We start from the raw sequence: 60,948 nt of genomic DNA, 5'->3' as shown, positions 1-60,948 counted from the left end.
CACACACACCCTATACCCCCATTTAACTAACACACACACACACACTCTCTCTCTCTCTCCCCCCCCTTCTCACCCCCCCTTCCCCCGCTCTCCTCCCTCTCTCCCCGGTGCTTCTAGCCGGGGCAGCGGGTTGACGTCGCCTTCCGCTGCAGCCGGAAGGAGGTGTGGCTAGCAGCGGGGGTTTGTATGCGTCCGTCGCGTATACTTTCCCCGGCTGTCAGAGATCAGAGTTCCGGTGCGGGGAACTCTGATCTCTGACAGTCGGGGAAGGTCTATGCGACGGACGCAGACAACCCCCGCTGCTAGCCACACCTCCTTCCGGCTGCAGCGGACGTTGTCTACGCGGATCGCGTAGACGTCAACCCGCTGCCCCGGCAACACAGCAGGAAGCACCGGTAAGTGTGTGTATGATGGGGGGGGGTCGGGTGAGACAGGAGGATCCAGGTCCCCTGCAGCGGTGCGGGGGATCTGGATCTTAGTCTCCTAATCAGACCTCTATTTGAGGTCTGATTAGAAGACGACCCCGATTAGAAGACGAGGGGTATTTTTCAGAGCATTTGCTCTGAAAAAAACCTCGTCTTATAATCGAGCAAATACGGTATATCCCTCATTCAGACAATTCATCCATTCTCTCACTCATTCTCACAATGCATTCACACATTCATTTATTCTCTCACTCATTCTCACTGTTTATTTATTCCAATATACTTTCTATCCCCCCCGTCTCACTATCTACCCCCTCCCCCTCCCTTTAACTGAATGCTTTCCTACCTTTCCTCTGTTTCTTTTCTCCTTTCAACATTCAGCTCCTTTTCCTCTTCTTCGCTCTTCTTCTGTTTTCTTCCGTCTTCTTCCGGTTCAGAGGGCACGGACGGTGGTGGGCGCGGCTTCAGTGTTGTGCGCCGGGATCTGACAACAAACCCCGGCGCACAGCAGCAGTTGCCGCGCACGTCGCAAGGGAGCGGTATCAGAGGTCTTTAACAGACCTCCGGCTCCCTTGAGTGATTTTAAGCTGGTTAAAGGGAGATCCTTGATCTCCCCAACCGAGCCTGCTCCTCCAGCGGCGGACATTACTGTCCATCTCTGGAGGGGTGCCCGGTGCCGGCAAGTTGGCACCCCCACGATGAGCGGCACCCGGTGCGGAACCCCCCCCCCCGCTAGGTACGCTACTGACAAAAGGCATAGGGCCAATATACTTTTGGTTTGGATGTGGAAAATATCCTTTACAACCCTCAAACCCCAAAACCTGCGGCAACTTACTACGTTTTCATGGGTAGAACATTTGAAGAGTCTATGAATCTGATACCCAGGTCAGACATGGTTACACACAACAACTGCCCTCCTTGAGCAACTAATTGAATTTCAATTTTCTCCTTAATCAACTGGTTCACCACAAAACAGGAGTCATATCTACCAGCATTATGGGCTATAAATGTGTAACTACGAAATTCAGCGTCTATAAATGTTGTGACAAAAGTTTCTAGACAACATGGACCCTGAAACTCCCAGTAGTTATCACCCTCTAACTCTAATGCATAAGCATAGTTAGGTATATGGACACCAGTTTCCTGCATACACTCAAAATCATAAAAAATATATTTTACAGTCGGGTCCTCTGATGTGTATTTGCTCATGTAACAGATATGTCCATCAAATGTATCTACCTCTGAAGCCAGGATTAGATGCTGTTTAAATCATGTGAGCGACAAAATGTCCGTCAGCGAGGGCATCTAGGTATCTCAGTTTTCACTTCTACACAATCCTGTCTGTGACAAGCCTTACACAAATACATGCATGAATGGGAGTTTTTTGTGCTGGAACAGTGTGTGACAGCAATTACCCTATTATAGGCCGCACTCTCCCCTCCACTTAAAGGGGTTGTGCAGCCTATAATTGGGTTTAGGATCGGCGCTGCAGGGTACTTGGATCCTCCTTTCCGGCAGCAGCGGACGTCTGTGCGATGCAGACAACCCCGCTGCTACCGGCGGCTCCACCCACCCTCCTCACTGAACGGGGCTGTCACCGCCCACGAAGGTCACTGAGTGGTGCTGGCCAGCTGACTCAATTCTATTTCGGATCAACGGGGACGGCTTCTTAAAATGCCACCCCTGTCGATTCGAAATAGAAGTGAGTCAGCCGGCGCTGCTCAATAACTTTCGTGACCTTTGTGGGTGGTGCCAGCCCCGTTCAGTGAGGAGGGTGGGTGGAGCCGCAGGCAGCAGCAGCGGGGTTGTCTGCATCGCACAGATGTTTGGCAGCGGGAATCCGCACATCGGTGTCTTCGGTCAGGTAAGTTGAAGTAACTGGGGGCATGCATGGCAGTGGGAGGCTGGGACAAAGATGGCTATGGGAGACTGTGGGCAAAGGCAAACTCTGTCCCCAATTTCCTATAGGCATCTTTGTCACGAAATAGCTTCCCATAGTCCCATGTTTAGTGACAAAGATGCCTATGGGAAACTGGGGGCAAAGGCAAATTCTGTCCCCAGTTTCCCATAGGCATCTTTGTCACTAAACATGGGACTATGGCAAGCTATTTGGTGACAAAGATGCCTATGGGAAACTAGGGACAGAGTTAATTAATGGGATTAATTAATGGTAATTAAAAGTATGCACTGGTGCTTTTTAGATGATTGCTTGAGATGTTTTTAATGTGACAAATGCAATTGATAAAACATCAAAGGAGGCATAATAGATTTGTAAAAAAAATACTTTTTGAAAAAAGGTGAAAACGGCATATACCAATTTGAGTCAAATTGAACATTTTGATTAACTGCTTTTCATATATATATGTATATTTGCTAAACAGCTTGAAATTGTTCAAAGTGCATTTTATACAGTAGCTTTTACTTATTTATGTGTTACTGCCTGAGTCTCTGTGTGCGAGAGAGACTGCCTGAGTCTCTCTGTGTGAGACAGAGAGACTGCCTGAGTCTCTGTGTGTGTGGGAGAGAGACTGCCTGAGTCTCTTTGTGTGTGAGAGAGAGACTGCCTGAGTCTCTTTGTGTGTGAGAGAGAGACTGTCTGAGTCTCTGTGTGTGTGAGAGAGAGACTGCCTGAGCCTCTGTGTGTGTGAGAGAGAGACTGCCTGAGTCTGTGTGTGTGTGTGTGTGAGAGAAACTGCCTGAGTCAGTGTGTGTGTGTGTGTGAGAGAGAGACTGCCTGAGTCTGTGTGTGTGTGAGAGAGAGAGAGAGAGACTGTCTGAGTCTGTGTGACACAGCCTGAGTCTCTGTGTGTATGAGAGAGACTGACTGAGTCAGCGTGTGTGTGTGTGTGTGTGTGTGAGAGAGAGAGAAACTGCCTGCGTCTGTGTGAGACTGCCTGAGTCTGTGTGTGTGTGTGAGAGAGAGACTGCCTGAGTCTCTGTGTGTGAGAGAGAGACTGCCTGAGTCTCTTTGTGAGAGAGACTGCCTGAGTCTCTGTGTTTGTGAGAGAGAGACTGCCTGAGTCTCTGTGTGTGTGAGACAGACTGCCTGAGTCTCTGTGTGCGTGAGAGAGAGACTGCCTGAGTCTCTGTGTGCGTGAGAGAGAGACTGCCTGAGTCTCTGTGTGCGTGAGAGAGAGACTGCCTGAGTCTCTTTGTGAGAGAGACTGTCTGAGTCTCTGTGTGTGTGAGAGAGACTGCCTGAGTCTCTGTGTGTGTGAGAGAGACTGTCTGAGTCTCTGTGTGTGTGAGAGAGAGACTGCCTGAGTCTCTCTGTGTGTGTGAGAGAGACTGCCTGAGTCTCTGTGTGTGTGTGAGAGAGACTGCCTGAGTCTCTTTGTGTGAGAGACTGCCTGAGTCTCTGTGTGTGTGAGAGAGACTGCCTGAGTCTCTCTGTGTGCGTGAGAGAGACTGCCTGAGTCTCTGTGTGTGTGTGCGTGAGAGACTGCCTGAGTCTCTTTGTGGGAGAGACTGCCTGAGTCTCTGTGTGTGTGAGAGAGACTGCCTGAGTCTCTGTGTGTGTGTGAGAGACTGCCTGAGTCTCTGTGTGTGTGAGAGAGACTGCCTGAGTCTCTGTGTGTGTGTGAGAGAGACTGCCTGAGTCTCTGTGTGTGTGTGAGAGAGGCTGCCTGAGTCTCTGTGTGTGTGTGAGAGAGACTGCCTGAGTCTGTGTGTGTGTGTGTGTGTGTGTGAGAGAAACTGCCTGAGTCTGTGTGTGTGTGTGAGAGAGACTGCCTGAGTCTGTGTGTGTGTGTGAGAGAGAGACTGCCTGAGTCTGTGTGTGTGTGTGAGAGAGAGACTGCCTGAGTCTGTGTGTGTGTGAGAGAGAGAGACTGTCTGAGTCTGTGTGAGACTGCCTGAGTCTCTGTGTGTATGAGAGAGACTGCCTGAGTCTGTGTGTGTGTGTGTGAGAGAGAGACTGCCTGAGTCTGTGTGAGACTGCCTGAGTGTGTGTGTGTGTGTGTGAGATAGATTGCCTGAGTCTGTGTGTGCGTGAGAGAGACTGCCTGAGTGTGTGTGAGGTTTTTATTTTTTAGTACGAAATCTCGGAAGTGGTTACTAAAAAAATTGTGCCTATGCCTTATTTGTTTGTGAGATAAACCCCCACCAGCCATGTCTAGGCATGCTGAATTCAACAAGTAAACCTCACGTTAATCGATACAAAATGTCAGGCTGTTGAATGTCGTCATCGTCAGTCGTAGACACTATTTTACGAGGTTCTGTTATCACCAAGACAATAACAACTCTTAAATCAAGCCAAAAGTTAAGCTCTTCTAATCCGGATGGTTAAATCCTGTATATTCTCAGTGGGTGGTAAACAGGAGGGTGTATTATCAGTCACGTTCTGTGGTGTGTCTTTCACTATGAGATTGTACCCGCTTCTAAATGGTTCCCTAACCTTGTGAAGTAAGAGGTTGAGACGTCTACCTTGATCCAACATATTATCACCAGTCAACACCTTATAAATCATGTTAAGTGCACGCTTAACATAGGTTGTGAGCTCACACCAGAAGGCAAGTGTATGCATACACCACAAAACACATTCTTCTAAACTTTACTGGGGGGGTTTATTTTTTTATGCTTTTGTTTCTTATTTTTATTTGGTAAGTGGTGTAAATGACCTAATTGTTGCGATATACGTACATTTGTGGTTTTTGTTATGTCTTGTAAAACATTCCTTTTTTAATCAATGGTGGTGTTACATCTGTAAGAGCCCTCTTTGCTTTGACATTTACTGTCGCATTATCATGCAAGATTCCTGAAACATTGGCAGGGATTATGTCTGGTGACTCACCCGATGGAAAATGTGTTCCTTTCAATATCGATTGTTCATGGGGCAAATCCTTAGATGGGTCTGTCCTTTTCGCAAAAACGTCTGACGAAGTAGACGGTAGTTCTTCAGATTTACGGAGACTATCCCTAAGTGCTCGGTTCAGCGATAAGGATAACTTTGACTCTGTGTGAAAAATACAAATAAATAAAAATGTTGTACATGAAAAAAGTAGTATCTTAACTGTGTTTTTTGCGTCACTGCTTAGTGTTTATACTTACTAGGTTTTTGATTAGAAATCAATACTTGATGATTCCGAGAGCTTGCAGACCTATCACAGTCACTGTTGATCAGCACTTTGGGACAGAGGTTGGAATTTGTATCGGTTGTTTCTAAAAGAACCAATAACTTATTTAGAGAGTGCAATCAGACACACACACACATACTGGAATACACAGTACATACAATTGTTACGCATACAACTAACAATTAACGCATAACCATCCAAAAAATAGGAACCAACAGGCTTTTCACCGCCTTGTAAGCTGTGCTGTATCGTGATGCCCTCTTTATGAGCGATATACATCAACTACTGTATAGACTCAGTTGAAAACGGTTTCTTATTTCTATGGTAGTTGTCAGCTGGTAAAATCGCTATAGTGTTTTCCGGCAAATATTTAAACCTGTACATGGCCATGCATACAGAGGCTAATGTTGTTAGCTGAAAATGGCCAATGTAATCTATGACTTCCTCAGAGCCTGTAAGGTCCCGGGTCCGTGGTCAGACGGCTACAATGACCCAGAGCGCCCAAGGATGGTGTTCAGGGGTGCTTTAATTTAAGTCCCCGGCAGGGGTGCCGAGCGGTTGCTTGTGAAGTTTTCAGCAACCACTCGGCGCCCCTCACTCTCCGTGACTCCGTCGCGGTGCCGGCATTTCGTGTTGACCGCCGGAATATGACATCATATTCCAGCGCTCAGCATGAAATGCCCTCACCGTGGCAGAACGAGAAGACAGATGCCTCCTGCTCCCACCGCAGGACTCCGGCAACAAGGTAAGTGAGGATAATGAGAAGTAGGGAGAGGGAGTAGATAGTAAGAAGGGGCAGAAAGGGGGGGGGATAGTGAGAAGGGGCAGGGGGGATAGTGTGAAGGAGGCGTCAGAGGAGTAGTCTGCACAGAACACCAGAACACTTAAGGCAGGCTCTGATAAACATAATGATCTACAGAAGGCATAGGGCCAATATACTTTTGGTTTTTAGCGGTGTTAAAGAAATGTGGAAAATATCTTTTACGACCATTAAATCCCAAAGCCTGCAGCAACTTACTAAGTTTCATGGGTAGAACATTTGAAGAGTCTATGAATCTGATACCCAGGTCAGACATGGTTACACACAACAACTGCCCTCCTTAATCAACTGGTTCACCACAAAACAGGAGTCATATCTACCAGCATTATGGGCTATAAATGTGTAGCCACGAAATGGCGCGTCTATAAATGTCGTGAGAAAAGTTTCTAGACAAGATGGACCCTGAAAGTCCCAGTAGTTATCACCCTCTAACGCTAATGCATACGCATAGTTAGGTATATGGACACCAGTTTCCTGCACACACTCAAAATCATAAAAAATATATTTTATAGTCGGGTCCTCTGTTGTGTATTTGCGCATGCAACAGTTATGTCCGTCAAACGTATCTACCTCTGCATAACATATTTCGCATATTAACCCTTTGCATTCATGATTAGACATGTCTGTGTAATGGCCACAAGTGTCGCAATACAATTTTTGCTTACAATCTATGGTGCCAGATGCTGTTTTAAGCAATTGTGTGAGCGACAAAATGTCCGGCAGCTAGGGCATCTAGGTATCTCAGTTTTCACTTCTACACAATCCTGTCCGTGACAAGCCTTACAAAAATACATGCATGAATGGGAATTTTTGGGCTGGAACGGTGTGTGACAGTAATCACAAAAGTAGTTTGATCCGATGAATGCTCAAATTTTTATACCATAATAATGTTTGTCTTCGTGGTATATAAATAAAACCTTGTGCTTACAAGGACCACCATCATGCAAGATTCCTGAAACACTGACAGGGATTATGTCTGGTGACTCACCCGATGGAAAACGTGTTCCTTTCAATATCGATTGTTCATGGGGCAAATCCTTAGATGGGTCTGTCCTTTTCACAAAAACGTCTGACGAAGTAGACGGTAGTTCTTCAGATTTACGGAGACTATCCCTAAGTGCTCGGTTCAGCGATAAGGATAACTTTGACTCTGTGTGAAAAATACAATTAAATAAAAGTGTTGTACATGAAAAAAGTAGTATTTTGCGTCACTGCTTAGTGTTTATACTCACTAGGTTTTTTGGTGCTTTGAGTGGATCCCCCGTTATTAGAAATCAATACTTGATGATTCCAAGAGCTTGCAGACCTATCACAGTCACTGTTGATCAGCACTTTGGGACAGAGGTTGGAATTTGTATCGGTTGTTTCTAAGAGAACCAATAACTTATTTAGAGAGTGCAATTACACACACACACACACATATACTGGAATACGCAGTACATAAAATTGTATTGAAACACACCCGATAATACTGAATCCCGTCGACTCTCACTCTGAGGCTTTGGAGATCCGGTCGTAAATGCATCAGCCAAAATTTCGATATAGGAATTATCCACAAACACTAAATAATTTAAACGCTTTAGGTTAGCCAATGAACCTAAGACACATTTAAAAGGTTTTTAAAATATGCTATTAGTTTAAAAACTTACAATCTTGTGTGGACACGGAGAGACTGTTCAACGGGCTGGCGTCAAATGAAGTCTGACTTGTTTGTTCCTGAAACACCATGGGTTATTGGGAGTTATGCGACGTAAAAATGATCACTTAAACGCGCCTACAAGATACTTACATCTGCTACATACATTTAAAGGGCAACATGCACAGAGTAAACATTTTTTTCCCATACAAGACTCCTGACCACATATTTACATAACATTTTACATAACATTTTTCATTCACACAGTGTAAGGATAAAATTTAAAGGCCTAGAGATTTACACAGTTATTTTAACTTTCAAGATCTCACCGCATCCATTAAATCTGTGGAAATAGTGGTCTTGTCCATGCTTTTCTTGTAGCTTCTAGTCTTGTAAAGTGTGGAACCTCTAATGAGCTTATATATCCTTCAAACTTTAGAGTCACCACTTATTGGTTGGTGGTGAGGGGGTTGGGTGGGGGTTTGATTGATTGTTTCTAAAGGGGGGGTGGGTTTGTCACTAAAGGATGTCTGTTTCATTAAAAGGTCAAAGTATTGGTAAAAAAAAAAAAAACTAAAAGAAAACTGCGCTCAAGCAGTATGTAGATAAAAATATATAATTTATTAAAAGAAAATATTAAATTAAAAGTAAATATTAAATATACACATAAAACAAAAAAAACATTGAAGACATATAATAATAGACAAAAAAATTGAGTATTGGGATTGATACAGACAATCAGTAGACAATATAAGTAAAAGAATATAATAAGATATAAAATATAAAACTCACTGTAGAGTAAGTTATTGGCATCAATAGCAGGACGCGTTTCGTTCAAAAACTTCTTCAGCTGCAAAAAAAAAACAAAAAAAAACCTGAATATTTTTCATTATAAAAGTTGAATGTTTTATTATTGATAACTCCAATAAATGCATAAGAAAAATAGCAAAATATTGAATCTATGACATTTATGATAACACACTATACACTACGTTAACTCCTATTTCTTATACCACGCATATATCTCCACACAAAACGTGACACCAAATCGATAATTTTGTTTTAATTCATTAGTAAAATGGTTTAAAACATCTTTAAATGATACACCTTTACACATATGATAAATAAAAAAAATATACAAAATTCTCCACAGACGGTTGACAGAGTACTTTGCAACTGCGCATTTTGAAAACATATCCGGTTAACATTTGTGTGCAAAGTAGTTGTGTGTAAACTGTAGTAGTTCTACAGTTTTTCCACGTTCTGTCATTTGCGCCCGTTATATAAAACCATTATTGTCTCTGTTTAGCACACGGTCTTGATGATGTCCTACTGTATCTTTGTGAAATAACCCGGCTGTAAACTGTGTAGACGAAGCATTGCCGCTATAATTCAGAAGCGTCTCGATGTATGCTCTGTAAGAGTACAAATTGTGATATTAATCTATCGCCAACGGTGATATCCAGTTGATTGAATAGAGTTGCTATAGGATAGTTGATTAGACTGACATGCGGCCAATTCAGATATGTGCAATTTTTTTTTTGACAATTTTACACGTAATATATAATAGGGCGTTATTCAAATCAAAATAGTGTTCTCCGCTCCCTGCGATGTAGGATTCAAGCGGTGACGTTTCAGAAATAGCTGCGAGCGGCTGCGCTTCTACATAAAGACTTTTTTCTATGCTGGTCTGTCGGCTTTTTATCAAACAGGTCCAGTTCGGACTCGGCACACTCTACGGATGCTGTATGAATAAAACGCCAAAATAGCTGGTTAAACGATGTTTTCCAAAAATGCCTTTGTATTTAGATATTCTGACCTGATCTCCAATTTTTTTATTGCCGGTGTAATCCTTTTACTCTTGAAATAATCACCATAAACAGTTTTCCACACTGCTAGACTGTTATCCCTCGATACCTCTGCTGGGGTGCAGCGTATTGTCCGATGTGTGGTTATTATTACTAAATAGTAGGTCGGGGAGAACATCTATATATATCGGTATGTATTGCGACTGTTAAAGAGTACTGTTAAAGAGTTCTACAATTGCAGCTTTCAGAGTATTATTTGTCACAAAGTGTAGGATTCTGTGCTTTTTTATTAATGCATTTACATCTCTATTTAGGAATTCTTTTCCTGTGTCGGTTTGTTACTTTTGAGGTATACGGCCTTCCTGAAAAATAGTCTTAAAACGCATCTGCTATGCTTTTTCCTGTTTTAGTCTCAAGCCTACGGCCCGAGCGTAATTTGATAATACATCTATAACGGTCAGAATATATTTCATTCCGCTGTTGTATTTTGCAAATTCGATCATTGAGACAAGATCCGCTTGTTATTAACCATTGATGCCGGAGACACAAATCATAATACGTTTACATTTTTTTTCTTGCAGGTTTGTCAACCAATCTTTAACCGCTGATCTTTTCAATCCGGGGGTTTGGTCTGTCTGATATAAATTCTCAATACCGCCAAAACTGGCAGTTTCTTTCGGTGTAAAATATATTTTTTGCATTTACTTATTTTTATTCCACTTTGTATTTTGTGTCATACTTTAAACAACTGGTTTTATATAAAATGTATACAGTCTTCAAACAACCTTCTGTCTAATATGAATATCCACAGATGTTCCTATAAACAGATATCCTTTTGTTTAGGTCTAATATGAAAATCCACAGATGTTCGGCTCATTAGTAGCAGGACGTCCTTTTTATTTGTTGGCTATTGATAGCTTATCAGTAACATTTTTTATTCACACAGTGTAAGGATACGATTTAAAGGTCTAGAGATTTACAGTTATTATAACTTTCAAGATCTCCCCGCATCCATTAAATCTGTGGAAATAGTGGTCTTGTCCATGCTTTTCTTGTAGCTTCTAGTCTTGTAAAGTGTGGAACCTCTAATAAGCTTAATATATATCATTTAAACTTTAGAGTCACAGCTTATTGGTTGGTGGTGAGGGGGTTGGGTGGGGGTTTGATTGATTGTTTCTAAAGGGGGGGTGGGGTTGTCACTAAAGGATGTCAGTTTCATTAAAAAGGTCAAAGTATTGGTAAAAAAAAAATATATAACTAAAAGAAGACAGTGCTCAAGCAGTATGTAGATAAAAATATATAATTTATTAAACAAATTAAAAGAAAATCTTAAATATACACTTAAAACAAAAAAAAAACATTGAAGACATATAATAATAGACCAAAAAAATTGAGTATTGGGATTGATACAGACAATCAGTAGACAATATAAGTAAAAGAATATAGTAAGATATAAAATATAAAACTCACTGTAGAGTAAGTTATTTGTTTAGGCTATTGATAGCACAGTCCGGTTTAGTTCATTCTCTAACTACGCATTGTGGAGGTTTGGGATTCACTTATACCGGTTATGGCTAAACTGTACATAGGCTAATCGGCTGTAGGATATACTTCAAACAGAGACTATTGACCGCTTGAAAACCCAGAACCATGAGACGTCTGCATCTCCCGCCATTGGACTATCCGCCCCCAAAACACCCTCCGAGTAATTTTTCTTCAACTCTGTAATTTGTAACTACTAGCCTCAGCTATTTGCTACCTAAAGTGTAATGATGCAATCTGTTATTATCTATATGTAAAATATCTGCTGGTTGTCACGACACAGCGTACAGAGGAGACTCCGTAGTCAGGTAGGACTGGCAGGAATGGTCCAGCGAGCCGAGGTCAGGATAACGGAGAGCAGGATACTCGAGGAACAAGCCGAGGTCAGGATACCGGAGGTCAGGATAGTCGAGGAGCAAGCCGAGGTCAGGATACCAGAGATCAGGATAGTCAAGGAACAAGCCGAGGTCAGGATACAAGAAGACAACGTGGTCAGGCAAGCCGAGGTCAAAACAGGAATCAAACAGGAGAACGCTATCTGGGTGCTAGCACGGGGCATAGGCGACCATCAGAAGGCAAAGTCTCTGAGTTCTGAAGTCTCTTAAATAGGCACAGGAAGTTAGGCACTAATTGGAGATTCCCGCCAAAATATTCAAAGTGCCGTTACGTCACTTCCTGCGCGGCCATCTTGTGGTTGGCGATTCCGTAGTCTTCCCATATAAGCAGATGTAGTTTCCGCAGGCGCCACTAGGTGGCGTGAAGAAGAACGCGTCCGGACACCAGAGCCGGACCTGTGCTCCGGCTGAAGCTGCTGGGAACGCGACGTGGATGAGGTAAGTCCTCCTTCAGGCTGCAGCGGCTGCCTCCGCTGTGCAGAAGCGGGGGGTCTCCCCCTTCTCCGCGGCGGCTGCGTCTGCTGTGCAGAAGTAGGGGGTCTCCCCCTTCTCCGCGGCGGCCGCGTCTGCTGTGCAGAAGCGGGGGGTCTCCCCCTTCTGCGCGGGGACTGGGGTTGCCGTGCGGGAGCAGGGGGTCTTCCCCTACCTCGTGGCGGCTGCTGCTGCCGTTCAGAAGCGGGGGGTCTCCCTCTTCTTCGCGGCAGCTGCGGCTGCCGGACCGAAGCGGGGGGTCTCCCCCTACCTTGCGGTGGTTGCCGTTGCCGGCCAGGAGACCCGGCGGATCTCCCTGCCGGTAGCGTGACAGTACCCCTCCTCAAAGGGGCGACCTCAGGGCGACCCCTGCCCGAACCACGCTGCCCCTTAGCATGGAATGCACGCACGAGATGAGGGGCGTGGAAACGAGCCTCAGGAACCCAGGTACGATCCTCTGGGCCAAGTCCTCTCCAATGAACAAGATACTGAAGACTCCCTTGTTGTCTGCGACAGTTCAGGATGGCTTGAGGAATACGCCGGGGAGTCCCCGCGACAGAGGGTCTAGTCGAAAACCGGTTGCAGACCAGTGGTTTCAATAGTGAGACGTGAAAGACTCGAGGGATACGGAGTGTCCTAGGCAGAGAAAGTTCATAGGCAACAGGATTCACCCGACGGACGATCGAAAAAGGACCGATGAAACGAGGCGCCAGCTTCATGGTGGGCACGCGGAGTCGTAGGTATCTCGTAGACAACCAAACGCGGTCCCCAGGAGAATACGCAGGAGTACCAGAACGTCTCTTGTTGGCCTGTAGTTCCTGTCGCCTACCAGCCAGTTCCAGAGCCCTCTGCACCGAAGCCCAGGTGGACTGGATATTAGTTAGTCGTTCCTCCAATGCAGGATCAGGAGAATTCGGAAAGGCTCCGGGGAAGGGTTGCGGATGAAGACCGTAAACACAGTAGAAGGCGGACTCTCCAGTAGACTCTTGTGCCGCATTGTTCCGAGCAAACTCCGCCAAAGGTAGCAGATCAACCCAATCATCCTGATGTTGGTTGATAAAAATGCGCAGATATTGTTCAAGGTGCTGGTAACTAATTTTGGAATTTATGTACATGACTGCTCCAGTTACCAGGCACCGGGCAGAGAAATTAAGGTTGGTGTGCAATTGTACACTTTGGACTCTGCACCGATTTGGAGCAGCAGCTCCCCACACAACCAGCACCCCCGCATTGAGTTACCAACCCAAATTCAGAACTGAACCGCACACACACCGTCCACCCGCACTGAGAAACATCTACTTTGTGTCACGACACAGCGTACAGAGGAGACTCCGTAGTCAGGTAGGACTGGCAGGAATGGTCCAGCGAGCCGAGGTCAGGATAACGGAGAGCAGGATACTCGAGGAACAAGCCGAGGTCAGGATACCGGAGGTCAGGATAGTCGAGGAGCAAGCCGAGGTCAGGATACCAGAGATCAGGATAGTCAAGGAACAAGCCGAGGTCAGGATACAAGAAGACAACGTGGTCAGGCAAGCCGAGGTCAAAACAGGAATCAAACAGGAGAACGCTATCTGGGTGCTAGCACGGGGCATAGGCGACCATCAGAAGGCAAAGTCTCTGAGTTCTGAAGTCTCTTAAATAGGCACAGGAAGTTAGGCACTAATTGGAGATTCCCGCCAAAATATTCAAAGTGCCGTTACGTCACTTCCTGTGCGGCCATCTTGTGGTTGGCGATTCCGTAGTCTTCCCATATAAGCAGATGTAGTTTCCGCAGGCACCACTAGGTGGCGTGAAGAAGAACGCGTCCGGACACCAGAGCCGGACCTGTGCTCCGGCTGAAGCTGCTGGGAACGCGACGTGGATGAGGTAAGTCCTCCTTCAGGCTGCAGCGGCTGCCTCCGCTGTGCAGAAGCGGGGGGTCTCCCCCTTCTCCGCGGCGGCTGCGTCTGCTGTGCAGAAGTAGGGGGTCTCCCCCTTCTCCGCGGCGGCCGCGTCTGCTGTGCAGAAGCGGGGGGTCTCCCCCTTCTGCGCGGGGACTGGGGTTGCCGTGCGGGAGCAGGGGGTCTTCCCCTACCTCGTGGCGGCTGCTGCTGCCGTTCAGAAGCGGGGGGTCTCCCTCTTCTTCGCGGCAGCTGCGGCTGCCGGACCGAAGCGGGGGGTCTCCCCCTACCTCGCGGTGGTTGCCGTTGCCGGCCAGGAGACCCGGCGGATCTCCCTGCCGGTAGCGTGACACTGGTGTAGTTAATCTCGTGTATAAAATGATTGCTTTTTTTTAAACTATTTTTATAAATGTTGTATAGAAGTGTGCTTTTTTTTGTTTTATTTCTATAATTACTTCTATGAATCATTTACTTTTAGTCACGGCATGACCCCTCTTTTATAGCCCTCAGTTCTAAACATGCCCAGGCACGTCACCAATCACACATAAGGAATTAACATATAAAATAACTGATATTAACGTATATTGGTACGGTGAATGAGACCAGATACGTATAACAGGGGTTTGTTTAATTCATATAGCCCTAATTAATAAATTCATTTATTAATTAGGGCTATATTCTTAAATGTAATAAAATCAAGCATATAAAAAAGGGCATGGTTCTTCAAGATCATAGGAGTGTGGTTAGCAGAATATCTACTGCGCGATCATTCTGCACATGGGCGTGTCCAAAAAAGGAGACTGGGTGACCCTGCCTAAAAAGGGGCGGGGCAACTGTCAACTTAAGTTTGACAAAATATATACCTTCCTAGCATATTTGCACCATTGCATTTCCATTATTGAGAGACGCTCCAGTCTAAGAAATAACGTTAAGACAATTACATATAACAACTGGAATTTGTCCGTAATCACACATATCTCTAAAAGTTACCTCCTAGGGGTAGTAAATCAGTTTCGGTGGTCTTGCAATGTATACCCCCCCCTTTCCAATTTACATTCCTAGAGATAAGTAGCTTCTACTCCTTCAGTTTTCCCCATAGAAGATACACTAATTAGGAAATATTTGCTGAAATGGCTATATTTGTAAAAGAGCCTTTGTTCTCAACATAGAGAGAAAAAGGACAGGAAAAAAATCCTTTATATGATTAAGGAAAACAAAATGGGTCTGACTCCATTTTGTGTTCATGTAATATACTGAAATACTTGTTTTCTCACCTAAAATATCTGACAACACTACAATAATTTTATTGTATATTTAACAAACTAACAAATATAACTTATCACAAAATCGTAGCCTGAACTGGCTAACCGAATTATTCAGCCTCTTGGCATTTTTTATTTTTTATTTTGTTGCATTACAACCAGGAATTAAAATGGATTTTTTGGAGGTTGGTATCATTTGGTTTACACAACATGCCTACCACTTTGAATAGGTTTGATTGTGAAACATACAAGAAATAAGACAAAAAAATAAATAAATAAATAACATCAGAAAAAAATATCAGAAAACTTGAGCGTGCAATCACAGCTGCTCATCTCTTGAGTATGCCTCTATTAGCTTGGCACAACTATCCACTGGGATTTTTGCCCATTCCTCAATGCAAAACCGGTTCAGTTTCTTAAAGCTTGATGGGTTCCGTTGGTGTATCGAAATATTTAAGTCATACCACTGCTGAAACAGGTTTCTCTCAAGACTTTCCCTGTATTTAGCGCCATCCATCATTCCTTCAATGCTTACCAGTTTTCCAGTCCCTGCCGAGGAGTGGGTTCTTGGAGTGTTGGGTTTGCACTAGACATAGCATTCTCCTTGATGGCCAAAAGGCCAAATTTTAGTCTCATCTGACCAGGAGGACCTTCTTCAATAGGTTTCCCAAATGTCTTTTAGTGAACAGCAAACGTGTTTGCTTTTTTCTTTAAGCAATGGAATTTTTCTGGCCACTCTTCCGTGAAGGCCAGCTCTGTGGGGTGTACCGCTTAAAGTGGTGCTATGGACAGACACTCATCTCCGCTGTGGAACTTTGCAGCTCATTCAGAGTCATTAATTAGAGGTCACATAGAATTTTATTAGGTTATAAGTGGTTATTAGGCCACTGACATTAATCAGCGAGACTGATCAATAATCAGTGACCTAAAATGTCACTGACAAGTGATCAGGTAATAATTATGTATTATATTTCTTATTAATAATATCTTAGATTACCCCTCCCTCTTTCTAGGGCTGGGTCATCCAGTGGCTGTCAATGATCAGATCACTCCTATTGGCCAGAAGGGATCTGATCATCAGCCCACTTTTAATTGATTCTGCAGCAGACCCGTAACTCACAGCAAAAAAAATAAAAAAATAAAACGAGGAAGTCAAGGGCGCTTCCAGGTCAGTGCCATTTGTTTTTTCAATTGACTTATATTTAGTCTCCAAGCTTTGGAGACGAATATTTACCCCACGTCATACACAGCATTGAAGAGGTTAACGCTGCAATCATAAATCAGCAATTGCAGCAAGAAGCTTCTGTAGGATTGATCAAAGGGCGGGGTTCTTTTTTGCTGTTGCTAGTCTGCCTGGGCTTCCAGGGGTGTATGTGCTGGTCTGTCCAGACACCTGGGCAGAAAGCAGCAGCAACAGTGCCCATCAGCAATCATCATGATTGTGGCAACGTGGGGTCATTTTATTGGCATTATGTACAGCTATGCCACAGAATCAATCAGCCCACTGGGGCATGACATACCTGGTAGGTCACCGGACGTGAAGATGTTAAAACAGCCATTGCCACGAAAGAATCTTAAGGGGTTAAAGTTATTTTTAAACTACAGGCGCCTCTAAAGCTTATCACAGGTAAAATCTTTTTTATTTTTCAAATAAAGTATGAATGAAAGATGAAGTATCATTCACCATAACAATGTTTGGATTGTTCAAAAAAAGTTAGCGATCTAGTAAATTTCCACAAATCTATATAAAATTAAATGGAGTTAAATTAGTGGTAGGAGCAACATTTTAAACCTTTATTCAGGAGACTGATTTCACTAAATGTTCATTTTGTTTTTACAGCTCAAACTGAAAATCCCTAATGGATCTGAGCCTTTTCTCTTTTTCCCCTCAGATAGTTTCCGTCCTCCCCTACATAGTCAAATAGTTTGACATAACAACCTTAATAAACAATAGAAACATAACAACCTTAAACACTGCAGCAAGATATTAGAATATAATTGATTTAAGCAATAGTTATTGCGGCTACTACTATATGGAAATCTTAAGGAATCCTGTAAAAAAAAAAGCAGAGGCAGAATGTTTAAACTTTAATATGACACATAAAACTATATCTATCAATATCCAAGGTCTCAACACTCCACAAAGAAGGGTTTCTTTACCATATGCTAATCGGATGTATTTTTCAGCACCACCTTTGTTGCTGGTCTTTGGCAATTACTGTGCCACTTTGTAAACTGACCATGAGATGTCAGTGATCAAAATCCCAAAACACATAGGACTATCTTGGCTTTCAAGCAATCTACCGCCCCCCCCCTTTAGCAGAGTTTGCTTTTCATCTTTCATTTACTTTTCCCATTGTTTATCTTTTATCTACACAATGTGTTTTTGTTGAAAGAGTTCATGGGTCACATTTTGAAACACACCAGTCAGCAAAAAATTGAACCTATAAACTTTATAGTCGTAGAAACGGAGAACGTGATAGCAGATAGGAACCTGCTATCTTAAATCCTATATGTATAGGGCAAAATGACGGTGCTTACGAATTCAAATGTACATAGTAAATGCAATTATATGGCCCCCATATGGAGTTGTTAGAATTAAGTATCACGATCTAGATTTCTGGGACCAGGTATCTATGGAAAGAAGGCATGCCATTGTGGTAGACCTCAAGTTCCAGAAGCACCTACTGAGAATTGGGGCTGGGTTATTTGCAAGTGCTCACTGCGAAACAATAGCATCAACAGTATACAGTCTTCATTATATATTGCATTCAAATTTGTTGGTTGTTAAATCAGTTTACTACATTATACATAATAGGGGATCTAACCACATTTCATGTTCTGTATTGCAGTTGAGGATATAACTTGTTACTTCAGCTGTATTAATAACAGTGGATGGAGACTAGTCCACATTCAAGGGTGAAAGGCAAGCACTACTTGCAAGGTCAGTTATAGTCATTGTGCTGCCTGGGTCCAAGGATGAAATGCTGCCCCTCCCCATTTCTTTTTATAAATAAATATGCTATCTAAAATATAAATTTAATTCTCTCTAAATTACTTCCCTTTTTCCATTAATTTCCTCTGTCTCAATATCTCCCCCTTTTCTCGTCATCTGTTCCCTTATTCATAATTTATTCCCCGTTTCTCCCCTACCGATCTCTCTTCTCATTTTCCCAGTTCCGTCTTGTCATTGGGCTCGTTCTTCCATCCCCTGACTCCGGTGGGAACTTCAAGACACATGTTCCAGTGCCGTGTAACAAACAGAGTTCACATTTCAGAAGTATCCTCAGCTCACCAGGAGACGCTCTTCACAGTCCTCTCCAGAAGCCTCCGCTGCTCTTGAGTGCTCCATCGATGCCTTTGATGCTACGGCCAAAGTGCGGCTCCGCGTTTGTACGGCAGCTCACCTTGTGCAATCCCTTGGAAGAAATCGTGGTTTTCAGTTGTGTCGATTCTGAGTATCCTTGTAAGGTGGAGACAAAAGAGTGTGTTGTCCCAGGCTAAGGTAGCACTAGTCAGCGGAGGTAGTCGGTCAGACTAGCCAGGTCCGTGACCTTTTCACTTTCTCTCCCCATATGCTACCTTTAAGTCCTGTGGTAGGAGTGTGAGGTCTGTTCTTACAGACCTCTGTTTCAGTGCCATGGTGAGCATGGCTTCTGTGCTGAGGTATGACACCCGTCGCTAAACATCACATTTTGGGAGGGAGCAGTGAAACACATCTGTATGAGCAGACCTTGACATCCATATCTAACTTATCATAGTTCCAGGCCATTTGTAACACAAAAAAGTACAAGTTGGAGAATACAGATCTTTAATGAGCAATAATTTGTGTTCAATACAATGAGCACTGTAAAAAGCATTTGTATATTACTATAGATTTTTCCACACGCCTCTGCTGAACTTCTTCTCAATATATAAAATTGCACTACCTTAAGTGAGAACATGAGACTAAAAAAATATACATTTTTCAATTCTGCATGGGAATTCCTTGTATTTTTTAGCTTACTGAAGAAAAATCACAGCAGGTTAATGCCATCTTTTACCTGAAACTAGTTATAGTAAACCACTGTGTACATCATCTGGACCTAATGAACCCCAAGGCTGCGCCGATTTAAGGATTTTGGGCCCACTACTCGATTTTCCGTGTTTTACTTGCAATTCCATGTATTGCCACCAGGCCAAGAGAACAACTGACTTAATGTCAGCATTTACATGACTGAACGCTTGCTGTGGTTCTTTCACTGGTTCTCTATGAATTCCCAGTATGTTAGTTTGTTTAGCAGGGCTAGATTACATTAGTGCCCATTAAATGTGTTTCTTGTATCAGCATTTTGGGCTGCTTTATTACTGTGCATCACGGAAGGACTTATCACCCAACCTGAATATTGCCAACCCTCCTCTGGATAATTGGCTGCCACACTCAATGAGGTCACATCCTAATAGAATTCAGATATGTATAATGACATCAAAAGTCAGTATTGCAAAAGAAAAAACATTTTAACAGCGAATTTACAGTCCATGAGCTTTTCGTAACTATACAAAAAAATTTGACTATTAAACGGTCTCCTTTGTAAATTGTGTCCTGCACATTATTGCACATACAATCACCAAACCTAGGTGACAGAAGTGCTTCATATCCATGCCCACTACCCACTCAATCCCCCTCCCATTCATACATCTAGATGCTATCTGAGGCTAGCCCCAACCAATGCACAATAATCCACACCCTTTGTACGTAGCCCCAACCCAAGGTCACTGTCCAGCAGAGGTCACAATTTCAGTTATACATAGATTAAATAGCAATGAAAAACAAGATAATAAAAATACTATATTTTTTTTTTTAGTTTTTGTTCAACTCTTAGAGACCCGCCACGGATTGAAAAAAATTACCTTCTTAAAGCCATGTTGTCATTCACCAACAGAAAGTATCATTTTTAAATATAAAAATTCTACTTTTATAGAAAGACAAAGACATAGAAGAAAGCCCTGCACTCAAACTCCCATCACTCTTGGGCGGCAGCAGCGGCTATAGTATTCATCAGCCCAAAATACATAAAATAAACACCAGACAAATCGTTACCTGCGCACTATCCCAAATCCATTTGTTTATTTAGACAAATGGAGGTTTTTAGTTTCACTCCAATGGCCATTTAAAGTGGAAGCTCGCCTGCCACGTCACGGCAAACCTCTTAGGCGAGTCCTACACTGAACAATTCACCTCGCTGCTGTGAGCTAAAGGTAAAAATCTCTAATGAGACAGAGATGGGTATTCTCTGAACCCCTACACATTTATTAGCCCTTAACAGGGACCACATGGGGTGGGCGGCAGCAATTGTAGCCTGGCCGTGAAATACAAAACTGAAATACAAGCACATAGAAGAAAGCCCTGCGCTCAGACTCCCATCACTCTTGGGCGGCAGCAACGGCTATAATATTCATCAGCCCAAAATACATAAATAGCATTGGAGTGAAACTAAAAACCTCCGTTTGTCTAAAAAAGCATAGGGATTTGGGATAGTGCACAGGTTACTATTTGTTTGGTGTTTATTTTATAGAAAGAACTGGAAAATGTTAACTTTAACTGATATTTTGAGCTCTTTCAGATAAACAATTTAAATAAAAACCTTTACATTATAAGTAGAACCAAATACGGTACGGTGCATATACCACGAAAACAAGAGATTATCCAGTTGGTATAGCTGTGCTCTGAACATATCAGAGCAAAGTGGCGGATGGTTATTACAATAGCTGGGAAGGGGTTACTGTTGGATGACCCCATTTAATAATGAAAGTATTCTGTCTGAATAAAATACACACGTCTGTAAAAGCAGACATACCGAAAGCATCGTGATCTCTTCATTTATATACCACCAATGAAAAATACGGAAAGAGATCTTTACCTATCTCTAGCTCATACATGACAGGACAATGAGCCCCCCCCTATACAAGATATAGTCATGCTATGTATATTATAACCATGGCCCATCTCTGTTATTTTCTAGAACGGATATTTACATCGGAGGAAGGAAAGCAGTCTATATCAAGCAGGAGAAATCAATGTCCATTGTGGAGAAGACGTCTTGGTCTGTCCCATTCAAGGAGCCCTCTGTGGAGATCTGCAGGCTTATAAGCTCTTGGTTAAGCGAGGATGCACCCTGTTTTTTTACCATCTCATGAGTGTATACACAGAATTGCGGCACAAGCTGAAAAAAGATCCAAATAAAAATGCAGTCAGATATTTTTATAAAATTTCAAGATGTCATGTATCCTGGTAGGACAATTGGGTATGTTTTATTGATGTACAGTATCGAATATTAATATTATGTTCATACAATATCTGTGCCTGTATGATAGATTTATAGCTAATCTTTACTCCATAACAGGGATGCAAATAAAATACACAAAATAAAACTTTTACTGCACCCTGGAGAAAGTCAGCCCTGACTGTAGTGTTAAACCACTAAATGGATTATCAGCAATTCCCCTGTCCCTGCAACATACACACAATGTACCTGGGCTCAAGTTTATTTCGGGATATACCTTCCAGCCACTGAATCCACTGCCCTAGCTGATTTTCTTGCACTTGCAGACTTATTAACTTTATAATGGAAGTAAGACAAAGAACCCAAATACCTCCCTTCTAGTACCTTACCTCTGCCTACTCCATTATAATCGTTTTTGATTAACTTATTCAGTATATATATATCTATCTATATATATACATACACACACACACACACACACACATATATAAAACATATTATAGCTTATATTATTAGCTTATAGTTATACAGCATCAAGAATTTATGCAGCGCTTTTTACAATATGAAGCGTATTACGAAACTAGAATGCATTCAACTTATTTACAAGTGGTTACAGTATACCTTTTAAACATATTGAATGTTTTAAAAACATATTGAATATTGTTATTCAATATTACTTATTTAATTTATATGAATGCTTGATTGAACACAAAATTCACATCAGTCAAAAAATAAATAAATAAAAAATTAACTACCCAAAATTACAACATACCTCTCCAACGGCAGTCACAGATACTGACAATAATAGTGAAGATCTTTTAAAGATTCAAAGGTTAAACAACATGACATGCTTGCCATGCATAAGGGGTGGACCAAATAAAATTCATTCTTTCTCAGGAATTGGAAAGTGAAACTTAGTGGTAGTTAGAGGTAAATATTAGAGCAAGAACACTAGATGTATACATTTGAACGCTAACTCCCTCAAGGATAGGACTACAAAATAATCAGCAATGGTCGTGGACAGCATATTGATCCTCAAGAAATTTGTAAGCTGTGTGATATTCAACAGTTGATCTATACTTATACAACAAACTCGGATTTATCAAGTAGTTCAACTTAATTTTACTTTTTAAAAACAGCTACTGACATGATCATGAAGACATGAAACCCAATGGATTCAAAAATCTGGAGCTTTCATTTGTTAATGAAAAGGGGCTAATGTACCACTTATCAAGGGTAAATAAATCGTGAAATATCCATGATCTAGAGGATACCTACAACCGTAAGTATCTTTTATATCACAGCTGTTCGAGATGGTTTGTTGAGACGAAAATTAAACAACTACAGCTACTGTTAGTAAACGTTAAAGTGGTGTCTAATCTTGATATGGTGGTCAGTCGTGTTTCTGCAGAAAGATGTTAATCCCCACTATTATCTATTATTAGCCGTGAGCTCCGACTGTCGGAGTTTGTCAGGGTCTTCTACCTCTGCTTGGGACGACAGTGGCCGTTCCTTCTCTGTTAATATAAAGTAAGGGGAATTTATAGGGCTAGGCAACCTCTGGAACACTGCCGGCTGTGGATTGACTCCTATGTTGATTTGGTTTGGTGGGGGTTCTCTGATAAAGATGTGGTTTTTGTAGATGTAAATAATGTTCTGCTTCTACAGAGACCCGGAAACAATGCTTATTTATCAAAATTATAATTCCAAAATTGCAGTTGTCTTAAAGAGGGTCTATCAATCACTTTGCTATATCCTATATTTTACTGATATATACACTACTTAAACATCTTAGCTTTTTTTTTTTTTTTTTTGATCTACAGGATTATTCCTCTCCATTAAATTAAGCTGCAAATAGTTTTTTTTTTGCCAACCTTTGCAACAGAGTCTGCCACTGACATCAGAGTTATTGAGGTGAACTTAATCTCAAAAACAATTCTACTGATAATATTATAATTACCCTGCTCTGTTTGTGGGGTAACTTCTCCATTCTGAAGCACCTGGGCTATTGCCAGAAGCCTTGTGAAATGTTTTATCTGTAATTCTGCATACAGATATTACAATATCTACAGTAACAACTTAAGGCTGCGTTCATTTATTGTCTGTATCCTTTCTTTCCTTTTCTCCTATTACATGTATTCGATACATTGTTTAAATGTGTTGTGGATATGACTGGATAATGCACATTAAGCCTGCTGTCTGCTAAATGGCTTTTAGATTGCTTTATTGGTTCCCTTGCTTGGAAGGTATTTTCCCACTGATATTTGTTATGGATTGTCAAGGTGGCATTAAGGAAGCTAAGAAGAACTTATGAAATAAGCATATTTAGGAGCTCTCTGAGTTTCACCAGGTGAGTGAGTCTCTGGGTCACTGTTCTGTCTCTGGGTTGCAAGAGTGGTGTTTAGGCACACCCACTCCACGTCCTACTTCACTCCCATAAAGTTTTAATCTGGCAGTAGCCCCACCCCTTGCACAGATAACTCCACCTGTTTATGCAGCTAGCCACGCCCAGCTAAGCCAACCCCCATCCTGAAGAGCCAGAATGCAGCATAACTCCTATGCCATGGATTGTCAGTCGCATGGAGAGAAAAAGAAAAAAAAAACACTAAAGCAGAAATATATTGAATACATGGAGATACAATATATGGAGAAAAGTATTGGGACACCTGACTGCTACACCAACAGGGACATTTTATGACATTGCATTCTAAATACATAGACATTAATATGTAGTTGGTCCCCATTTCAAGCTATAACATCTTCCACTCTTCTGGGAAGGATTTCCACAAGATTTTTGGAGTGCTTCTGTGCACATTTTTGCCCATTTATCCAATACAGCATTTGTGAGGTCAGACACTGATAATGAACAAGAAGGCCTGGCTCTCAATCTCTGTTCCAGTTCATCCAAAAGATGTTCAATGGGGTTGAGGTCAGGACTCTGTGCAGGCTGGTCAAGTTCTACCATAACAAACGAATCCAACCATGTCTTATGGACCTTGCTTTGTGCACTGAGGCAGTCATGCTGCAATAGAAAAGGGCCTTCCCAAAAGCTGGAAGCATTCAATGGTGTAAAAATGTCTTTGTATGCTGCAGCATTAACATTACCCTTTACTGGAACTAAGGGGCCTAGCCCAAACCCTGAAAAACAGCCCCAGACCATTATCCTTCCTCCATTTACAGTAGGAAGAATGCACTGCATTAGGCACCGGTAGTGTTCTCCTGGCATCTTCCAAACCCAGTTATGTCCACCAGACTTTCAAATGGTGAAGCTTGATTGATCATGCCAGAGAACACATTTCCACTGCTCCAAAGTCCAGTGACAGTGTACCTTACACCACTCCAGAGGATGCTTGCTATTGCCCATAGTTATCTTCAGTTTGTGTGCAGCTGCTCAGCCATGGAAACCCATTTCATGAAGTTCCTGATACAAAGTGCTTTTGTTGATGTTGCTTCCAGAGGCAGTTTTGAACTCTGTAGTGAGTGAGCTACAGAGGAGAGATAATTTTTACACACCACACTCTTCAGCACTCAACAGCCCTGCAAGTGTGCGTGGTCTACTTTGTGGCTGAGGTACTATTAAACATTTCCACTTCACAAGAATGGCACTTACAGTGGACCGGGGCAGATCTAGCAGGGCAGAAGTTTCACAAACTGCTAGCAATGTGTATGGCTGAAACATTTAAATTTAATAAGTAGGAGCAGTGTCCCAATACTTTCATCCATATTGTGTATATGCTGTGACTTAATGATGGGGAGAGTTCAAAAAACTGACAAAATGAGAATTCAGCAGTAGACCTGCGTAGCAAGAGGGCATTTGTAGACCTTGTACATTTGACTTTGTAATCCATGTATTCTGATGCCATTGTCCTTACAGCTTCTTTTTCTGTGACACCGTGAGATGGGAAATACTGACATTCATTCCTCACTTACCTTCACCAGCACCAGTTTCCTCATTATTCGATTGTCTATGTTCTGACCAAATGACATGTATATTGTATAGTCTGGGGATCTGCAATGATGAAGTGTGTATGCCCTCAGCTCTGGAAAAAACATACAATAAACATGGTGTTTAGAGACAGTGTCATATTTTATGCATGTAACGTAGTAATCTGAAACCACCAGAATGCAGCATAACTCCTAATTAATCAAATCATGTAAGTATTAACAGTCAGAAAACAATTGCTTCCACAAAACCCAATAAAAACTCCCTATAATTTCCACATCTACCCACTAATTAAACACTACGCCCCTATAAAACCCAAATTATGAAACTTAAATAAAAAAATAGCTGTTAAATGTTGATATAAGGTTATATTGTTGCCCTATTACACCTATCAGTCTCTCTCTCACCATCATTGTGAGCTGCAGACACAACCAGAAACACTTTAAATCATTTGCATGTGTTTTAGCTCTACTAGACAAACACACCGACTCCTTATTGGACTTGTGCATTCGGATTCGGATTAATTTTAACGTTAACAAAATTTGCACTGACCCTCATTGACTCTCACTCATGTTCTTACACTCACGCACTCTCATTCCCTCTCTCTCACATTTTCTATTCCTCCAAGTGGCAGCATACAGATAGGATGTAGCAAGCAAGATAACTTGGGTGGGTTAGAACACTTCACCCCTGGCAAAAAAAAAAAAAAAAAAAAAAATTTACGCCCAATCGCAGCATCCTCAGAGACCAAGATGGTGAGTATGTAATGCTTCTAGAACAGATGGAGAGATGACCACGTGGTGACTCTACATATCTGATCAGGAGAAGCAGATGCCTTTTCAGCCCATGGGTTTCATGGAATGGGCGGTAACTGAAAAAAGATGAAGACCTTCTAAAAAATAGGAAAGTTTGATTGTCTCTTAATCCATCTAGAAATTGAAGACTTAGAAGCCTTAAGTCCCTTTGCAAGTCCTTCTAAAAAGTGAAACTTCCCTTCCAATGGGGAAACAGGGTTTGGACAGAAGGTGGGAAGGGTTGAGATACAATCCAACCTTGGGCCGGAAATCTGGTTAAGTCATCAGAACAACGTCCTGATAAAAAAAAAAAAAAGGAAATATGGGGGTTTGCATGACAAAGCCTGAAGTTCTTCACCCTGCTTTGCCAAAGTGATGGCTACTTAAAAGGATACCTTTGGGTAAGCTGTTGAAGAGAACAATTCTCAGGGGTTCCAAAAGGACCAACACACAATATCTCTAACCCCAGGTTAAATTCCCAAGGAGGAAGTGGATTAAGAAAAATTGGATCTTAGAAATAGCCTTGACAAAATGTAAACCAAATTACAAAAAGAAATGAGGAAAAAAAAAATAAAAATATTATATATATATATATATATATATGGAAAACCCCTGGAATTTGAGTATGACCTATTCAGCAGCCATGGTGCCAGCTGCTGGAGTTTGATATTTCTGAGAGAAGACTCTACATTGTCCCAAGACTTTAGGATCCACTTTGTAATGGTCTCACATGTGCTTTTGCCCAAGGGACTCCTTGAGTAGTAGCGACCATCAAACCTAGAACCCTCATGACTTTCATGGTGACATCTGGAACAATGAATGAGGCTTTTAACTTCTATGCCAATGGTACACCTTTGTCCCTTGGGAGAAAAATGTGATTCTCTTGGAGAATACCAATATACCTAAAATTTGGAGCCTTCTCAACTGTTACGTTTGCATAGGTGTGGAAACCAGGATGCAGGATACAAATGGATCAGTCTCTTAATGGTCAGATAATCCAGGTCAGGAGCAGAGAAGTTAACGTGGTCAGGAATCAAGCCGAGGTCGGTACCAGGTAGCAGGCAGAGAATGGTCAAACAATTCGGGTCAGGAGCTGAGAGGTTAACGCGGTCAGGAATCAAGCCAAGGTCGGCAACAGGCAGAGAATGGTCAAACAATCCGGGTCAGGAGTTGAGAGGTTAACGTGGTCAGGAATCAAGCCAAGGTCGGTAACAGGCAGCAGGCAGAGAATGGTCAAACAATCCGAGTCAGGAGTAGAGAGGTTAACGTGGTCAGGGATCAAGCCAAGGTCGGTAACAGGCAGCAGGCAGAGAATGGTCAAACAATCCGGGTCAGGAGCAGAGAGGTTAACGCGGTCAGGAATCAAGCCAAGGTCGGTAACAGGAATCAACATGAATAAACAGATATGCACCAGGTAAGTGATTCTTGTGAACCGTCGCGTACGAGGACACTGTGTGGCTGGATCGTCCCGGGAGGGGTAAGTACCGAGTACCCGCCACTCGGGGGTACTCGGGAGATGCACTCCGCACCGGAGCGCGACGCCACGAGCACCCGGGCGACGTGTCCCGGACGGGGCTGTGACGCCGCCAGTACTCGGGCGACGCACTCCGCACGGGAGCGCGACGCGGTGAGTCCCCCCGGACCGTACTCCGGCCGGGATCATGACATCAACGGTGTTAATGTCGATTTCTCAAGATTTACTATCCAATCATGGAATTACTTTTGACACATGGAGACTGAAAACTGTCGTCAAAAAAGTTTCACGAACTAATTGTTTTGATATGGAACAATTTAACTGCCTAGGCAACAAATCAAAGCTGCCAAAACCACAATGACTTTGTGAAGACTCTTGGAGCCAAATGGAAGGGAAAAATTGACCACTGATGCAAGGGACTCCTTTCTGAACGGTTCTTTTTTTACTACCTGGTTTACTGAATATCCAGAATATTTTTAGTTCAATAACCAAATGGCCCATCTTCAACCTGTTGGCTATTGTACATTTCTGGAGACGTGTCTCACTTTCTAGGAACTAGTTCTACAACACTTTTTTTTTTATTTTAACACTTCAGACACAAAAGAGCAGACTCTCTGGTAAATAGGCAAACTTTTTCCGAGACAAGAAATACCAGTTTTGGAGGTTGCTGAAAATGGATTTGGTAAATCTCTGTACTAAGCCAATGCGCCCATCTGTCTTCTGTAGAAAGGGACTATTTATTTTAAAAATCTATTTTCTTTTATCTATAATATCCTTTAAGCCAGAAGAATCTTCTATAGGGATGGTAGAATGTTTTCCCAAGCGAGACACTGTTGTATCAATAGTAGGGGAGGAGGATTCTAAAACATTGGTTTCATCTAACAGAACGATGGATATAAAATGCTTAGAAATAAGAGTTTTCTTATCTGGAAATGTCCCTTTGATCTGCATAGCCAGACTTCTGCTTAGAGTAGATGTCAGAAAAATCTTCAAACTTACGTTTTACCGGGAACCCGCTGAATAGAGAGGGCTGAACTGACTGGAGAATATCTGTAAAAGTCCACTGCAGATTTGATTTGAACCATGACAAACTCAGAAATTTCTGTTTTCTTAGAGGCATCTGAAGCCAGTTTAATACAATCAGTATTTTTTCTTGTACCCATCAGGCATCAGATAAAGGATCAGGAGGAGGACAATTACAAGCAGACATCTTGCAAATATCTAACCAAACATACCAATACACTAGACCTAATGTATAATAAAATCCTGGTTTGAAAATAAGGACCTCTGAGTCAACCAACCCAGGAGAGAGAACACACACACTTCTGCCCAGAACAGAAAAATAATAGGGATTTGCGAGCATTTTTGTTATTTATTTATTTTAAGCGGTGAGGATTCAATTTGAATCTAACAGCCATTAACCAGTATCTAACACTTCATGGTGAACTTACCTCTCCAGTACTTCCCAAAGTCAAAGATCTCGGTCTGGATTTCCCTGGGCACCATTTTTTCATCTGCAGAGTTTTCAAGATCTTCAGAAAGAGACCAATAAACTTTTGACTTGCCAAATCTTGTGGCATAAAGCTTGTAGTCTGTGTTGCTAACCTCAAGGAGAAACCCCCCTTTAACATTATTAAGGATGGTGGTGGTAAAATTAATCTGAGTCTGATCCACTAAGTCATCAGTGGAAGGAAAACAGATAAGATCTGCAGGTCCACACCGAGGATCAGGTTGTCCGGTGTTAATGAGAAACCTCTTGGTTACATTTTTCTTTAGAACTTCTTTTCCTTTGTAGAATATTGTTACTTCCCAATTGGTTAAAGGAGGAAACCTCACTAGAAGAACAGGGAGCAAAGAGAGTATTTTTTTTACAATCATGAATAAATGATATAAGCAAACTACTAGACCATATGTTAAGGTCTTGCATTTGTATGTTAGATTGTTATATTTTTTGTCCTAATACAAATACCTAAAGGCAATCCTAATGTTTGTGCATCAATTTACAAATAAAATTTCTCATTTCAGATACATATTCTTCTTGGTGGAAACCGACTGCACAACACTATAAACCATAATGTAGCCTACACAACTGCCTAGGGAACTGCGCACAAGGACACATGGAGCAGACTACAGTTTGCAGAACATCCACCAACAACTTCCATGAAGGCCCACATGGGCTGATTAGGCATAAGCCCCCACCCTTCGATCTAGGTGAGTTGGTGTGGACTTCAGCTCAGTGCCTGTCTTAGCCCAACGTTTAGCAAGGGAAGAACACAACCCAGACTAAAGCTCAAGGATAGAGGTAGCACCTTGTGTTTGCCCTCCCAGGAACATAAGTGTAGCTAAGGCTGCTTGGATCTGCAAATTGGGCCAGAGCCTAACTTTTGAGATATAGGACTTCTCCAGTATAGTTATTTGGTAAAGGAGAGGATAGTCCAGGTCCAGGTGGCCTGACTGGTCCATACCTATCACCTGTCTCACACAATGGGGACACATTGTATATGTATGTGTGTGGAGGGGGGGCAGAATATAAGTTACAAGGAGTAAAAGGCAAGTAAGGTAAAAAAAAGGTGACAAAAAAGAATGAGGAAAAGATGTCAGCAAGTGAGGGGCAAAAGAAATTGCCAAAATAGAAAGGAAATAATAGAAGAGATTGGGGAAACAAGTACCACAAGAGGCAGAAGGCAGATAAAAATATCCAGAGAAGGGGCTCTTCCTGTGTAATTGTTTCAGGGCCCAAAGCTTCTTAATCCAGCCTTGATGTTTTACTACCATCAGTGGTCTTAAACAAAGCTTCTCAACCTGCACTGTATGGTTACCATAACTATGCAACCAAATCACAGTTATTATATGAAAGATTTACGTATTCTATTACTGTCACAATAAAGCTTGATGTGGCATTAAACTGAAAACAGCAGGGGGCCGAGTTTTGGACACATATGAAGAGATTCTGCAAATCTTACATTTTATAATTTTATATTACTGGGTTTCTTCAATACAATTTTTTGGACACTCAGAATTTTCATAAAAATTCTGAACTTGCGGTCACTATGCTCAGAGGGTACTTCTGAATGACACTGAGTAAATTTTATGTTTGCCTAATTTCACAGGTAACGGCATTTAATAGGAAACAATTGAACTAGGATTTTGCTTGGATATTGGGGGTCCACAGGAAAAATAATCTACTACTAGAGGCACATTGCTGAGCGAGACAAATTGAGAGGAAGGGTGGTCCGTGTTACTAAAATTCACTCACTTTGCTGATGGGACAGCTGTTGTGTTCTTGTCTCAGAAGAGGAATCTCCAAACCCATTAGTTAGAGGAGGGACCGAATGTGCTACATGTTGGCTTTCATCATGTTTCACTGGTATCTGGTAAGTGGGCCCTTGAGATCCTCCGCAGACATCTTCCACAACTGGGACATGCTGTGTTAACACATTCTGACATGCGCTATATATTTGATGCTGCATATCTATACAAAGATGGAATTATTTGTGTAGAGTTATAATGCTGAGGTTCAACATTGATTCATGCACAAGGCAAGATATAAAAAAACAACATCTGTTTCTTTAAAAAGTACTTCTATGCTTTGGGGTGCAAAGGTTGTAGACATAAATTCTCAACTTGAAAGCTAAATACAATGCAACAAAAATCCCCATTATTTCCATTGTTAAGCCAAATTAAATAATAAAAGTAACAAAAACGATACATGTTTCATAAAAACCCACACCATATTTTTTGTAAACTTATCAAGCATATGTATTTGTAAATGCATGTAGATTTCACACAAAGCCTTTGTGTGAGTGCACGACACATTGCAGGGTAGGAACATATAAAATGGTTAATTTACATTCCGTATTTGCTCGATTATAAGACGACCCTGATTATAAGACGACCCCCCAAAATCTGAATATTAACTTAGGAAAAAAAGAAAAAGCCTGAATATAAGACGACCCCAAAGGAAAAAAGTTTTACCAGTAAATGTTAATTCATGTTAACCAATTTTTTAATAAAAGCTATGATTGAGAAAAATATTTTTTTTGTTTTTATTTCTTGTATTTTCCAACCTGTCCCCCAGTTACGCACATCTGCCCCCAGGCTTGCCACTCCAATATGGCACTGTGGCCCATGATATGCCTTTTAACCCTCTATATGCTACTCTGCCTCCAGAAATGCCTTATACCCCTATATCCCATTCTGGCATTCAGGGGGTTAAAATGCATATTATGGGGCAGAGTGGCATATAGGGAGGTATAAGGCATTTCAGGAGGCAGAGTGGCATTAAGGGAGTTAAAAGGCATTGTATAGAGCACTCTGCCTCCAGAAATGCCTTATACCCCTAAGTGCCACTCTGGCATTTAGGGGGTTAAAAGGCATATTATGGGGCAGAGTGCCATATAGGGAGGTATAAGGCATTTCAGGAGGCAGAGTGCTCTATTAAATGCCCCCTTAACGCCACTCCAGAAATGCCCTATGCCCCCATTTAACACACACACACACACACCCTATACCCCCATTTAACTAACACACACACACACACTCTCTCTCTCTCACCGCTTTCTTACCGGTGCTTCCAGCCGGGGCAGCGGGTTGACGTCGCCTTCCGCTGCAGCCGGAAGGAGTTGGAGTTGGCAGCGGGGGTTTGTATGCGTCCGTCGCGTATACTTTCCCCGGCTGTCAGAGATCAGAGTTCTGATCTCTTACAGTCGGGGAAGGTCTACACGACGGACGCAGACAACCCCCGCTGCTAGCCACACCTCCTTCCGGCTGCAGCGGACGTTGTCTACGCGGATCGCGTAGACGTCAACCCGCTGCCCCGGCAACACAGCAGGAAGCACCGGTAAGTGTGTGTATGATGGTGGGGGGGGGGGTCGGGTGAGACAGGAGGATCCAGGTCCCGTGCAGCGGTGCGGGGGATCTGGATCTTAGTCTCCTAATCAGACCTCTATTTGAGGTCTGATTAGAAGACGACCCCGATTGGAAGACGAGGGGTATTTTTCAGAGCATTTGCTCTGAAAAAAACCTCGTCTTATAATCGAGCAAATACGGTAATTAAAACTAAAAAAGCACAACCTAGGGAGAAAATACACATTTCTGCATCTCTTGTCATCATTCTGGCAGAGGGTCAAGGCAGTTGTAGGCCCACAGTTAGTTGTGTGCCCTTTTTAATAAAAAAAATGGATTTATGTCAATACATACATGTGTGTTAGTGTTATTATGCCAATTTATAAGGGGGAGATGGGGCTTTTGATGAGGGACACCTGCTACATTACAATCCCTGCATGTAACTTTATATGCATGCAGCCAAGCTGATTTAATAATTACTCAGTTGCTAAAATTAAGCAACAGTTAGTAACGTTAAAAAAAAAAACACCTCCTCTGAGCATTATTTCCAAATTAAAAAAACCAAACAAAGATGTGGGATACAAGGTTAACCTCCTAGGTTCACTTGGCTAACCGTGTACCCCATAAATTAGCACCGAAAAGGGTTGCCACCTGCTGAATTTCAGAAGGTATTCCCATTTGTTACAAAGCACATTAATAGTGTGTATTTTTTTTTTTTTTTTTTTATATACCAGTCTATCAGAAGGAATTTTCATTTGGTAGAAAATAAATTTAGGGTTATTTGTGGGGAAAATGCTGACAAAGGCAGTTTATTGTAAAATGTTAGACACACATCACAAAAATAAACAGCATTGGCCTACTAGGCGGATTTACTCACTTTGCTGATGGGATGGTTGGTGTGTGTTTGTCTCAGACAAGGACGCTTCATACCCATTAATAAGATGGGGGACTGAAGCTGCTATAGGTTGGCTTTCCACATGTTCTCTCAGCATCTGGTAGGGGGACCCAGAAGGTACTCTGTAGACTTCTTGCACAAACGGGGCATTCTGTGTTAATCCGTTCTGACAAATGTTATTTACTTGATGCTGCATGCCTGTAGAGAGAATGCATCATTTTTCATAAGAAATAGAGTTCAAATGTGAATTGAAAATAAAATATGTTCATAATATTTGAAGGGTTCTATCATATCTCACCACTGTGTTCATAACAGGAATTTTATGCTTTACTGCTATGTTTTTTTGGTAAGACAATTTACTATTTTGTGTGGACCGTCGATGAAATATCTGAATCCATGGTCTCCAGAACTGGATTTACTATTCTAAAAAAAATTAGATATCCTCACCAGCTCTAAAGCTGAATTCGGGTAGTATCCTCTTTTTTTTTTTTATTTCCCCACTCGTAATAAACAACTCTGAGTTCCTTTGCTTCTGATTCAGTTGTAAGTAAAGCGCCGATTTGTATATATTCTGGATTTTTGTGTCTCAAATGCATGTTTTTAAACTTGGCCTTGTAAACGTTTAGGTTCCAAACCCTAATCTAGTCCTCTAGTTTGCTTAGATCATTTTTTTTTTACTTTACTGCCCCTCAAGGGATGTCAAACTTGTAACAAGTATTTGTGTCATCTGAAAAACACTAGACTACTATACAGTGTACTAAAATGTAGTTTGTACACCATCATCCAAAGGTTTGGGGTCACTTTTTTCCTCATGAAAAAGCCTTTGGAACATGGGAGTGATGGTTGCCGATATAGAGCCTCTGTACACCTATAAAAGGACACATGAACTCCCCTGGGTGGCCTAGGGCATCATCCAAGGTAAATATACGACTAACTTAACCCCCCTCTTTTCACCTGTTTTCTTACAGAAACAAGACATTTGTCATATAAGAACCATTCAGTCCATTACCGTTGTTTGTTTACCTGCTTTAAAGACCCCAACCTCATTCAATCCTCATCCTGGATTCAGTATAGACTAGGGCTGCAACTAACGATTATTTTCATAATCGATTAGTTGGCCGATTATTTTTTCGATTAATCGGATAAAAAAATTGAATGTACATTTTTCATTTATTTAAAATAATTTAATAAACAAATGATGTTAAATACAAAAGCAGAATAAAAAAAACTGATAAAATGCATTTCTTGTCTTTATTTCCCAACCAGCCCCCCAATTTAACCACATTTGAGCCCAGGCTTGCCACGCTGCCTCCCAGACATGCCACGCTGCCTCCCAGACATGCCACGCAGCCTCCCAGACATGCCACGCAACCTCCCACATATTCCACTCCACGCTGCCTCCCACATATTCCACTCCACGCTGCCTCCCACATATACCACGCTGCCTCCCACATATGCCACTCCACGCTGCCTCCCACATATTCCACTCCATGCTGCCTCCCACATATTCCACTCCACGCTGCCTCCCACGTATACCACTCCACGCTGCCTCCCACGTATACCACTCCATGCTGCCTCCCACGTATACCACTCCACGCTGCCTCCCACATATGCCACGCCGCCTCCCGCATATTCCACTCCACGCCGCCTCCCACATATGCCACTCCACGCCGCCTCCCACATATGCCACTCCACGCTGCCTCCCACATATGCCACTCCACGCTGCCTCCCACATATACCACTCCACTCTACCCCCACATATGCCACTGTGCCTGATATGCCTTATACCCCCTGATACACCACTCCATCCTCCCCAGATATGCCACGCTGCCTCCCAGACATGCCACGCTGGCCTCCCCACATATGCCTTATATACCGTATATGCCTTATACCCCCAGATATGCCACGCTGGCCTCCCCACATATGCCTTATATACCGTATATGCCTTATACCCCCAGATATGTCACTCCATCCTCCCCAGATATGCCTTATACCCCCCAGATATCTCATGGTCCCCTCAGAGTCACAGACCTGTTCACAGCACACTGACACCATACTTTTATAAATAAGTACTGGGTTAATCTTCACTGCCCCCAGGATTTAGATTCCCCTTAGTCTGCCCCACTTTACCTCTAACTGTGCCTTAAGTTAACTTTATTAAATTAACCCTCAGTCCTCATCATTAAATTAACCCTAAACACCCCATTAACTCTAAATACCCCATCAAACACAACTACCCTAAATTAACCCTAAACACCCCATTAACCACAGCATCCCCTAAATTAACCCTAAAGACCTCCATCAACCACAACAGCCCCTAAATTAACCCTAAACACCCCATTAACCACAACTGCCTCAAATTAACCCCAAACACCCCATTAACCACAGCTGCTCCTATATTAACCCTAAACACCCCATTAACCATAACTGCCCCTAAATTAACCCTAAACACCCCATTAACCATAGCTGCCCCTAAATTAACCCTAAACACCCCATTAACTATAACTGCCCCTAAATTAACCCCCACCTCCTCTAACTTTCAGCAGCCCAAATATTAATTTTATACTTACAGTTAGATGAGTGTCACAGCCATGTGGTTCTGGCCTTCTGGGAGAAGGAAGGGGCGGGGCCAGTTGTCACAGTGATTACAGGGAGGGACTGGTAAGGAGGAGCTGCTGCTGTGAGTCAGACTAAACGGATTATATAATGAGGGGTATTTTTCAGAGCGTTTGCTCTGAAAAAACCCTCATTTTATAATCAATAAAAATTCATTCAACTTATCGATAATGAAATTCGTTGGCAACGATTTTCATTATCGATTATATCGATTAGTTGTTGCAGCCCTAGTATAGACGTATACATATCCCCTTAATGCTCATATTCCCTTGTATTAACATCTACAGCTGCTGGGAGATCACTAATCCGCTATCCCCTCACTAATGTAAAGGTTCCTTACATTACAGCCAAAACTCTTACAGTTTTTCTCCTTTAAAATAACTTCCCTCCTATGTTAAATACTTATATGTTTGAGGCTAGGTTTCCACTTGGTTTTTTTTGCTAAAAACGCCCATAAAAACGCCAATAGCGCCACCTGGCGTTTTTTTAGTGAAAAAACGCTGCAGCCAGATGTTAGCTGTTCTTCAATAGGAAATCGCAAAATGCCGTTTCCACTTGGCGTTTTTTCAGTCCTCTTTGGCGTTTTTCTGCTTTTTTGGGCTCTGTGGCAGTTTTTCAAAATCGCAGCATGTTGACACTCTGGCGTTTTTTGCAAGGAAATCTTGGCGTTTTTCTCCAATAGAAGTCTATGGGAGAGAAAAAACGCCATGAAAAAGCCATGTGGGTTTATTGCCTTGGCGTTTTTTATGGCGTTTTTTCCACAGTTACAATGCAGAGGATGGACCCAGTATCTGTGTGTCCTACGAGAAGTAGGCTGAAAACAAACAGTTTCACACAAAACAAAGTCCTGGACTGGTTCATATTGAATTTTACACCATTTGGAACAAACATGCCATTACAAACAAACATACCCAACGCATCAACTGGATCCTGCGTGCCAAAAGCAACAGCAAACAATTTGCACCATCATTTGGGGCCAATCTTCCCAGAGGAGCAGACATTCGGAATAAAGCATGCCTTACAAACCACAGAAAAGAGACAAAAGGGTCTACCAAGTAAATGACATCAGGAGAGGGCAGATACTTGCCATTTATCCTAATCCCTTTTAGCTGGGTGAAACTTCTAACTTGTAAAGGCTGGAAAAACTGCCTAAGGTCAAAAAAAGCAATTTCCACAGAAAGGCTAAAACGCCAGAAAAAACTCCAGAAAAAACGCCAAAACGCAGGTAAATGCAGTGGCAGTTTTCTTGGCGTTTTTCATCAAGAAAAAAACGCAGGACAAAAACCCAAGTGGAAACCTAGCCTAAATGTTTCTATCCCATCCCCGCTTTTTTTCCTTCCAGGCTATACACACAGATCATTTAGTCTTTTGTGATACATTTTTTATCATACAAACCAATTTTTATTTTACTTGCCATTCTCTGATCTCCTCCCAGAATGTCAATATCCTTCTGGAGATGGGATCTTCAGAACTGTACACAATATTTGAGAAGAGGTCTTACCAGAGATCATTAATCTTTTTATCCAGGCTTTATCTCTGATGCTATTTTATGTTTTTTGTTTTTCTTTTTTGTGTGTAATAGATCCCCTCTTGGTTTAGAAAACCAGAGGAAATGAACAAAAAGCAGAAGGACATGCAATAACCAAAGAAAGTTGTCCACCAAGGTAGGAACAAAGCAAATGCCATTTTGTGTTCTATCGTGAACCCACAATACGTTATTAATTTCCTAATATTGTCCCAGCACTGTGCGACTTTGATAAAAAAAAAAAAAAAAAAAAAGCAAGTGTGCTAAAACACACAATTACTGTCCTCTAAAATCTCATTACCCATATTTACCGTTATGTGAGATTGTAGTGCTAGAACTGCGAGCTACCATTACCACTGAAACAAATTACAAATAACTAAAGATTGGCATCTTCCATCTTTGCAGCACCCTCGAATTGGGTTAAGTTTACTGATTCTTCTTGTGAGTAGCCATTATGTGTGAATATTTGTACAGTATTCTATGAACCTTACAAGTAAAGGTTGTGAGTTGTGTCAGCATATAATAAAATCTTACCTGGACACCTCAACCATTGCTCCCCCTTAAAGAAAATCCCATAAGACAATGTGCAAACATATGCTTCAAATGTTTTAAACCCACCACCCGTTTCTCCTGCTCACTATGATGTGAAAGATACAAAACTGTATCACAAACTATCCAAGGGAGAGCCAGAGTGCTAAACAATCACTAGGATATATAAAAATATATATATACACACCACCACACTTTCTACAACAACAAGGAGTCTACTCAGAATTACCTTGGTTGTTCCAGGTTTGCCATTGGACTTCATTGAGACAATTGGGTTGATCTTCAGTGTAGGTTGCCCCTCCATGGTCTAACACCTTGTTGGTAGCTGTAAAACTGCCATTTCCCATAGGGTTGTCATCTGCTACTGCTGTACAACAGAAATATAGTCAACTTAAACATTCCATGGTAATTAAACAGTATTTTACATGGTAACTTCTGTACTTTAAAAGAATAACGCATGCTGCACAATCTTATTGTATGATCACGTTGGTGTTGCCTTTCTTCCTCCCTGTATTGTAAGCTCGCTCGAGCAGGGTCCTCCTCATCTGTTTCTGTATGTCATCTTGTTATGTTATATACTAATTGTTATGTCCCGTCAACCCTTTGTACAGCGCTGCAGAGTCTAATGATGATATATAAAACAATAAAAAGAATAATCTGAGGCAGGGCCGGACTGGGACTGAAAAGCAGCCCTGGAAAAATTTGGAGACCAGCCCCATATAGTTTATCTCACGGTGAAGCTCTTATACCCACACGCACCCCGTATACACACCCGAGTCACACTATGTGCCATTCTTTTTATCTCATTATTTGTATTAAAATGCCAGAAAGCAAAAGTGTTAAAAGGCCCTAATAAATGAAATACATTACACAGAATGGGATAAAAACATTTACTACTGCGAACATTTTTAGATGAAAGAGTTCCATTTTATTCAGTGGAACAAAACACTGATCACATTATTCTTCACGATATTCTGGTAAGAAACTTTTATTTCTTTATTAATTCATGTAGACTATTTTTTTCCATATTTAATAAAAGCTATGATTGAGACATGTTTGGTTTTTATTTCCTTTCATTTGACAACCTACCCCCGAGTTATGCACCTCTGCCCCCAGACTTGCCACTCTGCCCCCTGATATGCCTTCTAACCCCCTATATGCCACTCTGCCTCCAGAAATGCCTTATACCCCCTATATGCCACTCTGTCCCATGATATGCCTTCTAACCCCCTATATGCCACTCTGCCATATAGGGGGTTAAAAGGCATATCATGGGACAGAGTGGCATATAGGGGGGTATAAGGCATTTCTGGAGGCAGAGTGGCATAAAGGGGGTTAAAAGGCATCTCATGGGGCACTCTGCCTACAGAAAAGCCTTATGCCCTCTATATGCCACTCTGCCTCCCCAATATGCTTTATACCCTCCTATATGCCCCTCTGCCCCATGACATCCCTTTTAACTCCCTTTATGCCACTCTGCCTCCAGATATGCCGTTGACCCCCTATATGTCACTCTGCATCCAGAAATGCCTTATACCCCTATATGCAACTCTGGCATATAGGGGGTTAAAAGGCATATCATGGGACAGAGTGGCATATAGGGGGGTATAAGGCATTTCTGGAGGCAGAGTGGCATAAAGGGGGTGAAAAGGCATATCATGGGGCACTCTGCCTCCAGAAAAGCCTTATACCCCCCTATGTGCCACTCTGCCTCCCTGATATGCCTCAACCCTCCTATATGCCCCTCTGTCCCATGATATGCCTTCTAACCCCCTATATGCCACTCTGCCATATAGGAGGTTAAAAGGCATATCATGGGACATTTTTGTATACTTTATATGGCAAGCCGATCCAGCTTGCCATATTAAATAAAAAATAATATATGCCACTCTGTCCCATGATATGCCTTCTAACCCCCTATATGCCACTCTGCCATATAAGGGGTTAAAAGGCATATCATGGGACAGAGTGGCATATAGGGGGTATAAGGCATTTCTGGAGGCAGAGTGGCATGAAGGGGGTTAAAGGGCATATCATGGGGCACTCTGCCTCCAGAAAAGCCTTATGCCCCCTATATGCCACTCTGCCTCCCCGATATGCTTTATACCCTCCTATATGCTCCTCTGCCCCATGATATACCTTTTTAACCCCCTTTATGCCACTCTGCCTCCAGATATGCCTTTTGACCCCCTATATGTCACTCTGCATCCAGAAATGCCTTATACCCCTATCCCTATATGCAACTCTGGCATATAGGGGGTTAAAAGGCATATCATGGGACAGAGTGGCATATAGGGGGGTATAAGGCATTTCTGGAGGCAGAGTGGCATATAGGGGGACACACTTACATACACACACATGCCGATTTTTTTTGTTTTTAACAAATACAAAACACAATATACAGTACAAAAAATACATTATTTTACTCACCTTCTACTTCTCTTGACTTCCTGGTAGCTGCACACCGTTCTCCTCTATGCTGACAGGATGCCACTGACCTGACATCCGGTGCTGCAGCAGTGCGAGGGGGCGGAGCTTCCACCTCACGCGGCTCCCATCACTCTGCGGCATCAGACTGCTGGGAATGTAATCTGAACGGCCGGTGCGTGCTGATGCCCCCGGCCGGAGCTACTTTAACACTTTTTTTATTATTTATATGGTAAGCTGGATCGGCTCGCCATATAAAGTAAAAAAAAAAGTATTAAAGCAGAGGCGGACGGCAGCATCAGCACGCACCGGCCGTTCAGATTACATTCCCAGCAATCTGATGGCCGCATAGTGATGGGAGCAGCGTGAGGGGTGAAAGGTCAGTGCGAGGGGGCGGAGCTTTCACCCCTCACACTGCTCCCATCACTAGACGGCCATCGCACACGGCTGCTGGGTGCTGATGCCGGCCGGCCGCATCAGCACCCAGCGGCCGCTTTGATTAGATTTCGGGCAGCCTGGGGGGCAGCTCAGCGGCTGTCTTCATGGCCGCCCAGCCCACGGACCTTCCGGCCCACAGGGAAATTTCCCGGTATCCCGGTGGGCCAGTCCGGCCCTGATCTGAGGGACTGTGTTAAACCTAATGCTACCATATTGCTTAAACAGATTTAGGAAGATGGTTTAAACATGAAATAATCTGTGTTTAAGAAAATTGAATATAAAGGAAACAAACAAGGTCCACACAAATATTATAAGATCCAAATCACCTATGTCAGAATGAGCAAGATTGAATCTCTCCAGAAGTGCATCTATATCCTGGGGAAGAAAAAAAAAAGGTTATATATACACACACCCACGTATCTGAATATAACCCGTTGACTATATTCAGGGACAAAAAACGTGGGATCTAGGTATTCACTACGAGGGTACATGTGGCATTGCACCAGGTCCCATAAAACAGAACTAAGACAGAATGAAACCCTTCCTGAATATGTTAAAGACGTACCAGCTCCTGTTCGCTATTCACCGAAAAAGGGAGCACAGATTCGCTATAGGGGCTGATCCGCAGGCTGTATTCATCATCATTGTGTATCATATTTTGCTCTGTTCAAAAGGTAATCACAGATAGCGTGTGTTTCAAAGTGCAGAAGATGGAAAAGAATATGAAACTTTAAATATAAGAAACCCTATGTAACAGAGAGCTATAAAAAGTATCATTGTGCCATTTTGAAATATGCAATGCTCTATGGGAGTTCTGTTAGCTCAGCTAATCCAAAAGAAATATAACTTGCTGCTCCTACGAGTAAGAGCGCTCACTACATTCATTATTTGTGTGCAACAAAACTAAATCCAGGGAGCTCACTGGAGGTCAAATTTGCCAGGTACGAGCAAGGAACATGCGCAATAAATCAAGAGAAAATTTAAATTAAGGTTAAAGCTGCAGCCACAATATCCAAAATGGTAGAACCATATGCAAAAAGGGGCTATTGAGAATCGGCAGAGTGGGGCTAACATGTAAAGCCCTCCACATTAAGAAGTGGTGCTCTAGACAACTGCTCAATCTGGGTTACTGGAAATAGAGCCCCTGGGCCAGATTGGTCAAATGACCCTTGTGAATATACCCCTGTGGCAAACAGCGAGTCAAATATGTTGGAGCAGTGCAAATGTGGTTTCGGTCACTTTGTAATTAGGTTGGATTTGTTACCCAGGTTGAAACCTGTTTAGACCTACAACTCTATTGAAGACGAGGCAAAAAGCGCACAGTGATGTAATCCATACCTGGCAGTGGAGCAGTCTGAGCATTGGAGTAAGGAACAGGAAGTGCAGGTTGAACAGGAACAGCTTGGACATAGTTGACCTGGTATATTTTGTGAGGATTTTGTTGATCGTCTGATTTGTCCATGTATTCAGAAAACATTTTAATATTGCCAGACATAACAGAATTAATGGCACAGCGGAAGTTCCTTTTCCAAGCAGGTGGATCTTCGTAATGTTTGTTGTATTTTCCACTCTCCTTTGCCCAGGCCTAAATTATGGTGAAACAAAAGAAATGGTGAAAATGCGTAATATAAGTATCAGCCACTGTATGCAGAAACACAATCAAATATATATATTTTTTTTTATTTAAAGGGACATACCCCTTTTCTTATTGATCGGTAAAAGTACCCGGAAACTTTCCAAGATTGGGAGATCTGTCTTCTTGGGGCGTGGCTTCTTGAGGGGGTAGGGCTAGGTGTCCACAGAGGCAGGGCTAGCCATGAGTGGGGCGGGGCTAGACCTACACAATGATAGGTCTTCCCCAGATTGCCTTTAGTGGGCAGGGAGTACAAAACAAAGAAGAAGACTGAGCGAAACCTGGGGAGTTCCCAGGTAGGTCAGTAAAGCATCCTAACTTTGTTTCACCATCCTGTGCCTCTGGAATTATAGGTTCACCTCCCAGTTCTGTTCAGCTATGCCATCTCCTTGTGATTTCTTGGATTACTTTTATGTAACAATTGACCTCTGTAAAAATTTAAAGCATTTGTAATATTGCTCAACATGATAGCCCTATTGTCCACCTACCATAAAAATCCCATAATCCTTTTCGTTTTTGCTCTTCATATTCAGGTGCTTCCATGGTACGCAGAATAGAGTATGATCATCATTAAGCCAGTGCACACCTTCAAAGTTGTTGCTGTTAATCTGTCGCAGGAGCCACGGGCCAAAAAGCTCCCTATTGTGAACCCTGAGGTGAGACACAGCATGAAAAAAAAAAAAAAAAAAAAAAAAAAAAAAAGTCATTTTGCGCGTACACACCAGGCTGGACAATTGTCCCCCAGGCCACCCTAAATCTAAACTAAACGGCCGCTGCACAGCACAAGGGGCTAATGAAGCTGCAGCTCCAGGCCTGCAGCAACCGCGATCATAGGGGTCGAAACTGCGATCGAGAGTGCCACTATAGATCACTTCCACAGGGGCCCTGCTGCTTACCTGTAGGTTATGTGTGTGAGCAACGTCTCTTGTTCTGCACAGGGGAAGCAGGAACCCATCAGAGTCACGTAAATTTACATCACATGACCCTGCTCCGTTCCTGCTTCCCCTGGGCGGAAAGAGAAGTTCTTCACACATCTGCCCAGTAAAAATAATGCCATTATGAACTATAACTTGATTGGCATTTTTTTCCCCAGAAAAAGTAGCAACTCCACATTTTCCTGTGTTCTGTACATTAGAAAATGTTTATTACACTTATGGGGGAAAAAAGCACCCATTGCCTTACCTATCTCTCACAGGCATTGTGATTTAACGTTTTTGAGGCTTTCAGAATTGTATAGTAGAAGACACAAAATAGGACCTGGAAATAAAGAAAGACATGATTACTAAAATGTAGAACAAGTTAACTTGACCCTGTTAAAATAACTGGACATTAACCAACAGAGCATACAGCTGCTACTAAAGTATGTTATAGTGGATCTGTATTTCTAAAATCTAATATTTTAGTTAATGTAATTTGTGTGTTGAATAGGAATTGCATGATGTGTATCAGAAGCCTACTTTACATATTCACATTGGACGCTGGGATATGATGTCATTTTCTGGCACTGTATCTCTTAAGGATGTTGGGTTTCTGGGTACAGAGCTAGTGGAGCTTAGGCACAGTCCTTCATAGTGTACATGGGTCATTTGGGAGAGAGAGAGAGAGAGAGAGAGAGAGAGATATATCTCCCTTTTAACCAGCACACTGACCAGCAGCAGAGAGGTTGCCCTGTCACCCTTAGGCCCGCTTCCCTGGCTAGCATATGCCCATACCTGGGATCTCCTCAAGTGCTGCTTCTCCGGGTCAACACCCGAATCCTCTGTGTTGTGGGAGTGGATGTCCTGACACGCCCACTCCTTTCCCATTTCTCCTTTAAATGGGGGTGTTTCCCACGATGTCGGCAGGATCGCCCACTGATGACAGTGGGCAATCCTAGCCGTGTCCCACAAGGGTAGGCTCCAGGTAGCCAGAGCCCAAAATTTCCCAGGTATAAATATGACCTATGTGTATATCAGTGGCAGAAGTGACTTTCATGGTTTGTATGCTTATACCTTCCATGAGTTTTTTTCCCCCCACTTGGCGTTCAACCGGTGTCTGCAGCCTTAGAAAAGGCTGGTAGGATTCTGCCGAGAATGAAGGCGATTTGCAGAAGAGGAAGTAATTAGTCAGTAGTTTTTACCAGTGACTGCCACTAAACTCAGCTCTGCAGACGTAAAGTATTAATTACGCAATCATTGTGGGAGCGTCGTCTTCAGCGTGTAAAAAGTAATCTTAGGGACTCACAGCAAGCTGCGTTGAGGAACCCTCTCTATACGTAATATATATATATATATTATATATATATATATATATATATATATATATATCCTGCTTTGGATCTAAAATGGCAATATGTTGGAATAAGTCATTTGATGGGTAAAATCATTACTCGCTAATGTTATACTACAGAGAAAATAGACGGCAAGTGCAAAGTACGAAAGAGGTGCACAAAACAAGCTAGTGATACTATAACTTTCTCATAACGGATAATAAATATTGAAAGTCATTAGTAGCAGATAAGGGGGCCACTTAAACCCGACACTCTAAGTTTCACTGGTCGGCCTCCAGCGTTGTGACGGAGTCCTAATCACCCGCTGTCACCTTGGCTAGTTCTGCATACGTGTTTAGAGAAAATCTATGCAGATGTACACGTCTCTTTACATATAATGGGAAAGATGCATTTTTTAGGTTGAGTTGTACATTGTTCTTTGGTAGCGTCCCCATAATACACTTAATAAATAATGATTCCATGTGTAGATGCAACAATAACATAGTTTTCTGCTGCATGCGTGCTATGCCAATAGCTTATATATAAAATTATTATTGGCACTGACATTTACCCAATTTAGCCTCATTGTACCAATGCCCTATCATAAGTATCAGAAATACGCCATACAGTTCTCTTTTAATTTAAAAATTATTATTTGGATTCATCTTTTGCTGCATTCCTAAATGCACCCAGAGAATTACAGAACGGAGAAAACAAAGGAGAGAAGGAATATTCAACATGTGCAGGTCTATAGACTTCCTCAAATGCAGCAACAGCAACATTAACCCTGTGTTTTACGCGTAGAATGAAAAAAAAAATTAAAAAATCTAGGTTTTTTTCCCCAAGCAATTCTACATTTTATTGCAATACGTTACAGGTACTGCTAGATAATATAAGTATCAAAGTAACGAAGCACCCCCCCCAAAAAAAAAAAGTTGATCACCTTAACCACTCCTTGGTCTCCTCTTAGATTCAGGAGCCATAGCCCGTTGTCATGAATATTGAAAATTCCCCCTTTGTATCAGCCTTTACCACTTCTGCTGGTGTGCAGTTCCATTTATCCATCACCCTCTCAGTAAATAAAAACTTCCTTACATTAGATCTATGCATTTGTCAATTTAGTCATAAGCATCTCAAATCAATCCATATTTAGTAATAAAGCACTGAATTAAGTTTACATTCTGTCAAATACCTTCCAATATGTAATAGTCCAGCTACCTTGTAAACAAACCCGAGCATGCACAGCCAGCCTAAAAATCAGACAGACTTAACCCCAAATCGTAGAGCACGCAATGCCCACTCCAACGGAAGCAGGAATTGACACTTTCATCATCAATAATTCTGACCATTCACACTTTAATTCCCAGTGAAGCAAGTGCAGACCTATGGCGGCTCCCCATACAGTAACGGTGTAATAACGGAAATAAATAAATAATGCCCCCAACAGGAAACACTTCTGTAAAGCATTGCTGCAAGAAGATTAGCTCGAGCGAGCAGCGTTACCTCGATGTTGAAAGGTCCCCCTACTTTGAGCCGTAAAGTTTTGTTTTCATGGACTGTGAGTGGTAGTCAGACCATATATACCTCTTTCAGCTCAGCCCAGATATGCATCAGCTCTCAATGAACGACCAATTAGAATCCAGACAGTGTCCAAAGGGGCGTGCCCTCTAAACTGCAGAGTGTAGCAGAATGACAATGACGGCTGATACTAAGGGAGGCAATTCCTAGAAGTCACGTGACAGCATGTGTCCCTTACAAACGATAACCCTAGAGTACATTATATGTTTTAGCCACTAGGGGGCGGTAGGTCGAGAGTTCAGGCTCCCGAAATTCCAAAGCAATGGAAAACGAGTGCTGTACGTCAGGAAATAGACACACTGCCGTGGTAGTCCCAGCAATTTGTGTACTTCTGCCCCTGTGATCGGCGTGGTGACCAATCACAGGGGTGACATTACAAAAAAAAATGTTTGGAACGTTAGCTCTGCTCCTCTCTTACTCACAGTTCTTTAGTGAGGCAGAGAAACATTAAAATACATTATAATTATTATTTTTACAATAATTAAAAAAACATTACATTTTGTTTGGGATGTCAGAAAACCAGAAATATAATGTTTCACATGTCTCTGAGTAAGAGTGCTCAAGTGTTTCATCTCTGTAAAGATGAAGAAAATATATACTCACGGTGGAGCCTAGTATAACTGATGCCTGGGTGTTTTGGCGTCCCCAGGTGGGTGTGGCTATATTGCTAAATCCTCCCCTTAACGAACATAACCCACCTATTTGACCCTTACTTCCCACAGTGCTGGCTTTGCCCCCAAACAGTTCAGCAGTGCCATCTTTGCCCCCAAACAGCTTGTCAGTTTTGCTTTGGGCCCAAACAGGTCATCAGTGACATCTTTTCCCCCCAAACAGTATTACCTACCAATGCCACATCAGTATATTAATATACATTTGTAATCAGGCCTGGACTGACCATCGGGCACACCGGGCATTTTCCCGGATTGACGTACCTTAAAATAGGCTCAGTCAGGACCGGACTGACTGGGCCTATGCGGCCGAATTAACGCAGAGCATAAGGGGCACCTGCCCCTTAAGCCCGCAGCAACTGCGACCGGGTCCGCCACTCTAGGGGGGCGGGCAGCCCCCACCAGGGCCGGCCTTAGGGGTGCGCGGCCGCACAGGGCTTAAATTTAAACTTTATTTAACATGAAGGATGTTTAATAAAGTAAACAACCCCCCCCCCGATGTTGCTGCGGGCTTAAGCAACAAGGTAAGGGAGGGGGGTGCAGTGAGAAGGGGCAGAGGGGGGGAGAGGGGTTAGATAGAAAGGGGTAGAGGGGATAGAGAGTGAGAGATAGTGACGTCAGGGCCGGCCCGACAATGGAGCCGAGTGGGGCAACCGCTCCAGGCGGCACTTTTGAAGGGGCGGCACTTCGCCGCCCCAAGCCCTTTTTTTTTTTAAAGCGAAAGAGAGAGAAAGGGGTTTTCGCTTACCAAGCTGTCAGTACCCGGTCGGCGCCCCTCTCTCCTCTGCGGCGAGTCTCCCTGTTCGGTCTCGGTGCCGGCTTGTAATGCTGAGCGCCGGAAGACTTCCGCCGCGCAGCATTACAAGCCGGCACCGAGACCGAACAGGGAGACTTGCCGCAGGACTGCTGAAAGGTAAGTACAAGGGGGGGGGGTGTGTAGATAATGGAGGGGGGGCGGCAGGGGCGGAGGGAGAGGAAGGGCAGGTAAGGGGGGGGCGGCATTTTAAAATTCGCCCCAGGCGGAATTTTGCCTTGGGCCGGCCCTGACTGACGTCATAAACAACCTCTAATATCTAACCATGATCCAGGTATTAACTCTTTGTGGGTTTCTCACTTACCAGTTCTCAAGGAACCCTTCAGCTCACCGAAACCCCTAATACTTTTGAAACAGGGCGGACATCTTCATACAGCAGGTAGGCACATTCTTTAGCCGTCGTTGTGAAGAGGATGTCTTAGTACATAGTAAGTTTTTCCATTCAACCAGTGAAGGGCAGCAGCAGTAGGAGCTGAGTGCCAGCGACCAATAGAGTCGCTTGTATGGACCTTTCCTCTTGCATCCTTCCCAGGCCAAGTTTCGGCGTCAGGAGTTAAATGTCTGTATGAGCGACTCTATTGGCCACTGGCACTGGGCTCCTCTGGCATCAACCAAAGAAGGGCATCTGCTAGGAACCATAGAGTTGTTCGTACAGACCTTTAACTGCTGGAATCTCCTCAGGCCATGTTTCGGTATCAGTAGTTAAAGGTCTGTATGAGAAATTCTATTGGTCGCCCGCACTGAGCTCCTCTGCCATCAAACAATGAAAGGCAGCTGTCCTTCAATGCTTGATGCCAGTGGCCAATAGAGTCATTTGTATGAACTATTCACTCCTGACTCCGAAACAGGGCCTGGGGATAAACTACTGGAACCTCAGCAGGCCAAGTTTCAGCATCAGGAGTTAAAAATCCTTTTACGCGACCTTATTGGTCGCTGGCACTGGGCTCCTCTGGCATCAACCAATGAAGGACGCTGCCCTTCATTGGTTGATGCCAGAGGAGGCCCCTGCCAGCGACCAAAACAGTCACATGTACGGACCTTTAACTCCTAGCCTCCCAGGCCGAGTCTCGGCGTCAGAATGTAAAGGTCTGTATGTGTGACTCTATTGGTCGCGGTCAGGGAACTCCTTTGGCATCAACTAATGATTAATGCCAGAGGAGGCCCCTGTCGGTGACCAACAGAATCGTTTGTATAGACCTTAACTCCTTAACATCAAATGATGGGGCAGGCATGTCATTGGTCATTACCTGACTATTTTTGTGTGACGTGCCTGGCCTGTCATTGGACGTTTCATTAAACAAGCTTAAAAAGTGAAAGAAATCAACAATCTCCTCCTAAATTTCAATGGTGTCGATGACACCGAAAACACCCACCCCAGGACGCGCTTTGACTGCTCCAGAGAGCAGAACCATGCAAGTCAATGGATCCTAGCTTTTAAATCAATGTGATTAGTAAAATATTTTAAAAAATAATAAAATAAAATATGGAAAAAAAATAAAGTAGCTAAAAATAAAATAAAAAATGTGGTAACATTTAAAAATAATTATACAGTGATGTCACCATCACAGGGACCATCCAGTTCCAGCAAAATGTAAAAGTCCAAAAAGAATAAAAGAAATAACATTAAAAAATAAAGTTTATTATTATGAGCAAGTGCTAATATTAGTGCTGTATCTTCCCAGAAATCTTTACATGGAAAGAGATAAAATAAAAGCATTTCAAATACCCAAGGGGTGTCTAATTTAAAAAATGGTTTAATGGGGTAAATTGAAGTGGCCGGGTTCAGAGATAGGGCATAGGCACAGACTGACCGAAATGGAAAAAAAGCGCACGTCCCGAATGTGGCCTTTTAGCCCCGAAACACCAGACAAACCAATGAATGGGTGGTATCACTGCAATCAAAAGATGTTGCTGAACACATATTAGGATGTTGTGTGACAGCGACGTGTACCAGGAGCTATAAATTCACACCTGAAGTACAATTTGTGTGATAAAAAAAATGAAAAAAAAATTACTACCACAAATTTTGACAAAGGCTGGTGGTGAAATTAGTGCATGGAAAGAGTTAAAATACCAGCATTTGAAATACCCTGTCTAGTCTTCAAAAATATATACGGTTTGATGGGGTAAATTGCATTGGTCGGCTCCTGAGTCTCCTCCCACATTTGCACAGCTATTGTTGTTTTCTATTTGTTTTAAGGTAATTTGCATGGACCCTATATATCCAACAGTGTCCCATTCTGTTAGGCTGCGTACGACTAAGCACAGTTTGTGTGAAACGCATTAAGTTTTTTAGCCTTTTGTTCCTGTTTTTTGTTCTGTTGCCCTCCTTGATTTTTCTGTCCACGGACGCTTAATAATTCCATTTTTGTACATTTACGGATATCCCCGTGGGATTTGCTGATGTCGGCTGGCGCAACTATTTGTGTTTGTGCTATAATTTGGGACCTGGACCGGGTCCTTTTGGCGCTGCAGCACCCAGCCATGTATGGGATGAATTATTTGAAATTACATGGGATCGTAGCCTCTCCATTTGTCTCTTCCAGATGTTCAAGTTCCAAGTTGAAAAATGTGCACCCAAATGTGTCATACCTCCCAAACAACCCGACAAACCCATGCATGGGGGTATCGCTGTACTCGGGGGATGTTGCTGGACGCATATTGGGGTCTTGTTTGGCAGTGATATATACCAGGAGCTGTAAATCAATACCTGAAGTATCAATACAAAGTATGGAAAAAGTTAAAATACCAGCATTTAAAATACCTTGAGGTGTCTAGTTTTCAAAAATGTATAGTTTCATGGGGCAAATTGCATTGGCCGGCTTTAAAGAGACTCGAAACAGCACACGGGGCAGAGCGACCAGGTTTTGGATAGGTAAAAAATAAAAGTTTGAAAAAGTGTTTTTTTTCGATTTTTCATCATTTTATTATTTTTTTTTTTTAAAGGAAATTAGATGATATGATCAAACACGAGCACCACAAAAGTGTTAAAACAGCCTTGGTCCCAAAGCGTACAAAAAAATTAAAAAAACAGCCTGCTCCTTGAGGGGCTAACCTTTTGGAGCCGGGAGACCAGACCAACTTGCTCTGTGCTGTAACTTGCCCTGCCCTTTGCCATGGAGAAGAAATCCCCGTTCCTCCCAAGTCAAGTTCCTCAGAACGGTTGTTTTAGGTGCACAGGGCAAGGTGCACCTTTGCCAACTTGGCCTAGGGAGACTAATGGCTTTGCCATCAAGAGTTAAACGTCCGTAAGAGCGACTCTATTGGTCGCCACCAGGGGGCTCGTCTGGCATCAACCAATGAAGAGCAGCTGCCCTTCATTGGTGATGGCAGAGGAGCCCCCTGCTGGCTACCAATAGAGTCGCTCTTACAGACTTAAAATCATGGCGCCAAAGCTGATGTGTATTGTTACCGTGTTAACCCCGTGTTAACCCCTGCAAAAAAAAAATTGTGGAAGACGAAGATTTCTTTTTTTCACAAAGACGGTGCGCAAAGGCTTAATGCTAACACACACACACTCCCACTTACACGCTAACACATATACACTTGCAAACACACATTCATGCTAACATGTACACATACACATACATACATACATAAATGTGTACTCAATATAGATTACAGGGAGGAACAGTCGAGTATTCATATTGATTATCAGTGTTGTGACACACATGGAACATTTCAATTTTCTTTTCAGAACATAAAGACTCAAGACTTAAATATTTTATATTTTTTATTCTACATTAAATGATTACTTATAACAAAGATTTACGGTATATGCTGCAGCACCTTTATCACAAAGGTACTTTTAGGTCACTTTTTTGTTGTTTTTTTTGTTTGCACTAATAGCTGAACCACGTCCACGTTGATCTCTCACAGGCACCGATGACATCCGATGAGTTTCCTTGACAGGTTTTACTCTGATAAACGCAAGGCGGGCACGTGGTTTTGGCAGCACTAGGGCAACATCTGGTAATCTGGAATAAATGATTAGTGGTTAGTAAACCGTAGGTGCCATGATGATGTCATTTGCAATAATTATGCAGATATAAAAAAAGCTGAGATACATATTTGTTCAGGAGTCAGTAAAATAATGTCCGATTATTGGAATTGTAAAGGGTATTATGTTACATGTAAAGAACAGCACTTACAGTCTTGTTCACTGATGGAATCGTAGCGTCTGATACAGTCTTCGGCTATTTCACTCAAGGAATCGTCGTAGGGCATAATACAGTCTTCAGCCATTTCCATGATGGAATCGTTGTAGCGCATGATACGCTCTCTGGCTTTTTCAATGACATAATCGTTGAAGCGTCTGCTACTGTCTCCATCTCTTTCACCGATGGCATCGTTGTAGCGTCTGATATAGTCTCTAGCTCTTTCAATGATGGAATTGTTGTAGCGTCTGATACAGTCCCTGGCTCTTTCAATGATGGAATCGTTGTAGCGTCTGATACAGTCTTGGGCTCTTCCTCTGATGGAATCATTGTAGCGTCTGATACAGTCCTGGGCTCTTTCACTGGTGGAATTGTTGTAGCCTCTGATACAGTCTTGGGCTCTTTCGCTGGTGGACTTGCTGTAGACTATGATAGAATCTTGGGCACTTACACTGATGGAATCCTTTTGCATCGGGACCTTAGGCCGTTGAGATGGTAATTTTGGCTCAAAGGGCAAATCATGTGGGCATCTGCAAATAATAGATGAAGATTTGGGGTTGTGAAAGTGCAAGATAATTGAGTGTGTATGTGAAGCTTGTAAGGGTGTTCTAGGCTATTGTCTGCCTGTGAAAAGAAAGCCTATAGGAAAACCAGGGTATTACCCCAAATATAATAGTGATAGGGATGCCGGAAGAACACTAAGAAGCAGGGAAAGTTAAATAACTATAAAGTTTAGTCTTTTATGCTTCGTACTAAATTTACCTTTTGTTCTCCTCGTACCGGCTTGCACTACCTCTGAAGACGGCTGCTCCAAAACAGCTTTTATCGGGAGACACCTTTGTGGGGGCAGAAGGCACTAGCGGACGTTCCGCACCATGTTGGACATGAGGTGGGATCAATGGGCTATAGTTATAGAAACAAATCAACATCAAAGAAAAATCAGGTAAAGCACTATTTTATGATCTTCATTTTAGTGAGTTGGGTGATTTAAACAACATTGTGTCTGTTAAATAGTTAACTATATTTGATCAAAGTATTTACCTAGGGAATCGGGCACGAAGTTTATCCCAAGGGATCGGTGTAACCAGCCTTCTTTTTATCTCTCCTTTGCCTTTTTTCCTGTTAAAGATGCAATCGTAAAGTCTCCCTGGTCTTTTTGGGTCTCGATTACAAGTCAGGACACTAAATGAAAAAGAAAAAAAAGATGATTGTAAAGATAAAACCTGTTTCTGCTATGAGATCTATATATGATCTATATAATCCGAACGTTTGGGGGCAATTTGACTTCAGAGAGAGAGAGAAACTGTTACATAGCATAGAAGATTAAAAGCTCTCTTGGAGCAGAGGACACAGCGGGCATCCTGTTGGATAACAATAACTGATGTTTTTAAGGATTAAAAGCTGTACATTTTATAGGGCATGAAGGGGATCCTGTGATGATTGTTGGTGAACACTATTAGTGACTTAAAAGCATCTCATATTTCTATGTGCTGCACAGAAAGTGAGCGATGGACCTTTACAGTGTAGGAGTACATTGCTCTGAATCTGATGGCGCTATATAAAACAATAAATAATAATTATAGTAATAGGAGTTAAGGTTCCCTTTTCCAAATATTTCGCCCCAACATGCTCCTCTCTTACCTGGCTGAAGGAGGTTGACTAGATGTTTCTCTAAGATGGTATTTTTTGTGGCGTTTAGCATATCTCCTTATGATGACATGAGGCTGATTTGGAATAAATCGCCTTATTATCCAATAAACCAACAAAAAAAAAATGAGTAAAGCATCCTCCATTCTCACAGATGAGTAAATAACTCTCTCTATCCTCTCTCGCAAAATGTGAAACTCAGGCTCAGGTGTCTGTGTTTGAGCAGACAGACCTCTGACATCACAGAGAATTCCCGGAGAGCAGTAACATTGTGACGTAAAACGTGCAAGAGAAGCTAACTGCCGTATCTTTGAATATCAAGAAAAAAAAAAAGGAAACAACTAATATTCATGTACATAGAGACGGCGTGATTGGGTTCTGATTGGACAATACAAGTTGTGTTACATTTGAGTCAACAAGTAACACAGCATAACATCCATTTGTATCCATGTAATCATAAATGCAAATAAATTGTCATCAATCATCATTTTAATATTCATAAATGAGTATTTATAAGAAATAATATTACATTTACATCGATGAGACAAACAATCTGAAGAAGTGGTCTTTAGGTCTGACATGTTGGTGTTTGTGTTAGGTCTGCAATAAATGCATCAGATTGAAGTGTTTTGACTCTTATTATTTTTCCGGTGATTATTTTCTGCCGTCTGACTTTACTCGCTTCTTAGCTTCGGTTCTGAGGCTGCCCTTGATGCGTTTCCCCCGACAGCTTTGGGTGAAACCCGGAGAGTTCCCAGGTCTGCTGATCTGCGATAATATTATTATGTTTTATTTATAGAGCGCCAAGCGATTTCCGCAGCACTTCGTACATTCAAAGAGTCTGACAGAAGTAGAACTTGCGGACTGAGACTAATAAGATATTGTATTTTTCTTTGGGACAGCTCGGGCTTTCTTGTGAAATCACATTCATGTGTGGAACACGTTGTTTAGGAATATCATTTTAAAACGTGTGGAAGATGTTTTAGAAATGCATTTTTTTCACAGTTTTCCATGCGATGTGTAAAAAGAGTTAAATACATTCAGTAACCTGTCCTCATTAACCACTGCATGTCTGGGGTTTTGTTTTTTACCGTCACACTGGGGACCAGTAAGAGAAGGGGAACGGAAAGCAAATGTTTTGTTTTTTTTAATTTAAATTATTTTTATTTGTTCATTTTATTATTATTATTTTTTAATAGCGTTTTTGTTACAGAGAGCCCATTGCCACAATTTGATGTAGCCGGCCAAACCGGAGGTCCCGTGTACACACCTAAGCCGCTACTATCTATAATACTTTGCTTCTCCCGCTTTGCTGTAGTTGTTAGTACCATGTGGACACGTGATCTTCTGACGTCACCCGAATCCTCCTACTGTGCCTGGACAGCCACCTAACGTGGGCCCTCAGCTTATTAAGGGAACTCAGCAGTAAGCAGTGGGCCCGCATTAGGCGGCCGTCAGTTCTGAAGGACCATCTCAGGGTTTTTAACACTTTCCATTCATTAATTCTACCACCAATCTTTGTCAATGTTTTTGGAAATAATGTTTCAAGAGGTTTTTTCCTAACACATTTTACTTTAATTATAAATTTATATGCTCCTGATCCGACATGGACCGGCCCTTTGTGAACAATTTTGGACCGGACTTGAGGGGCAACTGTGGGTATCCCCTACAGAGTCTGCTTTAGTCCCAGAGCCTCCATTCGGGGCTATGAAGCTGAGATTGGGGGCTTAAGTCCCAGTAGCCCCCTTCCAACACACCACTGATTACAAACATCATCCATCTACAGAAACAAAGATCTGTAACATCCATCAAACCTTCAAACAAATGTGAGATGTAAAAATAAATAGGACACAATACGGCCAATAACTGATTTATACACAACTTTATTACAGTTTACAAACACGTGGACCCAGCCTACACTTTGAGGTTGGTGCGGTCATGGTACTTCTGGTAAGGATCACCGATGTACTAATTAAGCCTCTTCCAGAAGGAGGTGGTCATTTTGTTGAGCAGCTTGGACTGCGTCTTGTTACAAATAACCTCTTCTCTGAGCTGTTTCCTCCTGGCCGCTAACTTCTTCCACAACTTCTTTTTGTAGCCAGCCTATTGTCTCTGCCCCTTAAGCCCGCAGCAACTGCGACCGGGTCCGCCACTCTAGGAGGCTGGGCAGCACCCACCAGGGCCGGCCTTAGGGGTGTGAGGCCGCACAGGGCTTAAATTAAAACATCAGGTTTTTTTTTTTTACTTTATTTAACATCCTCCATGTTAAATAAAGTTTTTTTTTAACTTTATTTAACATGGAGGATGTTAAATAAAGTTAAAAAAAAACAACAAAAAAACCCCAGATGTCTTAATTTAAACCCTGTGCGGCAGCACACCACTAAAGCCGGCCCTGGTGGGTGCTGCCCGGCCCCCTAGGGTGGCGGACTCGGTCGCAGTTGCTGCTTACTCCAGCGACAAGGTAAGTAGGGTGAGGGAAGGGGGTGCAGTGAGAAGGGGCAGAGGGGTTAAATAGTGAGAAAGGGTCAGAGGGGTTAGATAGTGAGAAAGGGGGAGAGGGGATAGATAATGAGAAGGGGGGACATAGTGAGAAGGGGCAGATAAGAAGGGGAGGGGTAGATGGGGAGAGGGGGTAGTGTGAATACATATGAGAATTAATGAATTCATGTGTGGATGAATTGCTTGAATGATTTGTGAGACTGGATTAATGAATATGTGTTAATGATTTGTGTGAATGAGTGAGTAAGTGTTTGTGTCTATCATGAATGTTTAAGTGATTTGGGGAAATGCAAAGATGGTATATGAAGGGTGGGCTTTAACAATAAATAAATAAAATAAATAAATAAAAATGGGCTGCTCAGTCTTAAATGCCCGGGCCTATTTTTTGTCCCAGTCTGGGCCTGTTTGTAATTATATGCGTGGGGCTTCACTGCTGAGTGCTTTGATATGATGCCATATTCTGTCGCATCAAGCGCCGACACAGAGCTTTCGCGCTGTCACCACCGCAGTCAGAGGGTGCTGGAATGGGAGTGAGCTGTTGCTGAGTGAAAACTATTTCATGAACGAGCCGGTCATTTTTGAGAAAGTTTTCAGCGTCTCCTTGATGCCCCTCTCCTCCACCCTGTGCTGCCTGGGCCATGCACCAGCCTTGGCACGGCCTTGTAGATACTGCTGAAACGGCATATGCCATGCTAGCTTCTGACTCTTCTCTCAGTGACAAAGAGTCAGGGTTTGACCCAGCAGACTTTTGTGACAGCAGTAGTTACATCCTGTGACTTTTCTGGTCCCGAAGATATACCTAATCCTGACAGTTAGTGGGCATCTATTGTTCAAATGTTTTACTGCCTGCCCTGGATTAAAAGTCTCTGATTTTAGCCCAATTCAATTTTTGAAGCTGTTTTTAGGGACATTATAGAGACAATTGTGTCCCAAACTAACTATATGCTGAACAACACATAGCCAGCAATTCATTATCATGGCAAGACAACATTTCTGGCTTCCCATAAACCAACATGAATTTTAAAAGTTTTCTACATTGACAATGACTATGGGCATAACCAAAACAAACACACGTACGGTCCTCCTGGAGCAAAAATCTTTGTTTGCTCAACCCCGCTATGTAATGACAAAAATAGGTTTGATAATATGATTATGAAATTATTATGATTATGACTTTTTAAATTTCTGCCTTTAATCTCTAATTTCCTGAAGCAGTTTGCAGATGGATATACACCTGGACAAAACATCTGTATTGATGAGTCCTTATCGAAGTTTAAAGGCAGATTAATATTTAAGCAGGACATTTCTTCAAAGAGGTCAAGATACGGCATTAAATTTTAAAACTACTATGAGAGTGGCACAGGCTATACCCAGGGCCAGATTCCCATGTTTGTTGCATCGATTCAGTCAGCAGGGGCTCAGCCATTGGCTCTTCCTTGGTGTAAACAGATAAAAATCAAACCAGAAAGGGCCTGCCTGTTTTGTTTTCCAGACCCTGCAACTGAACCTGATGAAAAGGAGCCATAGAAGCTGAGGCCTTTAACTTTCAAAATTAAGCCGGATGTGGAGTCTACCTTGAGAAGACAAAAAGAAAAATTAGAGCACAGAGGAGACACTGCCAGGATCCACTGGCAGGTGGTGAGGCCGCCATGGTCTCCAGGTCACAACATTGCCTCTCGTCCTGCCTCTTCTGTTCCTTCCCTGATCTCTGCTCCCCCCTTCCTGCTAACCCATTCTTTTCCTCATCCCTTGGAGCCCCAGTAAAACCTACAGAGGTACGTTTAACCCACAGGCACCATTTTTAAACCTTACCTTCCCCAGCCACTTAATTTCACAGGTTACCCTACAATGGGGTGGCCTTTCCAATGCACCCAACAACTTCCTGGTAACATGGAAGTTTATGTGTGTGTGCCAGGGTGTATGTTGCAAGGGACAAAAAAGCACAGACAAGCCTGTTTGGGGGCAGTGGTGGCACAGACCAACTGTTTGGGGCAGGTAGAGTGTTTTGGGGTTAGGGTGGCACTGATTAGCTGCTAGTGGAAAATGTGGCACTCACAAGCTGTTTGGGGACAAAGGTGTCACTGTGGGACATGTTCTTTCTTGTTACACCATGGGGCCAAAATCAAGGGAGCTGGAGGTCTGTTTATTCATTCCATTCAGAGTAAAGCAAAGAAGCTAAGGTAATACACAATCAATAGGCAAAATTCATCAAAAATATGTAGTCCATGATAGAGTACACTACAGTGCACTAATACAAAAAACTAAATTTCCCTAAAACAGTTGTAAGTGATACCAGTATTAAAAAATGTATGATAGGAGTTCCCCTTTAATTTTGCTAATACTGCCCATTGAGTTGCAAAGCAGAATATGGTGACGGCTTTCTTAGGCAATGAGTCAGATGTTACATGAAACCAAAACTTTCATCTGGATTGAATCCCTTTCACCAGCCTTGTTTTCCACTGAATACACAGTCAATAAAATTGAATGGCTGCATCTGTTGAAAAAATAATATTATATAATAATAAATAATATATATATATATATATTGTGGATATAAAAAGCCTACCCACCCCTGTTAAACTAAAGTATTTCCTCTTTAAAAATTCATGCCTAAATACACTTTATATATTTGCTTTATAAAGCATATGAAATGAGGATGTAATGTTCTAGATGTTGAAATCTCCTATTTCTAAGTGCATTTTTTCAATTATTTTTTAGTGGGACAGTGTAACCAATTTTTTTTGTATTTGCTAGAACAGTCAATGTTTTATTGTAATACGTTGTTTATTGACCATACAAATCTGAATATCATCCAGGTTCAATGGAAGTGCATAATGAGAAAGTACATACAATCAAATACACAACCAAAGATGTAACGGATGTACAATGGATAATAGCGAGGTCATCATCATATTACAAGAGACCGAGACGAACAGTCGTATGAATGCATGGAACTTGGAGCATCAAATATACGACTTAAATAGTGTATGAAACAGACTGAAACGGCCTTGTAGGTGTATTAGTCAATAAATGTATAGCAGTAAAAGAGTATACATTGTAATAGGTGCAACATAAAGGGAAACCAAAACAATAAAAAATTAAACATAAAACTTAATGGCGTATGCCGCGTCGCTGCATGCTAGTCACATAAGGGAAAAGAAGATTAAAAAAACAAAACAAAAAAACAACGTGTCGTGTAAGTGAATGAACGTGATGAGGACCCTCCAGTGTGTATCATCAAAGGGGTATGAGAAGCCAAGAGGCTAGAGAACACATACACAATTGTAAGCCTGCTAAGTGGTGGAACCCAAAGGGTGGCAAAGCTCGAGGAGGTAATGAGGGCCTTCCACAAATACCACCTCTTCTCATGTAGAGGAGATTCTCCCCTAGAGGACCAGACTAAATCCTCCATACGGGAAATAAAATGCATCTGACGGAGCCAGGCCTGAATCGGTGGTGTACATGGCTTCCTCCAAAATCGAGGAATGACCGCCTTTGCAGTGCTAAGGACATGATATTGTCACGGACTGGGTCCAAGCTGGTGACTGGAAGGACCCAGCGCGCCCGATGGTTGTTTGCAGGAGTCACGATGCAGCAGTGGAGTCTGGGGCAGGGCCTGGTTGCAGGGTGACCACACTCACCCAGGCGTTGAGCACCTAGGTTAGTGCAGCCAAACACCAGCGCCCTGATATGGCAGCAGATGTAGTCCAGAACAAAACGAATCCTGCAGGCACCCTGGAGCAGGCATGAAGCATATCACTGAATCACGTGCAGGATGCTGCAGGCTGGGAGAATGAAGGCTAAGCAAAGGGTTAATATAGCAGACACATAACACAGCAAGGGAAAGGGAGACCAGGCAAGAAACATGATATAGGATATACACGAGAAGTGGCTAGAAACAAGAAATGATTAGCGCAAAGCATAAACAGGCACAAGACAAGGAATAGACATAACCAGACAAGACATACATGTTACAGGGCACAACAAAGGACAGGGAAGAAGGCAAGGAACACAGGGGAAGGAGTGAGGAGCCGGAACCCTCGGACGCTTCTTCCTTTAAGCAAGGATAGGAAATCTTAACTGGGACATGGGGAGAGGAGAGAGGAACCGGAATCCTCAGATGATTCAAGGAAGAAGGGCAAAGGTACATAAGAGACAGACAAACATGAATACAGAAACTAGCCTAGGACTACATGATAACTATTGGAGATTCCGTCACATGATATGGCCATAGTATGCTTAGCCCACCACTACGCCAAAGTACTCCAATGACGGTGGGTCCTAACGCTAATCCCTGCTGACAAAGATACAAAACAAGCCACACAGGTAAACCAAACACACAGCACTGAGACATACCTTAGACTGAAGACTGCAGACTGAGACAAACAGAACACACAGGTGGGGCACACCTAATAAAGGAAGCAGAGCTGAAGCAAAGAGCCGGAGCAGAAGCAAGGAATGGAAAATAGAACAAAGCAAAAGGAAATCCAGGAATGGATCAAAGCAAAGCAGAGAAACTACAGCAGGACAGATATGCAGCTCCGCAGCCTGGGCAGAACGTAACAGATATGTAATCTAGTGTTTATAGTTGTGTGGGGGTATAGTACTATAGTGGAGAAGA

The 60,948-nt window shown here is 42.4% G+C and overlaps 1 protein-coding gene and 1 long non-coding RNA gene across 3 annotated transcripts; both read right to left on the bottom strand.

Moving 5' to 3' along the window:
• Window positions 1-21,179: 21,179 nt before the first annotated feature.
• Window positions 21,180-46,567, bottom strand: IRF7 (interferon regulatory factor 7). 2 transcript variants are annotated; one of them, XM_053448716.1, is made up of 12 exons: window positions 46,468-46,567; window positions 43,899-43,973; window positions 43,205-43,367; window positions 42,422-42,668; window positions 41,649-41,746; window positions 41,410-41,458; window positions 38,448-38,585; window positions 33,511-33,726; window positions 31,045-31,260; window positions 29,240-29,623; window positions 25,508-25,617; window positions 21,180-21,517 (listed from the first exon to the last, which is right to left on the bottom strand). In XM_053448716.1, the coding sequence occupies exons 2-12, from the start codon at window positions 43,913-43,915 to the stop codon at window positions 21,350-21,352; spliced, it is 1,806 nt and encodes a 601-aa protein (XP_053304691.1). In that variant the 5' UTR covers window positions 43,916-43,973; window positions 46,468-46,567; the 3' UTR covers window positions 21,180-21,349. The 2 variants fall into 2 exon arrangements, with proteins under 2 accessions (XP_053304691.1, XP_053304693.1); XM_053448718.1 differs by having other exon boundaries at window positions 38,448-38,582.
• A 6,064-nt stretch (window positions 46,568-52,631) lies between these two features.
• On the bottom strand, window positions 52,632-53,459 carry LOC128467184 (uncharacterized). The gene is made up of 3 exons (XR_008345694.1): window positions 53,223-53,459; window positions 52,944-53,084; window positions 52,632-52,711 (listed from the first exon to the last, which is right to left on the bottom strand). It is a non-coding gene; the product is annotated as an uncharacterized LOC128467184 (long non-coding RNA).
• Between the last annotated feature and the right edge of the window lie 7,489 nt (window positions 53,460-60,948).

The sequence above is a fragment of the Spea bombifrons genome, chromosome 10, assembly GCF_027358695.1.
Source record: "Spea bombifrons isolate aSpeBom1 chromosome 10, aSpeBom1.2.pri, whole genome shotgun sequence".
Lineage (NCBI taxonomy): Eukaryota > Metazoa > Chordata > Amphibia > Anura > Pelobatidae > Spea > Spea bombifrons.
Note: the sequence above shows the minus strand (reverse complement) of the source record. Positions and strands in the feature narration are given on the sequence as shown.

Coding starts and splice junctions, on each gene's coding strand:
- IRF7 (XM_053448716.1), bottom strand. Junction 41,747..42,421: donor TCAGACTGCTCCACTGCCAG/GTATGGATTACA, acceptor CCTTTTGAACAG/AGCAAAATATGATACACAAT. Junction 38,586..41,409: donor TCTTGCTCATTCTGACATAG/GTGATTTGGATC, acceptor TCTGTTGTACAG/CAGTAGCAGATGACAACCCT.